Consider the following 69,523-nt stretch of genomic DNA (forward strand, 5'->3'; position numbering starts at 1 on the left):
TGGGGAGGGTAGAGTGTACGCAGACCTTACCTCTTACCTTGCGACGTAGAAAGACGGTTTCCGAAAGACCCTTGGCTCAAGAGATGAACTATATATATATATAGATCCAGATTAAGAATTAAAATGTAATTAATTGATACTTTTGCTTTACAGTTTTTCATTAGGGGGGATGGCATGAATTGTCAGAAAAGAATTATAGTATAAATTTTATCAAGAAAAACAAAAGATAAAAACCACTCAAAAAGAGATATAGAAAAATATAGAAGCATGTGAAACTCCATTGAAATGGTAACCCATCTTCTCCTTGTCGATTTTCCAACCTATTTTTATTTTACAGATTTAAGAATGAATTTTTTGACGAATTACCATTATTATTCTGCTTTTAGTTTTCTTCTTTCATGTTACTTTTGATTACAAATTATAAATCCTTCCTTTCTTTGACCACAATTATTGTTGCTCTTCTTAATTATTGTAATATTATGTAAAATATTCTAAAATTAATTGTGTTTAACCAAGAAGAGACTCCACTTGCGTATTATTTATGCGTGTAAAAGAAATGGAACCAAAGAATTTGATAAAGAAATAGCAAGTAGCTCCACCATACTCACTTTGGAATCATCACTCTCCAAATTATAGGGGGCCCTTCACCTGCTAATCCTCCAATTAACAAAGATTAAGTTTTCTTCAAAACATAATTAACAAAGAAATGGAAAAGGTTTAACAATAGCACTAATTTCGAACTTGTGACACTACAGTTTGAATTGTTACGGTTAATAATTGAGTTGTACCTAATAAGTCATATTAAAAAAGTAACGAGTAAAACAACAAGCTAATACTTACCGGCTTATTTTAGCTTGTTGTAATAAGTAATTCCTCGTATTTATCATATTAATAATTTCACTTTGAACGATCGTACCTATAATTATCTTCTATATGAACTGATAGCATAAGAAATATTTATATAGTGTAAAAGTTATTCATAAGAATGGTGTATTTTTAAATTCTATTTTTAATATATATATATATATATATATATATATTTTTATATTGTTTTTGTTAAAGGGTATTCCTACTCTGGCCGATATGGAATTCCATCCAGACAAACATTTTTATAAAAAGTTAGCTTTCTTTTTGCCTTCAAGTCAACATGATGACCACTATCATTTAATTAGTATACGGCTACTGTTTAATGCAATTTGGGATCAGACGTAATCAATTATGACCTAAACAATGAATTAAAAAACCATAGATTTTATAAAATAAAATAAAAACTTATGACGCCCAACTCTCAAGCCATTAAAAAAATAAATAAATTATAAAGTGCATAAATCTGAAATTGTCCATATATAATAAGGCTGTCAAGTTAAGCAATTAATTCCATAATGCTTGATTACGCAAGCGACGAAATCTGGCATGTCCGAATCGGACAAACACAAATGGCCGCTAACGTCATATCATGTACTTCCCATGTTATTCGTTCCGTTCTAATTTATTTGTCTTAGGCCAAAGTCGTTAGATGGGAATGACTTATCTTGATTTTTCATTTAGGCATAACTTAATCTAAAACATTGATCTGGACCTCGAACATAAGATAAAATGTGTCATTTGAACCTCTCGTCTCAAATTGTGAGCACACTGTGGAACTTTGCTTTAAGCAGAGCGTAAGTTATCAAATTTTTTCTTTTTTTGAAATTTTTAATCATTAAAAATTAATTTTAACAAAAACTCTATTTTAAAATCTATTTAAATAATTAAAAAAATTGAAAAAAACCCATCCTCTCTCGATAGCCCGTCACCCCCCCCCCCCCCGCGCTATTCTTGCCGCCGCCGCCCCCCCCCCGTTGCCGCGCGCGGCTTCAAAATCTATTTAAATAAATCTCCGACAAAAAATTGCATCATTTTTTTAATTATTTAAATAGATTTTGAAAATAACGGCGGTGGGCGAAGGGGCGCTTAGACGAAAGCGCGGCAAATGACGCGAGTGGCGGTGAAGTGGGCTATCGCAGAGGATGGTTGGATTTTTCAGATTTTTTAAAATTATTTAAATAGATTTTAAAATTAATTTTTCTTAAATTAATTTTTTTTGTTGACATGGCTTATTTTTATTGGTCAGATATTCCATGTCACTGGTCTATTTTTCCATGTCACTGCAAGTGGATCGCATACGTGTGCATTGCACGAGGGGTTCAAATGGCACATTTTATCTTATGTTCGAGGGTTAGGATAATTGACGTTTCGATTAAGGGGTCTAAATGAAAAATCGGGACGATGATTCGAAATTCATCTATGACTTTGGCCTTTGTCTTATTTTTATTTTTTATCTGTTTAATAAAATATCACTTTTTATATTTAATTATTCTTTAATTCTGTCATCCTACATAATATATTTAATATCAAAAGATTCAATTTTTTTTTTTAAAACTCTGTATCTTAAACTCTTTCAAAATTAAGACACATAAAATGAGAGTGGTCGAGTATATGTCGATGTTAGACAAGATACAAAATAAAAGCAACAACATACCTAGTGTAGTCCCACAAGTAGGATCTAGAGAGGATAAGATGTACGCAGATCTTACCCCTACCTTTGTAGGATAGAGAGGTTGTTTCTGATAGACCCAAATGTAACAAGAATTTTTGGCACGTACTAAAAAGTACTCTTAGATTAACGCTTCCTTTTTAATTGGGCATATACAATGCAAATATAGATCAGTCGGATCAATGAACTCTAGATTGGGATGGCTTTTCTCAGATACCAAATGATTAAAACAAAAGGCTTAATGCATATGCAGCCCCCTGAACTTGTCCCTTTTTTCCATTTTGACACCTCAACTAAGTGTTGTTCCTATTGAAACCCTGAACTCGTCCTCGAGTGTGTCTATCAAACACAATCTGACTTACATAGTATTCTATCTTCAATGTCACAACATGCTAATATATATTCTAATTTAATTATTTCATTTTTTAGCTAAGATTAGCAGCAATTGAGAGGGGAAAAAAGAGTAAGCTCTTAATTAAGTTGCCATTGAAAGAGCAGAACTAGCAGAAACCAACACATTCATGACCTAAGAATAGCTTACCACACGTCTAAAATATTACTTTACCTTCATTACCACAATTTATTTTTTGCTTCTAATAAAAATTAGATTTAGAGGGTTTAATAGACACACTTGAGGACGAGTTCAGGGGTTCAATAGGAACAACACTTAGTTGAGTCTGCTTAAAAAAAAAAGGAGACAAGTTTAGGTATTTATATGCATTAAGCCAAAACAAAATATTCTTCGAACTCGAACTTATCATATCACCATGACATGATGTTTTATGGTCATATGAGCATGTCGTTAAAGATAAAGTGTAAAATTTGAAATTAAATAATTTTTAAATATCATTTTTGTAAAATAAATAAAAAATGAGACAATATCATATATGTATCTCCCTTCGACCAAGTTATATTAATATTCTATTCTTTCTGAAACGTCACAAACAAAAATAAATGGACTTAAATTAAGAGGGATGGATTGAAAAAATATCATGTACTCGATGGCAACTTGTAGTTGATTGATATTGAACATCACACAATTTAATCAGCAATACTCATTTAGTTTCAAAACGTTCAATTTATATTACTTTTTTTTGGTTGAAAGACCCAAATTGTATGACATAAGTCTATTGAAGATGTTATTTTATATTGCTTCAAATTACTCTAAATATTTATTCTAAGTTTATTTTTTGGTTGTCAAACTTGTGAAGTTCAACTATCAAATTAATCACTGTTAACGTATGACGTATCAAGCCTACTGGATCTGAAAATTAAATTTGATTGTCGTCTAATTATTGACCATGATTTTTTTTTTCATTTGATATTTCCTTTGTAACTAATTTTTTAACTACTGTCTTACTATTCCCTTCACGCAATTATATATTATCCATATTGTATACAAGACAAATTAATATCTTACACTAGATACCAGTCGATATGTAACATAAAATGATGAGTATTATCTTCTATGATTTTACAAATTTCAAGAATTTAAATGTAATTTACCAATTAAAATTTGACTTGGCTATGACGTTTTATTTAACCAACTTATGGCAATTCTTCTAGTTTTTTATCGAATACAAGAGACGAATAATTTGGATTCACGTTGGGAAGTCCTACCTAGCGAAATAAAGCACTTTCCAGCAAAAGTGACCCCGTAACATGACTTAAACCGGAACCTCTAGCAAAAAATGAAGAAGTATTAACCACTCTAATACAACTTTTGGTGGCGATGATCTTTTTCTTAATAAGTATGTCGAAATCTTAAACGATATCTAAGATGGACCAGAAGTAGTAGATATTTAGTAATTACTCCATAATGTGGGAGTTACGACTCGTACATGGATTTAGTTGTGCTCTAATGCGGATAATTGATACGGGTGCGAAACAAGAAAAGATATTTAGTATATTAAGTTTGCATTGCACTCTTCAGCTCCCACGTAGGTTGAGGAGTTGACAATATTAAGAGTTGTACTTCTTGTGCTATCGTGATTACCTATGCTGTCAGCCCCAGCCAATAATGTTTATCGCTTGTGTTTTTCAACGCTTATCTTCTTGTTTTTTGACTAATATCTTATCATATTTATGTATACCTAATTTTATAAGTTAATTTAATGATTAACTACAAGAAAAAGTGGACAAGTTGCATCTTATAAATGGTCAAAGAGGATTCTGCTAAAGATACCAAAGCAAATTTCTGATTCTGCTTTATTCCAACGTATCATATATTCCGATTCGCCCAATGATGAATATATCGATTCAAATTTTAGTTTTCAACGACAAATAATTTAACCCACTAAGCATAGGTATCGTGACAACAATAAACATATACAGGTTGATGTGGCAATGACTACTTCCGCCTCACTACATTCCTTTTTTGTTCCACTCGATATTTGGTGCACACGTTGAGGCACTAAATTTGAATTCGCGCTAGAAAGTTTCACATTGGGGTGTAAGGCACTCCCCCCGCAATACATTTGTGTACACAAAATTTTATGCGAGAGGCGTTAAAGGTCAGCGTATATATAACTATCACGATTCGACAGATAAGTGAGCGATAGAGTCTATTATTTAAATAGATATCACTAATTTTTAGCAAAAATATTTTTAGACACATACTATATAGTGATTTGCAAAGTGGTGCCAAATGACACTAGACTGAAAGGAAAGCAACTAAACTGGACTGTTGATCTTCTAGAGTAGCCCGACCCTGGTAGAAAAAACATGATATGCCTGGTGACCGGAATCCTATGAGGTTTCTAAGTGGAAGGTTGTCTTTATCATTTGTTTGATGTTTCAAAATCCTATGAGGTTTCTAAGGTTTCCTTGATGTTGGTTATACGAAAATCATTGGAGATATATTGTTCTTCATGGCTGGAACTTGAAGGACGAATCTAGAACCTAGAGTCAGTGAGTTCATGATAACAATAATCTTACTATATGTATATATTTTAAATTATTTTACATAGTTATACGTAGTCCAAATAAAAAACAAGAATTTAACTGAGTTTGCAAAATCCGCCTGAAATCCATCTTTTGGAACTGGTGCATAACATCGTATCAAATAATTCTAATATACAATCATTTATGAAGTGGAACAGCTGTTACCACCAATTTTTGCTCATTTCTAAGTCTCTATTTTTTTCAATAAGTTTTATGGTGAAGATGGGGGTGAAACAAGGTAGAATTAGAATAGAAAGAAATGATCAAATATACTAGCACATACAACTTTGACTTGTTCAGAATTAACACAAAGGGTACAACATACAACCCAATCACCAAAACAGTATACTCTACCAAAAGAAACATTGTTTTCTTGGATTACTCCTTACAGCACACAGCAACATAAATGAATATACTGTTATCGTCTTCACATTGTCGCCCTTACGTTGAGATGAGATGCGATTTTCGGACCAAGAGACTTGTCAGCCAGCAGCATATTTCATGCAAAACATTATTATATTTCTCTCAGGATCTATATGGGACACGACTAAAAAAACATCGTAGTGAAAGAACTCAGACCTGTGACCAGAATGAAATCCAAATACTGCGTATTTCATGACTGACTTGAGGATCGGCCGATAGAGCATCAACACAACTGCAGATAGATCTTTTTTTCTTGCCTGCAAGCCAGCAAACAGACGAGGTACTAAGCTACCTCTCCGATGCACAAGATCTGTATCTCTTTCCTGGCAGCTTGAAGTTGATCTATTTCTTTTGACGATGCACTGGAAAACCAACCATATATGGGAGAAAAGATTTTAAAAAGCATTCCATAACACTTCCGATTACATGTAGATTCCTAGGGTATCTGAAGTTCAAAGTGAAAACTCAGCCGAAACATCAGTTCCGAGGACCAGCAAGCCAAACTTGCCAAACACCGATAACCATTTTCTTCCATGTATTAGGGTACAGATGCATGAAGACAAACTGACTAGGCAGCAAATAAAATAGTAGAGATGCTACAAGGCCCCACATACGTAAAGGAAAAGGGAAAGAAAAAGAATACAAAGACAAAAGCAGAAAAAAAAAAAATGCAGGTGGACTCCAATAGGGAACGCCATGAAACAGACATGTAGATCAGGCTCATTAACTACATTTTCACACGTGAAGAGAATTAACGTAACTTCCAAGTGAAGCTTGTTGATCATTCATCATTCAAGCTCTTCAAATTAGCCGAGTTACCACTAGCGTAACAACAAAATGGCAAAGCGTCAACTGCACGCTCTTCGATCAAGACACAAGGAGGAAGAGTAGAGAATATCTATATTCTACAGTGGACAAGATAAGGTCAAAAATTGGTTGGTCACACCTGATTCATGAAGGATGACTTCACACGAAAAAATCATGATTTCCAACGTGAATAATAAAGTAAAGAGTGCTAACCTTCTCGCGCTTCGCTGTCAAGACACAAGGAGGAACTGTTTGATTCTCCGCATAACGACAAGGACTAAACCTTGACAGGAAATAGTGCAGCATCCAGTTAAAATATCAAAAGAGTTGGAACAATCCACACATGCACCATTAAAGTAGTGCGGGAACCATAGTTTATCCTTTCCTCGCAACATGGCGTCATAATCAGATCGAAGTACGTACTCCTCTCTTTCTAAGTTCACAGATACATACATAACACAAAGATTAGTGTAATAACACGCTTGAAACCCTTTTTTCTCTCTGAAATAGATAAACACTTCTATTTTTGCAGTTCACTAAAAAATATTACTGCATCAACAACTTGCAGGGGAAGGGTGAACTGTACCTCTTCATCACGATGCATGTAATTCATGAAACCTGCTTGGTAATTATAGCGATGAGCACACTTCGGAGCATTACCTCGGGCTGCAGATAGTTTGACCCGAGACGGAGCCTCTTGGTATCACAATATGAGAATATCCTAGTCTGAAAAATCTTCATCATCCGAATAGTAAATACCAGAGACAACAATGTCAGAGCAAAAAGCAAGCTGCTCGTTGGACAAGTTGCATGTAAATAGTCAAAGAAGATTCTGCTAAGATACCAAACTATTTTCTTTTCTGAGAAAGGTAACAGTATACTAATGATCAGCACAAAGGCTGTATTGGACCCATATTTACAATTACAAACGAAAGCAAAAGTGTTGCCTTGTTCTTTTTACAAGGATTCTAAGAATTCTAATAAGAGTTTCAGCTTCCTCTACATAGTTTTCTACATAGTTTTCTTTACACAAAAGTTAAAATAACAAAATACAATTCATTTTCATTCTCTGGATGGAGCTGCTTCAATCTTCAAGACACCTGGCATTCCTTTCCTTCCACACAATCCACCATATGCATGCTGGATGTTCTCCACGTCTACTGCCTAACATCCTCCCACATTATCCAGCACTCAAAAGTACTCTATATAGAAAATTTCCCTAAAGTGGTTAACACTTATTGCTGCATTGAAGTTCTCGCGAACAAGTTGTTCATAGTCCATTTCTGAATCTGATTAATTCCATTGTATCGCATATGAATATTCTGATTCACTGTATCTCAATCCAACTTCTTTGTTTGAGAAAGTTAATTCAAAAGTTTAAGTCTCAATGATGAAAACCTACATACTACCAATACGAGGAGTTATACAGATTTGCCACAAAGTTCACGCTTCACCAATAGCAAGCATAAGCGTCATGGCATAAGCATAGGTATTATGATGAGTGCCTCCGGTTGGACATTTCAAGCCCAAAGTACCAAAATTGAGTTGTTGGGAAGTAGCTGATTACTAAGGCGGTGATTATTCAGAAACCATCAGAGATACCTACTATTTGAAGCGACAGAGGTAAATATAGAATCTAGAGTTTGTGGGTTCAAAACGAGTGGGATCTTATATGTATACATTTTAAATTTGTTTTGCATATATATCTCGTATCAAATAGATCACATGGGAAATGTAGGTCGCATGGGAAGTTAATCCGGTTGCCAAATACAATTATGAAATGGAAAGACCTGCTGCTGTCCTTCTGCTCATTTCTTGAAGTCTCAGATTTGAGATGCTTCATGGAAAAGTAACTTTTTGGAATGGTTATTAAATGACGCCTGAAACTCTCGTCGTCAGTTGATAAGAAGTTTAAGCTACTACTAGTATTTATCTTACAAGTAGCAAATTCTAAGCCCTTCATGTTGAAGTATTAATAGTTCAGTAGAAAACATCCTCCCGGGAACATCAAAACACATGATTTGATTAGTCCAATTGCTGTTTTCCAAAACCAGAATACAAACTACAGAAGTTGCAGACCAACCACAATAATGCAGACAAACTGAATACATGGACAATGTGAGCTCCAGTTACTTCTACGATAATCAAGCTCTAGGCGCAAGAGATAGCAAAAGCTATTCAGCTCTAACTACTGTCAGTAATAAGCCTCTTTTTCTTTTTGGGAAATAAAATACCAAATAAAGATAAAATTTAGTCGGAGAAGAATGTTGCTAGTAATACTTGGGCAGGGAGCATACACTAATTCACACCCTTAGAATCTGAAGCTTGTTGGAGAAGGCAATGGCGACCCAATCAGGCTGAGATGAAGACCATTGAAGCTGCTCGATTTCCGCACCAGCAGTATAAGCCAGAATTGGATCCAATCCACCTTCTATTGGCTGACCCATTGAAGAAAGATCCCAGATAAGTGCCTGTGAATCGTCACCAGCAGTGCAAATGTGGCAAGAGCTATGAGGAGCCCAAGCGATGGCGTTAACGCTCGCCTGGTGCCTCTGTAGTTCCACCACGGGAAGCGTAGGGAAACGGATATCCAAAACCACAACTTTAGCACTGTCCATTATAATGGTAGCCATGTACCTATATATGTATAACATACCAAAATAATCATTAAAATCTTATGATCTTCTATATATCCCATCTTTATAGGAAAATGTTACTATTAAAAGTAAAATGAGAGTGCCGTTGGAGTGCTAAGTGTGAATCATTATTACAAAAAAATTAGTGAAAGTAATATTAGTCGGATATCCAAAACCACAACTTTAGCACTGTCCATTACAATTGTAGACATGCGTACCTAGGACAAAAAGTTGTCGTGTGTGTGAGCAATAAGCATGAAGAGAAGCAATTTTTTCGTTTTACATTTATCCTTTTTGAAGGAATATTACTCTTTCAAACAAGGAAATTAATGAAAGAAACATAGAATATGTAGTTAAGAAACAATCTCCTAACCAATTTCCTCAAATTAAACAAGCTTTAATTTATTTTTAATAAGGAAGATTAATTACTTCATCTAACATAGAAAAAAGTATTCACATGTTTTGACAGCGGTTAATGTTTTGAAAATTTGTTTTTTAAGGAAATGAATTACATAAGTATTGAAGTCAAAATAATTGAAACAACTAAGGAATCAAATCTGCAACTTATCCATTTAGTTTGAGTGAATATAAATGAATAAATAAAATTATAGGCATGGTTGAATATCCATTATAATGGTAGCCATGTACCTAGGATCCTGTTTGTTCCATCCGAGTCGTACAAGTGGCGTATCGGGCTCAGAACTCTCGTAGATTATCGTCGAATGCTCCTTATCGCGAAGATCAAAAACCCTAACTGATCCATCAGCTGAAACAGAAGCAAAAACACCAACTCCACCCCAAGCAATGTCGTAAACCTCCTTATCATGCGCAATAAGCTGAGTATCCACAGTTTCCCTCTCAATATCCCATATAGTGCAAGTTGTATCGATACTCGACGTACCAATACGCCTTGGTTCAGCTTCATTCCAGTCAAACGAGGTCAAAGGGCCGGAAAACTCACTGTTCCGGTTGTTATTTAACAGGCTTTTCATTTCAACCCGGCTGTTGTCGTTGTTGACCTGCCAAATCCTGATAATCAGAGGTGGCAAAATTAGCCCATGAAAACATAACCCACCCAGCCCATCTAAGTTTGGCTGATTATTGACCCTCCCATTCCAGCTTATAAATAATTAGGCTGATATATAGCCCAAATTGACTTATGATAAATCTTGTCAAACAACAACATACCCAGTGTAATCCCACAAGTGGGGTTTGGGGAGGGCAGCGTGTATGCAGACCTTACCCCTACCTTGGATATCCATAATAAAGGGAAAAAAATATTTTCTTTATTTGATATGTTATATATATCCATAATAAAGAAAAAAAATACTAGTATTAGGTACTAAAAATTTATAAAAGAACAAACAAAGCAATTAAAACTTAATAAGAATTGGTGGGGTTATGACCCGCTTTTTAGCCCATTTCAGCCCAATTAATTTCAGCGCAAGTAACTTGGGGTATTTTAAAAAATATACAGCTTTGCAAATATTTACACCACGTAGCCCAATATACAATATTATATAACCCTATACAATATTATACAGCATTATACCAGGGGAAAGCATTATAGATAATGTATCAACCTTGTATAAAGTGTATAACAGTGTATAAAATGCTATTATACACAAATATGAGCTAAATCGGGTAACAAACTCAAAGTATGGGCTATGCCGCTTAAATATTTTCAAAAATAGACAGAGAGCTAGTTTTCCCAAAAATTTATAAAAGAACAAACAAAACAATTAAAATTTAGTAAGAATTGGGCGGGTTGAGTTATGACCCGCTGTTTAGCCCAACCAATTTCAGCTCAAGTAACTATTAACCGGCCCAAATTCAACCCAACCAGCCCATTTACTGTCTCTACCTGAGATAATCGCTGGACGTTGCAATGAGGTCGGGTTTCTGGCACTCTTTATCGGGTATCCAGATGACTTTAGTAGGCGGGTACGGGTGTTCAAATGAAAGTTTCGGGTCAGACCGAATCTCGCCATTAGAATCATCAAGCTGCACAATCTCAACTCGGTTCGGGTACTGCTCCATCAAACTCGCAATTGCAAGACGATACTTTTTGTCTTTGCGAACTGACCAATTCATAGCGTAGATATGCCATGGTGCTTCGTAAGTGTAGATCTCGGATCGTCTTTGTTGTTCGTCTGACCCGTCTTGCTGGGTCGGGTCACTGCTCGCTCCCATTTTTCGGGTTTGTTTTTCACCGAATTAGGGCTTCAAAGGAAATGAAGATTGGGAATTTAATAATTGATTGGGGAGAAGGACGTGAAGTCAAAGATTTTGTCCACATATAATTTCGGAAATTGCAATTTACTCCTTTTAGTTTTACTATTCCCTCCGGTCCACTTGTCGTATACTGCTATTTTTTCCCGCCCCGAAAACATTAACTAAAAAGGTCCTCCTAATTTAAATATCCTTATTTATTCATTGATCTCAATTTAATAGTCCTATTCTTTTTTTTTCTTTCACTATATTAATGTCTCTCGATATTTATTAGGTAAGGGTAAAGGTGAAAATTAAATAGTTAATTATATCTTGATTTTCTAAATTGATAATTATTTTGAATCATTTATTTTTAATAAGAATGAAAAGTAAAGTGAACCAGAGGGAATAAGTGTTTATATGTACGTAGGGGACAAAAACACTTGTCCTAAATGTCTTTTATTTTTATTTATTTTTGGAGCTTGTCTAATTCAGATTACCGCAGGAAACTCCGAAATCTTAAGTACAGAGAGGTATTTATTAACCCACACAACTTTTGATGGTCACTTTCTTATCAATCCAAGGGTCATTTAGTCTTAATTATTACTACAAAATAAAATAAGATAAAAATTAGTGAAATACATATGCTACATTTGCTTTTCAAAGAATGCAATCATCTTGCAGTTTTATAAATAAGCATAGACTAATTTTGAAATATAGAGGCAAATTCATGATTGAGAATACTGTGAAAATGATAAGGATTTTTCTTTTCTTTGCATGGAATTAGATAAATTTGTCACTTTGTTAGAGCGAATTAAATTGCGTTTATATAATTAAAATAAAAAGAATATTTGTAACGATCTTAATCTAAATAAAAGAGGAAAACATTAAAGAGGAAAATATTTTTTTAAGAAGTCACTTAAATTTATCTGGACGATTTCAACGGAAGATATCTGACTTGAAGTTACTCATCTTGATCGGTAGTAAATTAAAATACAAGAAAAGAAAGAAAGTGATAAACAAGAGGACGAAAATCAAATGTTAAATAATATCGCATAAGCTCTCCGTCTAACTTTTCTATAGTCTATGTGCGTGACTATTGTTTTTGTTTCTTCTCCTCTATGTAGAAGTGCAACTTAATATTCAAAGTTGGTTGATTATTCCACGTATCCATAAGTTTTGATACTTATACGAGTATAAAGGAGGATTGAAGCGACATATAAAAAGAGCGACCAAAAAATTAGAAAATATTCCATTTCAATAAAAAGTTGAGCTTCAACTACAAGTTTTTAAAATTTGCGTAGAATTTTACTTTAGTATCCTTATATTTACTTATTTAGCCATCTTCACTACTCCAAAATCCCTAACTAAAATCTCATCCCCTTCCGGTGAAAGAAACACACTTTCATCTCCTTTTTCTTGCTTAACTCACGATATGTAATTTATCATTTGTGTGCTCAATATCACATTATCAATCAACTGGCAATTATCAATCAACTGGTCAACAGTTTCGGAGATCAGAACAGAGATACACTCTTCTTCCAGAGATAAACACACTTTCACATCTTCTAAATCCGAAATGATTGTATAGAGAAATACGGTTATTCTAATTGCTGTCTTCACTACTTCAAAATCCCCAACTCAAATCTCATCCCTTTCCGGTGAAAGAAACACACTTTCATCTCCTTTTTCTTGCTTAACACAAGACTAGCAAGATACATGGGGCCTAATATGATTAATTTAATTATTCACTTTAGTTACTCTTTATGGTTTGTATATTTTGCAAAGGACATTGCGATTCTCCTTAGTGAGTCTCTATATTTTATTTTTCTCCTTGGTTTCTCAATTGTTGTTAAAATTTATCTTATTTTGCTTATGTCCGCCTCTTTTTATATTTAGTAAGTTGACAATTCAAATGTCCTACATGTCAAGTTTATAATCGCAAGTTTTAAAAGATATTTTATTATATTATATACATTTTTAATTTAGAACCATAAGATTCAAAAGCCTATCTTTATTTTTTAAATTCCTTGTCTAGTCAAACGTAGGCACTTAAATTGAGACAGAGGGAGTATATGCCAAATGAAAGAACTAAAAGGATAATTGAGACACGTGAGGACTTAAAAAGTAAACACATAAGATGTAGTATTAATGTTAACTTTTGAAATGTACACATGTTAGTCCCGGCTTAGAGTACAATTTCAATTGCTTTTTATATAACTTATTGTTGCTGCGTTCGTCCACCTTGGGCTTTTGTTGTTAAATAAAAAAAAAAGTCTTATTTTGGTTATGTCCGCCTCTCTTTATATTTAGTAAGTTAACAATTCAAATATCCTACATGTCAAGTTTATAAAAACAAAATTCAAAAGATATTTTATTATATTATACACATTTTTAATTTAGAACCACAAGATTTGAAATTCTATCTTTATTTCTTAAACGCTGTGTCTAGTCAAACGTAGACACTTAAATTGAGACAGAGGGAGTATATGCTAAATGAAGAAAATGAAAAGACAATTAAGACACTGCGGACCCGAGGGGACTTAAAATGTAAACACACAAGAGATAGAATTAATGTTCAACTTCTGAAATGTATACATATTAATCCCTGCTTAGAATACTGTTTCAGTTGTTTTTTGTATAACTTACTGTTGCTGTGTTCGTCCACCTTGGGCATTTATATATAATAAATAAGAAAACTATAGAATAGAAAATTAGACATATATTTTTAGTAATGTGGCCAAGTAATATGGGACGAAGAGAGTACTTCATTTATTAATTCTTAAAGAATGTGAAAAATCAAGTATAGTAATGTGACCAAGTAATACGAGACGAAGAGAGTACTTCATTTATTAATTCTTAAATAATGAAAAGTCAAGTAATGTGGCCAAGTAATATGGGACGGAGAGAATACTTCATTTATTAATTCTTAAAAAACGTGAAAAGTCAAAAGTGTACAAGTAAAAGAGTACGGAAGAAATAAATATATGTCGGAGAACTAAAATTGAAGTGCATACATATATATATGAGAAGAGAATAAATGTTCAATAAGAACATGAAAAGTTAAAAGTGAACAAGTAAAAGTGCACGGAGGAAATAAATATGTGTCGAAGAATTAAATTTGAGGTGCATACGTGTATACATGAGAATAGAATAAATATCCAGTACTATGACATATGTCCACGTGAGATTTATTAATTCTTAAAGAACGTGAAAAGTCAGAAGTGAACAAGTAAAAGTGCACAAAGGAAATAAATTTGTGTAGGAGAATTATAATTGAACTGCATTCATCTATACACGAGAAGAGAATAAATATCCAACAAGAACGTGAAAAGTCAAAAGTGAACAAGTAAAAATGAACGGCGAGAATAAATATGTGTAAGAGAATTAAAATTGAATTGCATACTTCTATACATGAGAAGAGAATAAATATTAAGTACTATGACATATGTCCACGTGGAATAAAAAAATAATTGGTTAAAGAATACAAATTATATAGCTTTTGATATAGGCATTCATTGCGTGTACAATTTACAAAGCTTTGGTACAAACAACCTCAGCTGTGTCAGTCCCTCCTCCACACTTATATATAATAGAAATATGTAATTTATCATTTCTGTGCTCAATGTCGCAATTATGGTCAACGGTTTAAGAGATCAGAACAAAAATATACTGTTCTTCCAGAGATAAACACGCTTCCACATCTTCTCAATCCGAAATGATTGTATAGAGAAATACGATTATTCTAATTGAATGTCAACCCACATATTCTGATTTACTTTTACCCAATATATTCAAAATAGGCATTGCGGCTTCCGCCTCTCTTTTTGTCGAGTGACAAGATTAATGCGTTCAAACTTCAAAGTACTAGTTATAGCAAGGATAGTTAAAGGAACAAAGGTCCCTAGGGTGTAAACTTACAAAGGTGAGTAGAATAGAATGAACATGATCAAGATATTTGTAGTAAAACTTTTTAACTTATTCAAGTGACAACAACGTCAGAACTAATACAAGAAAGTTTGTTTGGTACAACATAGAACCCAATCATCAAACAGTATACTACCAAAACAAACATTGATTTCTTGGAATACTTCTTCAGCACAGCAACACATTTGGATATACCGTTATCATCTTCACATTGTAGGCCTTACATTGAGACGAGACGCGAGCTTCTGACCAAGAGACTTGTCAGCCTGCAGCATATTCATGCAAAACATTGTTATCGATAATCTCCTTCAGCATATATATGTGGGACTAAAGAAACATGCAAGGGAAAGAACTCAGACCTGTGACCAGTATGAAATCCAAATACTGCGTATTTCATGAGTGACTCGAGGATCGGATAGAGCATCAACCCATCTGCAGATAAACCTTTCTTGCCTGCAATCACAAGGCCGTGGATAAGTACTTGATAGGGGTGGAGAATTGGTCAATGAAAATAACAAAGGAACTAAATTACCTGTCTGGTGCCCAGGATCTGTATCTCTCTCCTGGCTGCTTGAAGTTGTTCTCTTTCTCAATGATGCACTGCAATAAAATCGTCATAAAATCAAGACACAAGGAGGAAAACAAGACCAGGTAAAATGGAGAATATCTATATTCTACAATGGAATAGATAAGGTCAAAACTTGCTCGGTCAAAGCTGATTTATGAAAATCAACTTCGCTCCAAAAAATCAAGATTTTCGATGTGAACAATAAAATAAACTGAGCGTCACCTTTTCACGTTTTCCTGTCAACGCACGAGGAGGAATTGGGTACTGCTCCGCATGACGACAAGGATCAAGCCTTGAGGGGAAATAGTTGACCTGAAAAAGCATACAATATCCAGTTAAAACATCAAAAGAGTTGGAACTATCCACACATGCACCCTTAAAGCAGTGTGGGAACCAAAATTCACAACATGGCTTCATAATCAAAACAAAGTACCAGCTCCTGCCGTCCTAAGTTCACATAGACAACTGAACAACTAGTCTAATAACATGATTAACAACCCATTTTCTTTCCTTGTGAAGTGGATAAACATTTCTACTTCAAACAGTCCACTAAAAAAATTAATGCGCCAATAACCTGCATAGCAAGGGTGCACTATACCTACCTCTTCATCACGGTGCATGAAATTCATGAAACCTTCATGATGATTATTGTGATGAGCACACTTGGGCGCGTTAACTGGGAGCTGCAAATAGTTTGGCCCAAGACGATGTCTCTGGGTATCAGCATATGAGAATACCCTAGTCTGGAGAAGCTTATCATCGGAATAGTAAACACCAGGGACAACAATGGCGGGGCAAAAAGCAAGCTGCTCATTCTCTCCAAAGAAGTTATCGATGTTCCTATTCAATACCAAGCGACCAACTGGTTGTAATGGCAAGATGTCCTCAGGCCAGGTCTTGGTTACATCTAGGGGGTCAAAGTCAAATCTGTCTTCAAGATCAGGATCGATAGTCTGAATGAACAGTTTCCACTCTGGATAGTTTCCAGCAGCAATTGAATCATAGAGATCCTTGGTGGCATGACTATGATTCGCTCCTCCTACCTTAATAGCTTCATCATCCAACAAGCACTTAACTCCACAAGTTGGCTTCCAATGGAACTTCACATAATGTGCTTTCCCAGCTTTGTTGATCAACATGTAGGTATTAACACCGGAACCTTCCATGTGCCTGTAATCTTGTGGAATACCCAGATCATCAAACAGGAAACTGAACATATGAAGACTTTCTGGATGGTGAGAGAAGAAATCCAGGATCCTCCAGTTCTCCTGAATGTGGGACTTTGGATTTGGTTTCAGTGCATGAACCATGTCAGGGAACTTCATTCCATCACGGATAAAGAAGACAGGAAAGTTGTTCCCAACCAGATCAAAGTTACCCTGAAGTACAAAAATGAGCACAGATGCAGACGTAAAGAGGTATCAGTACAAATTTTAGTACCGACAAAAAGGAAAAAAAAGAAGGATTCAACCAAAACAATCCACGAAAGCAGCGCGTTCATGTTCAGCAAACACAAAAGAAGTGCAGTGCCTTCATTGTTTCAGGAAACAGAAAATAGCCCTCAAGTAATTGGTTATTTCCATCAGAGAAAAATCGTGAGAACAAGAACCAGCGATGAGAGGACACTTGATACTTCATCTTTGAACATTCTCTTTGACAAGTGAATACTCCCCTCAACATCGTATTTGTTCAGAATCCATGACTGACCAAAACCATCACAATACAGCACCACATAAATGAATTTATGATCTACGCATGGTGTTTGGGCTTATAAACAGTTGCAGTTGGATTTGATCGAGTTCGAGATTTAGATTATTAATCTGAACAAATTCATATAAACACAGAGTGTTGCTGTGCAAAATTACTCAAAAGGACCAAACAAATGAAAATCATGCAAATTAAGCATCACTAGAGGCTAAAACCAAGCATTTCCTCACATAGAATACTTAACCTTTCAATTCAAAGTTTTCCAAATGGTCAGCTGCTTCAACCTTTTTTATAAATCAATTGATTGCAGAGTCATCGAGAAATGAAATATAAGATTGGCTTTCATCAATGCTCTCTTACCAGCTTGATAGGCATACAACATTCAAGGGTACTAATGAATAACAATCTGACAATCAAGACATTACAAGAAAAACCTAGCATCTGATTGAATATTACCTCTCTGGTGTAAAATTTTACAGCGAAACCTCTGGGGTCCCTGAGGGTTTCAGGGCTTCCACGCTCGTGGATAACAGTAGAGAACCTCACAATAACAGGTGTCTGGACCCCAGGAGCTCGGAGAAAATCAGCACATGAAAGATGGGAAATATCATGTGTGACCTCAAAAAAACCCTTGGCACTGGCACCTCTGGCATGAACCACGCGCTCTGGGATACGCTCACGGTCAAAATTGGCAAGCTTCTCCAGCAGATGATAATCCTCAAGAAGAACCGGCCCTGACAAAAAAGAAAAAGAAAAAACAAGTTTCAATATTCTTATCCATAGTGCAAGATCCACTAAAACTGGAAAATGGTGGAAACGTTAATATGATATCTCTAAAATAGCAAACTACAGAATTTGATTTGTACTGATCTCATGAAAAGCATCTTTAGTACAAAGGACAAATTGCATGATTTGAAATATGCAAAGAGTTCTTTAGCACTTTAATCAAGTTCCACCAAATCCTGCCTGATTCAAATGACATAGAAATAGTGGAAAGTTATGATCTTGAAGCTCCCATCATGAATTGTTTCCATCTTTCAACCATCTACATTTTCCTATCTTATTACACTATTTCTGTTGACCATTATGGACGATGTTACTCATACTATGTTAAATTGTCTCAACTTCTATCATCTTAAACATTAAAGTAGCTCACCAAATGCATGTCCCTCATCAAAGAGAAACCCGTCAACTCTAAAATAACAACAGATATCATACTGGACTTTGGCACTTTACAAAAGAAGACAAGTTAGACGGGAGTCAGGAAAAAAGTGAGGGAAAAAAATACCTCTAGGTCCAACAGTCATGGAAGAGTTGTTGTTATATACAGGAGCACCGGAATTAGTCGTCATAAAAGCGGAATTGGCAGCGCTTGAAGGACGATACTGCATCAAATCTCACAGTCATTAATCATGAACCTCATGTTCACATATAATAAAAAAGCATCCAAAAATCCACTGGAAACGCTAATAATTCTAGCTCTATCAATTTCCAAAAAAGTTACATCAACAAAAATAAAAATGGAAACTAAACTATTTTCAGGATACCCACATCAAATTTCAGTCATTATTAATCATGAACCTCATGTTCACCGTCAATGGCCGAGCTAGAGGGGCGGAAAGGGGTAAACTCGGAGAAATCACAAAGTATTTTTTATATATATATTTATATATAGTAGATGATGAACCCCTCAGTGAAAATCATGCCTCGCCGCTGTTACATAAAATATAAAAGCAACCAAATCCATAGGAAACACCAACAATTCTAGCTCTACCAATTTCCAAAAGGCTACATCAACAATTCACGTGTACCCTTACCAAACCATAACAAATACAAAAACAGGGATAAAAAAATGAACTTTGTAAGATAAAAATAATCAAACACACACAAACTCCTTTTAAATCAAAACAAGATGAATTCAAAATAATAACTACCACAAACCATAAAACAATGTTAACATGACCTTCAAACCCAAAAAAAAAAAAAAAAAAAAAAAAAAAAAAAAAAAAAAAAATCGGAATCTCTATTACTCCGCCTTACATCCTTAACATACCATAACGAAAACGTACCCAAAAAAAGGGACAAAATATAGGTTACACATGATAGATATAACAATCTACAAAAACAAATTAAACAAACAGAACAAATTGAAGAAAATAAGAAAACATATATAGCATAAAAAAAAAAATCTTCAAATAAAAATACCTTGTAGGGATCCATGGTGAAAGAAGAGAAGAAAATTTCGACCGAAACCAGAAAACTAATATGTCGTGTGGCAAATTGTTCTTGTTTTGGGAGTGTCTAAAATATGAGCCTAACTTTAATATTTGTTTATATATAGAGAGATGTGGGGTCATTTTCAACCGCCTAATTCTCCTTTTCTGGCTCGCGTTTCTATTTTTTTCATATTTGAAAATAATATCCATTGCTTATCCACTTTTTATAAAAATACCAATCCTATTATGAGCAAGTCATTCATTTTTTTTTCTTTTTTCTGAGGTGACATGGGAAAAGAATTATCCTAAGAAATCGGTGTAAGCTGTGGATATTCGAATACTCCACCCTAGTTTTGACATTCATGTATGTAGTTGTTATTGTCTTATTTTAGATGTAAATAGATAATTGATTTAAATTTCGGACTCGGAGATGTAAATTTATAATAAAAATAATAATTACGCCTTAAATCAAGCAAGTTGTGGTAGGTTCTTAGTCCAGATAAAATAGAAAAGTTGTAGCAGATTGACAACCGGGGTAAAATTAGAGAATTTCAAGATGAAAATCATATTGTTGGATCTATAAAATTAGATAAATAAAATATGTTATCTGTAAATTTTATTGTATTTAGTACATGAAATCTCAACAGTCAAATTATCAATTCATAAAAGTTTGAATTATACTATCAAAATTATAAAGTTTGAATTCCCAAAAAATATGATTTTGTTAAGTTATTGTCCGACTATATCTGTCCACCAAAGTGTGGATTGCACAAAATAGGGGAAAAAAACGTCTCTGAAGAAAATGGGAAACGAAATTAAAGAAGGGGTTCCACAAATCAACATCTTGGTGCTTTATCCAATGATTTCTCTCGATTTTTGTGGGGCTGATTACGATTTATATTATGTACTAGGTTTCAAGAATTGTATAAATATAATTTTTGAAAAATTATTCGTTCAAATAATGTTAGATTCGGATTATATTACTATTTTATAAATAAAGTATTAAACTGTCATCTAATATTTATGAGAACTTACACAATTTAAAAGTTTTAATTTACTCAAAAAAATTTGTTGAATAACAGCAAGATCTTTTTTGCATCTAAAAAATAACGTAGATATAAAATTGTGGTAATAGTTATCTTCCACAAGTCACAGCAAAAAAAATGAGTTGATTAAGGACGTAAGACACTGATGTTTCTTATCCGACTTTGGAGTTTATCCCAAAGCTAATTCACAGCCACCAAAGTGAGCGTTTTGATGATGACACGTGTCATAGAAGGACCTAGAAGTGTGTGCAACGGCCCAGAAATATTCCAAATGGGCTTGAGAAAGCTATTTTGGACTTTCTTAATGCAGTGTGAACGCAACAGAATTAATGAAGATTCTGTTTATGGGGATTAGTACACTAAGTATGGGCCGTTCTGATACACAATAACTTTCTGGGCCCACCAACAATATTTCTAATATGTACTTGTAATTTGAATTTTTATGATTAGTTGTTTTATTTTTAGTGGTTGGACCCAAATCAGTACATGTAGAATTTTGAATATGTTAGGTGCAACAAATTTATTCGAGAAGAATCAATCATTGGAAAGGATGTAAAATGGGCAACTTTTGTTTTAAAATATCATTTTAATTGTCAATTTATAATTTTTAGATTTTGCAGTGAATTAATATATGCTTTTTATTGAGAAAAGCAGATAATTATGGTGAAATTAGCATCTTTCATTTAACTGATGGAGCGTAAGATTGAAATTACTAATCTACAATTGTTAATCTTTTCATATTTACATGTAAGTCTGAGTAATATAGCTGAGTTGATAGTGATTATAGAAGATTTTTGTCAATTATTTTTGTGATTAGCAAGCATTCATCGAACACGAAGTTGCTTATAGTTCTTATCTACTCTTAATAGATTGTTATGATCAGATTATAGACAATATAAATTCACTTTTTTCTATTTTATATTACGAGATGACGCATTCCACGCCATATGGTATGCGTCCAAGTTGCACTTAATCACGAAGTTCTAAATTTTGATAAACTAAAATATAATAAAATAAGCTAAATACATATTTTAGTATATATACTTAATTAGCTTGGAAGATACAACTAAGCATCTTCAAAAAAAAAACTTTGCTTTCAGCAATCTTGCTAGTGTGCTTTGTCCTAATTCAACAAGTTACCAACTTATGCTAGTGTTGACATTTACCAGCATTTAACTTCACTTTATCACGTAAATATTTTCTACACTGTCAGTGAATATAACTTCACTTTATATTACTCGACCGAGAATAGAAGGAAAAATAAGGAGTGAGTGGGGGAAGTCTACTTAGTATGCAAATCTTGGAAGAATAGGTCAAAAAACAAGGAAAACAGAGAAAACAAGTGGAAGCCAAACTTCAATATGTAGATGGAAAAATGTACAGATAGTAGAACTGCTCATACCCAAAAGAATACCAAAGTTCAGTTCCTGATGACTTCTTGATCTCTAAGGGGCCAGCTAATCCACGGAAAAAACTCGCTATCAAAATAAAAAGGAACAAACTTAAAAGACTATTAATGCTCAAAGATGAAAGATGCCAACAGCCTCTGCTCGAGATCTTGTACCCCGCGATGTACACATCAGTGCAACGCGAACTATTGTCATTAGCCTCATGCTCATCATTTCTTGGTTGGGACTAATGGAACTGTCTGAGTTAAGTTGGTAAACAGGGCGGATTTTCCCAAAACATTTAGCGTCTTCACTCGTTGCATCTCCTTTCCTACATTGAACAGAGAAAAGGGAAGCTTAACAACAGTACCAACAACGGATGGATACCCGTTAATGTGAATAAAGAACTCGCAAGGGATTATGTAAGCTTTGAAACTATTAATGCAGCTGGACTTCCTCATAGTGCTACACATAAGATGGCTAAGTACTTACATCTAGACTATCGGTCTGCGTGTTTCAATTAAAACACCTCCTAAGGTAAGGGAATATTGACCTCTATTATTAGCATGAGAAGTAAAACATATACTCTTCCTGATGGAATTTGCATTGATAAATAATATGTCATGATAAAATGCCATGCACTGGAGAGTGTTGGGTGCTTGATTCAAACTGAGACAAGGGTGGACTTATCGTAACCCAGTAGCTTTGGACCTTGTATATGTGTTAATAAATCCACTAAATAAATACAAATAATAGATTTCGAACACAGTATATCAAATGGTAGAACTTCGAACTTCAAACTCTGAGCTCATTAAGTCCAAATCTTGGATCCGTGTCTCAACTGAGAGATGACATTCTTCTACTTTAAACTTAAAGGATAGAACTTCTTGTAATTGAGAATACATGTATCTTAACTAGAGAAAGAGACCTTGAAGATCTAAAATGATTTTTGGTCAATTTGAAACCAGTACTCAGCCACAATGTCTTAACACATATGTATTTATCAAGCATACTCCAAGCTGCTAAATAACCCCAAAACATATCTAGGAGTCACTTTATTGCAGAATAAGTCTGGAATACATGGAATAAGCTCAACACTTGATTTTTAGAAGTTCAACATCAAGTTATGTTAACCAAAATGAAAGAGGAGATTCTGCTAGAACAAACAATGTAACAGCATCTACCAACACTTTCAATTGTTCCAGCAATACCTATGGTGGAAATATTTAAAGCACCAACGCTGCCTCTGTTTTGTAGGGAGCCCTCCTAGCACTAATAGATGACAGTTTGAAACCTAACAATAATTCTGTAGGCAGCATTTGCTATCAAAATTGCAGAAAAGAAAAGCTTTTCCGTTTTAAAACAAACTTTAAAGTCCAATCTCTTTCTGAAAGGTTAACCCCTTACTAAGCTTAATGTGAATCCAGAAAAACAATTGAAATTATGGCTGCTCACTTCCCCCATTTTAGTGGAATTGTCTGGCTGATTTTCTTGACCAACACTCTAACTACATTAGACCAAGAATTTACTCTTGAATCTTTTGCTTTATCAATGCATGCTCATGTACAGACAATATACTTGTAGCAGATATAGTAACCTTGAATAAACCCACTGGACTGATGGTCATAAATACATATATACATAGACCTATCATAACTCAGCTTACCTTCTTCTATTGTCAATTGGATAGCCCTTTTCTCCAAATCAACAGCATGTCTGCTAAGCTCAGCTGGTGACAAACGTAGAAGCACTGACAGAAAGACAAATTAAACAAACAGCATAAATAAGCAGCCAAAATGAAATTAATCAACTGCTGATAAGCAATTTAGCAAGACTCTAAGACTCACTCTGAATGTAATCTGTTTGTTTCGCTTTTTCATCACACTGTTTCAGGAACTTCTGCAGACGAATGAAATGTTCCGTCAATTGCTGATCATCCACCTTAACATCCAAAGTACGCACTGGCTCGGGAGAAAACTTAGAAGAATCCATTTGAGCAGCATGAAAGTTGTGGGCGGCCTTGCCAAGAGAATTAGGAAGTGACGGCCCACCATGCGAAAATGTCATCATAGGTGTCAAATGGTTTGACATTGCTACAGGAGGATGACCGTTACTATCTTCCCTTTGTTGATTTTGTTTTTGAGGAATTACCCTTTGCAACTGACACAGGTTCTTTGAGTGAGTAGCCTCCAAAAATTTGTCCACGTTGTTCTGGACTCTTCCTGTACCTAGTTCTAGTTCAAATCTTCTTCGAGCATTTAGTATATGTTCATTTGTACCATTTGAAGGGCGCTCAGGTGTAAGCCTCTTAGTTCCACACACCCTAGTTGGATCTGCAATGGATCTTGCCCCTAAAAAATGTGAATTCTCTTGATGGTTACTCATCAAGCTGCTTTTTTGATTCTGCACATCTCTCAAAGCTGTCTTTCTTGTTACACCTGGCAGCTGCTTATCGAATGTTGGCACACTGGCCCCACTAGTAGTCGCACCACTATGAAGGGGTTCAGAGTTGATCATTTTGATATAATTCTCGATATCCTTCGGAAGCAGAAGATTATCAGAATGAAGCCTGACCAGAAAGCAAAGATGAAAAATATATCATACTCCACTACATTAGTGTTACGAAGACCCAAAGAAGAAGATGGTAAAAAACAGAATTGAAAAAGAGGTGTTGCTATCTCTAACAGATTTTACCTATGTGAAAAAGACTTAATTTATACATGCACGGCAGCCTGGGAAGAGGACTTCATTTTTACAACAATATAATATTAACTGATATCTCCAGGGGATATAGACAAGTGTTTTACAGCTGCACCAAAAACTACCAGAAAAATTCAATTCCTTTAACTATATTTTGGGTGCTGGCAAATAAGATAACAAGAGATATTCCGAAAGAGTAAAAAACAGTGCATCAGCTGAAATATAATTGCTTATACTTTTTTATTTGTATGGTCCAGAAAGTGATACGAATCAAATACTCCGTAATAGATTCTATTCCTTTAACTAAATTTTGTTATGCAACTCCTGGATGCATTTGTTAATGAAATTTCTTTTAACTTTTTCCCAGGGGAAAAAGAACAAAATCAGACAATTAGTACATATGGGAGCATGGAGAAATGGGTCCTATATTAGGAGAAAGGCCCAATGATGAATGTCTTGACACTTGAAGATAAAGAAGCCAATATACCAGCTCTTTATTTGTAACAAGTTATCATCTGTAGTCTTTTATCAACCAAAAAAAAAAAAAAAAAAAGCAAATTACTATGTAGCATTATAACTATTTCGAGAACATTGATTGAAAACCAGTTTCATGAGTAAAAAAAAGTATATAATTACTATAAAGCTAAAGCCAAAAATGTATGGCTAAGCAAATATAGATCTAAATCAAAAAAAAAATTAACTAGACCCCTTAACACAAATTGAACACTTAAAAAGAAACAAGACACATTCAGATTTCAATTCACTGGAAAACCACATTTTTTACATCTAAGGCAAGGAACAGACATACATTTCCTGTTACATAACTCAACTAAGTACTTCCAACTATGAACAAAACAGGAAATAGATAAAACATTTCTCGACAAACAAAAATAGCCAAACATGCACAAACTCTTCAATAAGCTGATGAAAAAACAAACAAAATTTTGAAAAAAAAAAAAAAATTTAAACTTAAAATCAGCTTAGATCAATTTTTTTACTTATACTCATAAGGCGAATTATAAAGCACGTAGCTTTTACACAAGAAAAATTAAAGCAGTCAACCACTACCAAAATAAAACCCATGAATTTTTCTGTACACAAAAGAATCTAAACCCATGAATTTGCAAAAAAAAAAAAAAAAAAGAAAGAAAGGCTAATCCACTAAATCTTCGTTTAGAAACGAAATCCACCTCAAAAAATTTCAATTTTAACCCATAACTAAGAATGTCAAATTAAAGAACACATTTTTCAAGTTTTTTTCATATAATTTAGCAACCCACCAAGGCTAATCCACTAAATCTTCGTTTAAAAACAAAACCCACATCACAAAATTCTCAACTTTTTCCATAACCATGAATGCCAAATTAAAGAACACATTTTTCAATTTTATTCAAATTATTCACATTTTAAAAAAAAAAAAAAACAAATTTCAAAACTAAAAAAAAAAAAACTTAAAAATTTATGGCAAGAAAGATCGAAAGATTCTTAAAGATATATCATAAAAACAAGTGAAATTATTCAACTAAATACTTACTGTAAAAAGATGTTATTAGAAAAATTGTGAGTAAAGATGGAGAGACGGCGCCAGTGAGAGGGGTTCAAAAGAGGCAACTTTGGCTCCAAATATTTATATTATTACTCTCTAAGAAATAATAGTAATAAGTTGTCGAATGTTATTTCATTTCAATTTAAAACCATCATAAATATCTACTGACTTTATTACTTTATATCCTGAAATACCCCTTAAAGTGGTTAATTTACTTGACTTGACATGATCATTGACCAGACTTTCAGCCATTCACGAGACTTTAGTGACTTATTTGGGGTTTTTTTTTTCCGTTTACAAAAATGAAAAGCACGAGAAATGTTCTTTAAACGAAGGTTTAGGGGTTGTTTAGTTTGCGGATTAAATTATTTCGGGTTTATAAGAGCCCGTTTGACGCTTTTTTATAAATTTAAAATGTTATAGCCTTATAAATCGAAAAAAATAAGTCGTAGAAATCCAACTTATTTTTTTTGGCTTATAAATGTTGTTTTATATAAGCTACTTGATAAACCAAGTTTAAATGGGTCAATTATTTTTTTGAGCTTATTTTAAGACAAAATGACTTAAATTTCTTTTTACACCAAACACTCAAAAAAGTAAAACAAATTTTATAAGCCAACTTATAAGCCAATCCAAACGGGCTCTAAGTATTGTGATTATAATTCTTGAACTAATTTATTTCACTTTTTGTCCCACCTGAAGGGCGGATTAAATAATCTCAAGCTTGATAGAATAAGGTGGAATATTTATGATTAAGTTTGGAACTAAATTTATATTGTGTTGGGTTAACGGTATAAATTTATCCATTTATCCCAGGATAAATTTATACTGTCAACCAAACACAATATAAATATAAATATCCTAGACTTAAGCCTTGGATATCCCACCTTATCTCGCGTACCAAACAATCCCTTAATACATGGACAACGTCTTAAACTTGCCAATAAATTTCATTTAGACGCTCAAACTATGACTTGTTTTAATTGAGTACCTGAACACATGATAAAGTGTTCCTATTAGGCCCTTCCGGTTCCAATTTTGATTTATTTTTTTGCGTGTATTCTTAAGTGCCCATTAAGTAAATAAGTCAATCACTTAAAATATGTCACATTCTTTAATTATAGGGGTTCTTACCCCTAATACTGTCCAAACAAACAGTTTACAATGAGCATAGCCCAATAAATGTTTACATCTAAAATAGCCAACATATGTTTACGTTGAATTTTATGAAGCCAAATCTATGTTGATGTTATTTTTTGGCCAAAGTCATAGATGGACCCCTGAAATTGTCCTGATTTTCCATTTAGACCCCCTAACTGAAACGTTGACCATCTGAACCCCCAAAACTGTGTCATTTGAACCCCTCGTACCAGCTGGGCACACGCGTGAAGCTCACTTACTGTGACATGAAAAAATAGACCAATAAAAATAAGCCATGTCATGTTACCTATTTAAAAAAATAAAAATAAATAAGCCATGTCAACAAAAAAATTAATTTTAACAAAAACTCTATTTAAATAATTAAAAAAAATTGAAAAACCCAACCCATCCTCTCCGATAGCCCACTTCACCTCCGCCATCGCAGCCGCCGCCGCTTCAAAATCTATTTAAATAATTAAAAAAATGGTGCCGTTTTTCGTAGGAGATTTGTTTAAATAGATTTTGAAGTGGAGCAGCGGCGGCGGTGAAGTGGCTATTGGAGAGGATGGGTTCGGTTTTTCATTTTTTTTTAAATTATTTAAATAGATTTTAAAATAGAGTTTTTGTTAAAATTAATTTTTAATGATTAAAAATTTAAAAAAAGAAAGCAGCAGCGGCGGCGGAGGAGGCAGTAGCGGCGGAGGCAGCTGTGGCGGCGAGGTGGGCTATCGGAGAGGATGGGTTGGGTTTTTCAATTTTTTTTAATTATTTAAATAGAATTTTAAATAGAATTTTTGTTAAAATTAATTTTTAAAAATTAAAAAAAAAAAAAGTGGCGGCGGAGGAGGCAAACACGGCAGATAGCGGTGGGAGGAGGCAAACGCGGCGAGCGGCGGAGGCAAACATGCGGTGGCGAGGTGGGCTATCGGAGAGGATGGGTTGGGTTTTTCAATTTTTTTTTTAATTATTTAAATAGATTTTTAAATAGAGTTTTTGTTAAAATTAATTTTTAATGATTAAAAATTTGGTCTCTCACACTCTGTTTAAAGCAGTGAGCTTCACGCGTGTGCCCAGCTGGCACGAGGGGTTCAAATGGCACAGTTTATCTTATGTTCGGGGGTTCGGATGGTCAACGTTTCAGTTGGAGGGTCTAAATGAAAAATCAGGACAAGTTCAGGGGTCCATCTATGACTTTGGCCTTATTTTTTTTTACCTTCTTTCCTAAGCTACCATAGAACCCTCTTTATGTTTCTAATTTTCGTTTTTAGGATCTGTATAACATGACGCATATACGCTATTATACATTACGTATATATTACATATACATCCTTATACACTCTTATACATTATATATACACTGTATAGACAATTTTTAAATAATGTATAATCCCTATAAACTATTACACATACATATATAATGTATATATAACGTATATGCTTTATATAACCATGTATAAACACTGTATAACTATGTATAACAATATATCTTCATTATTTTTACAATTTTTGGATCAAGAGTTGGATGCATTTGAAATAGATTTGCACATAATGAAACAATTCATCCAAGAAAAAGTTACAAAATGAATAGCTCATGCACTACATTTTTCTTATCGTTCCTTTCTAGTTAATGTCTTAACATGCCTCAAATTAAAATCGTAATCTAAATGAAGATAGTTCATATTCTTCCTACAGATTACAAAATTCATCTTTTTTCATCGCAATATGGGAGGAGAGCAGAAACCGAAAAATCGAACGACGGCGACTCACCGGAAAAATAGATTGATGGAGTTTGTATTGAAGCTGATTCCAAATGATAGATCAATTCAAGATCTATCCATTTATGTAGGTTTTGTGTGGTGAAGATAAGCGTAACTTCACGAATTTGAGAAGGAAGAAACTAGGGATTTCAGGTATTCTGAAATTCGTGGAGATGGAGTGAGGTTGAGGGTTTTGGGTTATGGATCTTAGTAGAGGAGAAGGAGGCTAATCAATTGATATAATTCGAAGGTGAATAGAGGTTAACGGCGATCTCCGACTAGCAGGGATAAGGCAGCAAACAATGGTGAGTGGTGGTAGCGATTAAGAATGGAAAAGGAAGGAAAGAAGAAAATAGGGCTTTAGGATTAGTGTTTTACAAAAAATGTGATTAAATGGTAATAAGGGAGTAATAGGGTCATATCTAGTAAACTAGATTGACAAAGGGACATGGGCCTTAATTTTTCCTTAATTATACGCATTAACCTCAATAAGTTATAAAACCTCAAGTCTGTTCCAATTGAGATTGACGTGTATAATTAAAGGAGATAACATATTTTATGTGGTTAACTTAACTAGCTAATGGATTCTTGAAAACATGCACGAAAGTTTTTTCCAAAATTTGAACTGAAAGTATTTAATATGAACACTTTATTAATGTGTCGAATGCTCAATTGGAACAAGCGGTAGTTCCCGCATCTAAATAAAATTTATTGCCAAATTTAAGAAGATGTCAATGTATGAAGTCATAAATGAAACTCTTTCTAAACTATGTTAAAAATTTCTATTTCAGTACTATTGATGAAAACTAACCATAGGGTCACAAGAATGCATAATTCTAAAATACGATAACATAAATATGTGAAGTACTAATTAAGCATTTAATTTGTTGTGCTAAAAGATAAAGTACGAACGCGAATACTTTATTTGAGACTGGTTTTCAACTAATTACAATATTTTCCATGTCGGAGTTGAATTAACCAAACTGTAAGCAAAAGATTTTATAAGTCATTTGGTAACAATACTCATATTAGTGATAATACCGTAATGTTATAGACTTGAAGTTGATGTATTGTCATTTGTCAATATTCAATATATTCAACAGACAATATTAAGGCGGATTTAGAACAGGTTTAGCGAGTACCACATGTTTGATAGCTAAATTAGATAATCTAATAAAGCCTCCAAACTATATACCAAACTGCCTAATAGCTTTTCCTTTTTTGTTAACTTTTCAAAAGTTTGTCTGCGCTATTGCTTAGGTTAGAAATGCATCTAGATTACCCTCTATATTAGGAAACCTAATATTAACTTGGAGCCGCAGATTTAGAACACGTTTGGCAAGTTCAACTGAATCCACTATTTCCGGCTTGAATTACTTATAGCCAATTAAAATAATTCAGAAGGTATAAGTATAATATATTGTATTCATTTAACCCGTCAATTTTGAATTCTGAATTTGCATCCGCTGATATCCTTTTTAGAGTAGCTGAAAAGGTATCTCACTTTCCTTGGGTGCATGTTTTGCAATGTCATAGTTCAAAATATGTTCTTAATATAAAATAATATCATATTGAGACTTGATTTAGTGTTAATAAAACCTTGAATACCAAAAATAACAAGTACCTACAACACATTTTGATGTTGGAATTATTTGTACTTGTAACTCTACTTTCATCAAAATGAGAAATGAAGATGGAAGAAGACAAGTCAACAGAGCATCTTTGACTTTTCTAAGAACCACAAACAATCATTTCAGTTGTCAAATTAGGCACCTGTCCAACTCATTAACCTTCTTATTCTTGAAGAAGATAATGATTTGTTTCCATATTTGCTGCAAAACCAGTCGTAGCTATGATGATAGGCTATAAAGACGGGTTTTTAGCTATATTGAAATGCCAAAGGGATTGAAGCAAAGCACCTGAATGGAAAGCTAGGCAAAAGGCACTACCATAACACAATCGAAAGTCAACAATTCAAGAAGGAAAGGGAAGCGGTTCGTACCTGGCACCAATCAAAATGGAGGAATTACAAATTTGCAAGTGAAGACAAAGCAAAAGTGGGATTGAAAATAAATTCATCTGGCAGCGTGCAAAAGTGTTCCCTGGAAAGATTCAATCAACTATCATTTTTTTTTTTTTTGAGTTTCATATCTAAATTATCAAAAGGTAGAGAAAACTACCTAAACTATAATTATCTAATTTACAAAACACATCTCAAATTATTCTTGAATGATATGTGATTTACACTCTCCATTTTATATAAAAATATTGTCAAGTGTTGTCCACGTGGATAAATAATGTCACAATGGCACCTATATGGAAATTAAAAAAAACTATTTGTTTAAAAAAACAAACTGAAAAATAATATTTTTTGTAAAAAAATATCCAAAAAAAAAAAAAACTAGTTTAAAAAATGGAAAAGTTATTTTTTTTAAAAAATAATAAGAAAACTGATTATTTAGTTTTCACATTTTTTTAAAAAAAATCAACTTTTCCATTTTTTAAATTATTTTTTTCTTCTGATTTTCTAAATTTTTTGATTTTTTTTTTTTTTTTACAAAAATTCATATTTTTAAAAAAAATCCAGATTTAAAAAAAAATGCAGTTTTTTTAAAAAAATATACATTTTTTTTATAAAAAAATATTATTTTTTAATTTCCATGTAGGTGCCACCATAACATTACTTAGCCACGCGGATAATTTTTTTGAGAAAATTTCAGCTTCACTTGCCTTTTGGAGAGTGAGTTCACACATTTAGTTCAGGTGTGTTTTGCAAACTGGATAATGATAGTTTAGGTAGTTTTCTCAAAGTTATGATAGTTTAGGTATGAAACTAAAAAAAAAAAGTGATAGTTAGGGTGTGTTTTTTACCCTTATCTCTATTTTATTTCGTTATTTTAAGGGTTGTTCGGTCCAAGTCCGTTTGTACACGGTATAAATACATTATAAACTCGTTTTTGAGAGAGAAGGGCATATCTTTTGACCTAAGAAGCATTGGAGGAGCGTAGAAGAGGATTTGACGGCCGAATTCATTACTTTTCATCACGATTTGATTCAATACGTGAGTTTGAATCAATCGTCGGTTGTAATGTTTTCTAATTTTATTTCTTTTATGTTCTTTTATTCTATTATGGAGTAGTTTCTTATAGGGTTTTGACAGACATGAATAATACTAGGGGTGTCAAATGGGCGGGTTGGGCTGAAATTGGCCCAATCAAAATGGGCTGAGGTGATAAATGGGTTGGGCTAACATTGACCTAAAAGTTACTTGGGCTGAAATGGGCTAAAAATGGGTTGGGTCATGACCCGCCCAACTTGACCAAATTTTTTTTTGAAGGGTCTATTTTTGGGGAAAATATTTTCTAGAAATACATTTTTCGTGAAAATTTTTTTTGCGGATTTTTCGAAAATATTTTTGAGGAAAACATTTTCCGTGGTAAATATTTTTGAGCAAAACATTTTTCGTGTAAAATATTTCCCTTCATATAAAACACACTACAAACTTATAAGATCCATGATACAAGAAAAGTGTATACATAAAAAAAATAGAGTAAACTCAAGCAATAAACCCAAATTTAAATAAATCTTAAAAACGGGCTAGAATTGGGCTAGTATTGGGCTAAGTTGGAGATCACTTTAAAATGAGCTATGTTGGGTTGGGCTAAAATCAGTCCAATATAAAATTATCTTGAGCCCAACCCATAAAATTTTGGGCGGGCAATCACCTTTTCGGCCAAATTTGACACCCCTAGACATGATGTACTAGTTGACGTTTTTAGATTCAATTCTTGTTTTATTGCTTGAATTCGTTAATAGGGTTTTGAATTGAATTGAATTGCAGAGTTATCTACTATTTTATTTAATCGAAAGAGGAATAGTTTGGTGAATATCTTTGCATTATTTTGTTTGGTTTTAATTGGTGATTCTTCTAAGTAATCGAAAGAGCTTCTTGAATTATTGGTTGAACCAAGAGAGGAAAATATTCGAGAGACGTTTGCCTGTAGACTAAACCCTTAATGTTTTCTTGCATATGTTCACAGGCTTTTCATCAGTCTTGAACTCATGGATTGTAGTTTTATTTGATTATTGAGATATTTTTTTGATGCTTTAATCGGAAGAGAAAGTGTTTTATGAATTATCTTAATATAAATCTGATTTAGCTCATGATTGAATGAATTTATTGAGTAATCAGAAGAGACTCTTGAATATTTTATCTTGGGTTATAACTGAAGATATTCGTGAGAAGTCGTCTGAAGATCTATTTCTATCCATAATTTTTGAACATTCTCACGGGTTGCATTAGTTTAATTTATGAAATCTGTATAATTAATCGGAAGATGTTTGTTAGATTCTGGAGTAAACTAATTACTTATTGAATTTGAGAGACTCAATAAAATTTAGAGGAGAATGATAAAACGAATCGAAGCTAATTACTAAAATCCTGCATTTGTCTTGTCTACTACCCTTACTTCTCATATTAATAGCAACCTTTGCTTTCATTATCAATTGTCTTCAATTGCATTGTAGTCGATAATCGTGGTTTATAACCACAACAAACTCAAATTTTTATTTCCTAAATAATACTGAGCAAGGTTCCGTTTGAGTAATTATTTGTACCAATTCCTATGGAGACGATCTTAAACTATACTATCTTTGACTAGTGAAGCGCTTAATTTATAATGTGTTTTGAGCTCGTCAAGCTTAAAAAAATAAAAAATTACACACACTAAATATAAATGAGCTTTTATAGCAAATTATGGGATTTGATTTTGCCTTAATAATTTACAAGGTTTCAGCAAGAAAAGAAGAAAACAATGTACAAGGAGAACTAAACAATATACACAATCTCACAGTTTTCGATTTACGAGAAAAAAAAAAAAAAAAGATTGAAATTTGAAGCAAAAATCAAGAACACGCAGTTCCCCGAGATTGTCCATTGATTTGTTTCACTAGTCATAGAACATGCTTACAAACATGGATTGTAATGAGAGTTCATAATCTGTGATCGTACCTGAATTACAGGGAGAAAGATTCCTGCAAAGTTGCTTCTAACTTTGCCTTGAATCCTTGCAGAGACTCTTTCACAGAGAAACGTTTCTTTCGGTCTTGTATCTGTACTGAAAGAAACTTACACTAAGAAGACAAGAAGCTCCTAACATTAGGACTTCTTTTATCTTTTGTTTTCTAAAGAGACAACTCTTCAAGGAGTTTTCTTAACGCTCGTGTGTTTTCTCTCTTTTTCTTATATTGTAATAATAACATATAACAAATATATATATTCATTAATTTGGCATGGATCCGAATTGACCTACATGGGTGAGCCGAATCCAATTCCTTCAATAATTTACAGGGATTTACAATTCCAGCTATAGCAGTACATTTGGACTTGCATTGTCAGTATGGAATTTGCTCAGTTTTGCTCATAAGCTGTAGTATTGATTTTGCTTTCCTTTGGCCGCGGTCAGTTCCCTCCTTACTTATCTCTACTAAATGCTCATACACACCATACTGAAGGGCAGCAAGCATAAGATTTGAATTATAGGTACTCAACTCAAGAAGCACCGCCACTGAACATTCCTTGTTCTTGGGAGTGCCATCCTTCATCAAATTTACAAGAATTTCAATGAACGAAAGCTTTCCAATTTCCTGTCTGCCTTCTGGATGTGTCGCGAGAATTAACAATATCGACAGGGTCTCATCAACCATGTCTAAGTGTTTTTCCGATAGTAGTTGAAGTAATGGGGCTACAATTCCAGCTTGGATCGCGATGCTTTTGTTTGTGTGGTTGAAACATAGATTGAAGAGTGCAGTAATAGCGTCCTTCCTCCCTCTGATTGTTCCGTTTTTTAACAGATCAATCAATGGCGGGATGCCATTTAATGAACCTATAGCTACTTTGTTTTCGTCAAGCATTGATAAGCTAAATAATGCTGCTGCAGAGTTCTCTTTAGCCCCAATACTTCCATTCTGCAATATCTCAATTATCTCCGGAATGGCTTGTTCTCTTGATATAAGTTTCTTGTTTGATTCATCGATTGACAAGTTTAAAAGAGCCGTCACAGCATGCTCCTGGATTTTGGAATCAGGATAGGACAATAATTGCACGAGTGGTGGAATTCCTCCATAGTTAGCTATCAAAGTTCTTTTCTCCGGATTTTCTTTTGAAAGCATCCTGATCTTTGTCACAGCCTTTCTCTGCACTTCCAAATGACTAGAAGATAGGTCTTTTATCAACGACAATAATTTTTCGTCACTTCCAGCTGAAGGACTTTCAGGTGTAGGAGCCTCCTTTTTTGGAAGCTGAAAGTTGTTCTTCAAACACCACTCCCCAATTAAATTCTTTAGAGCAAAGTTTGGTGCCAATGACGAATGCGTCAAGGGTTCCCCCGTTTTCGGACATGTATGGTGATTTGAATCCAACCATTGTTGTATGCTTTCTCTTTCATATGTCTGCAATAGATAGCAAGTGAAAAAGAAAAAAGAAAGTTATTTACACTTCACTTATTCAAATGCTATACATTTTATAACTCGATGAACTGTCATGGATCGGTTCATTAAGTGGTTTACTCACCTGTCCAGTTGAGATGATTACCGGATCTGTCATAATCTGTAACGTGATTGGACAAAGAAATTCGTTTGGGATTGCTATAGAAGTGGATTTCTCGAGAGGTTTAGGCATAATAGGTTCATCAGAAGTACCAGTTTCTTCCATCCCTGCTAACTTTTTCAATTTATTTAGAAGATCTACGATTCGTTGCGTGCTCTCAGCATTGTGTGCTCGTCTTTCTTTGATCACTTCTCTTACTGCTACCATTTCAGCCTTTAGGTCCTCAACAGTATGCAATTCAAGCTTTTTCGCTAGCCTTTCGATGCTGGCACTATCTGCATTCCGGTCATTCTCCGTGGACAATGATACCATTAAATCCATTGCAAGTTCCATATCTTGAGTATCAATTCGCTTCTTAGATCTTTTAAATTGAACGATCATCAAATCCACCTGAAAAGTATCAATAATGAATATATTATCCAAGCTGTAAGCTACATCAGTTCAACAAAAAACTATCTTCGATAGCAACAAAGTAGGTATATTGTTCTAGTCAAGAAAAAGACATTAAAATTGGAGCAATCTTACAAAATAGTTCCTAAACAATGAACTCCATCATAAGATTGCACGTACCATTGCACTTGAAAACACTACAAATTGCGCCTTGAACAACAAGAACAACAATATACTCAATGTTATCCCACAAGTGGGGTCCAGGAAGGGTAGGATGTACGCAGACCTTACCTCTACCTTTGTGGGGGATTTGATTGTTTCCGATAGACCCTCAGCTCAAAAGAAGTGTAATCAAAGCAGAATTAAAAGGAAAATAATGGCAGCAAAATGGCAAGATGTAACAGAAGCAACAGAAGCAAAATGTAATAATAAGAATTGAAGAATAAGCTAAAAGGCTAAGAATGCACCATTGCACTTGAAAACTCATTGAACTGATTAAAACTTACTTATGACTATTATAAACTGGTAGGCTATTTAATTATCATGTTCCTAATTTATAGTAACATTTTGAGTGCCTTAGGAAGAACTGACCTGTTCTTTCTCTTCATCTGAAATACCAAGCTCTTCATAAGGCATGCCATCCAAAGTCTGGCTTAATTTTTCATATACAGAATGAAATCTCCCTATAACAGCCTCGCTTTCCAATGCCTGCATAGCATTTTACAAAAATGAAAAACAAAAAATAAATCTCAGCAACATTTAATGCTGAGACATAATATAATCACGTATTGTCTTTCTATATAACTAACCCATTGCTCCCCAAATAACTTTCACGTTCTTTAAGTTAGTAATGATGAAAAGCTTATCGGTATCTGTAACAACTTAACCTTTTAGATTGGACGGTAACAAGACAAACATATATAACCTCCTACCAAAAGCAAACATGATGACGATAAATAATATGAATAAGAAAGAATTAAGGATAAAATTACCAGGTAAAGTTTGCTACCACAATGGCAAGTTTTTAACAATTTCTTGGCACAATGAAATGCCTTCTTCATTTTTACCAAGCATTCGATACCCGATTCAGGAATTTGTCCTTCAAAATCTCGAATTTCTTCCAAAAGAGGTAATAAAAGTTTCATTCTACGTACAAGATTACGACTTTCCTTTCTTTGAGTCCTCCTATATTCACCATAAGAACTTATAGTTTGAATTATACCCATAAGTTCATAAACCAAATCTCTTTTATCTATAGGACTTGTTTGGTTTGATTGATCATTTTGATCTTCCTCCATTTTAAACCCTTGTTCAATATCTTTTTCCCCAGCTGACACCATTTTTTGATACCTCCAAAAAACAAAACCAATATTAAAGATGTGATTTTTTGCTTCAATAAATTAATTAAAGGTTGTTTGTTGGAGGAGAGAAAAATCAAAACCCTAATCAATTTCGAAGAAATTTTCAGGCTTTGATTTTCTCTTTTCGGCCAATGTTCTGTCTCTGCAAATTCGTCGTGTTACATACGGGTCTAAATCAGAGGAGAAGAAAAGATAGGAAAAAAATTTGCGGCTTTGAACATGCCATAATTTTGAAAGTTCGTTATTTTAGTTCTTATAATGGAAAATCTATAGTAGTAACAAATAGTAAGAGATAAAGATTCCACGTAATATCATCCGTAACTCTTTTTATGAACGAATCATCCCTTTGAATGAACATACTATATTAAGCTATAGATAACACGTCAGTATTTACAACTTAACTTGAAATATATTATCCCAAGAGATTCTATGTAACTACTAAATATAAGATGTATTAGATAAATTATGTTCACAAGGTGGATTCAGTAATTAAATTTGATGGGTGCAATTTATATTTTCGAATTACCGATTCATTTAACTACTTTTGCAACTTATTAGTAAGATATTGGTGATTTTCACACACACACGTGCAACTTTTCTTATATAATTCATATGTTTTTTTTATAACATTTAAGCAACATATGTTGAACATTTCCTTTTCTGGTTCAAGAACTCCAAATGACACAAGCATCATACATATATATCTTGTAACATCCTAGAAATATTCGATGAAGGTCTAAATATGAATGGAATTTTGACTTACGTATCTAGCCAACAAAAGAAGACGTAAGCTTTGATCTTACACGTATAGACGGTGGATTGCTTTCAATTAATGGCTCTTTAAAATTTTATTTAATTCACATGTTGATTGGGAATTGAATGATTTTATCAAAGTAAGAAGGGTAATGATTGGTAATTGGTATAATATATTTTTTAATTTTACCATTTCATTTTACTACTTGTGCAACTTATTAGTAAAATATGAGTGATTTTCTCACATACGCATAGATTTTTCAAGTTTGTAAAAAGAAAATTTATATATTTAGAAACTACATTAAAAGTACTACAAGTTATGATAATTTATTATTACAATAATTTAGAAAAAATGTAAGGAAAACGTGATCGAAGAACCGCCTCGTAGACTCCCCAAACAGTAAAGGATTCACATAAATTGAAACAGAGGGAGTATGTTTTTTAAGCATTTAAGCAACATATGTTCAACATTTCCATTTCCGGTTCAAGAACTCTAAATGCTACAAGCATCATACATATATATGTTGTAACATCCTAGAAAATATTCGATGAAGGTCTAAGTATGAATTGAATTTTAACTTAGGTATCTAGCCAACAAAAGCAGACGTAAGCTTTAATTTTACATGTATACATGGTCGATTGCTTTCAATGAATGGCTCTTTAAAAGTTTATTCACATGTTGATTGGGAATTGAAATGATTTTATCAGAGTAAGAAAGGGTAATGGTAGGGACTACGGAGCGCCTGCCACTAAAATGGCATGGGAAATTATACTTTCTATTGAGATTTCGTTGAACCTTTTAAATTATTTTTCATTATACACTTTGTAGTTCATATTATTTTCATTCAATTTACATATAAATTCATGTCACATATGCATTGAGAAATTTTTGCAGTCTGGTACGGCAGTCCCAACATTTTCGACGATGTAATTTTAGCTTATTCCATTGAAGACCGCAATCAAAGTCATAATAATTCAAAAAGATTATTTAGGAATAAAGTGCAGCTCTTAATAAACTCATTTATTAATTGTCTGTTGGATTCTTTGGAATTATGTCCAAATCCTGAAGCAACTTTAAATATAGTCGTCTTGAACGTCACGGATTCGAGATTCTAGGACAACGCTAGTAATTCGGTTCAAAATTTAGTATTTATATATTCACTAAATTTTTAATACATGTATATAAGACTTTAGCCAAATTACTAGGTACGCTGCACTCTACATCTGCCCCTAAGTATAGTAAACTGTATAGTTTAATTCCCTCAATAAATATTTAATAGCTTATGGTCCAAGTTTCTGACTAGGACTGTCCAACGAATATAAATTACTTCCCCAGGACTGAAACCTGATCTCTGTTTATCCATTTCAAATAGTTCATTTGAGATTTTATTCTGATTAATTAACTAATATTTCAAAGTTATAACACATTAATTAGATTAATTCTTTGAATTGTTTCTGATCCATCGCGAAAAAAGATTCATTCTCCTCATAAAAAATAGGAGGTAAAATCAATAAAAAAAAAAAAAATTAATTCATTCTTGATCTTATTCAAGAATTGTTTTTGATCGATCCACATGGATCAATATAAAAGGTAGCCGGTGCCTTTCGAAGTATTTTCTATTTCCTAGTTAGTGTTGTCCTTTTATTAAAGTGATAGTACGTGTGATTAATAAAATAGAAAGAGATTTTCTCGCTTGTTTAGTAAAATTAAGTTTTTGATTTTATCTTGCACGTGGACATGAGTACACGAGAAAATGCTTGCAGGGATTGATCCATAACAAACATTTTCTATTTTGTAATTATAGCTATAGTACACGTGACTAATAAGATAGAAAAAACTTTTCTCACTTATTTCGTAAAATTAAGTTTTTGGTTTTATCTTGCACGTGACGTGAGTACACGAAAAAAATGCTTGCAGGGATTCATCCATAACAAAATTTTCTATTTTGTAATTAAAGCCAGTGCGTGTGACTAATAAGATGGAAAGAGCTTTTCTCGCTTGTTTAGTAAAATCAAGTTTTTGGTTTTTTCTTGCACGTGACGTGCACGAGAAAAATTGCTTGCAGGGATTCAGCCATAACAACATTTTTATTTTGTAATTAAAGCTATAGTACGCGTGAATAATAAGATACAAAGAGCTTTTCTTGCTTGTTTAGTAAAATCTAGTTTTTGATTTTATCTTGCACATGACGTGGGTACACGAGAAAAATGCTTGCAACGATTCATCCTTAACAACATTTTCTATTTGGTAGTTAAAGCTAGTACGCGTGACTAATAAGATAGAAATAGTTTTTTTCTCTTGTTTAGTAAAATCAAGATTTTGGTTTTATCTTGCCTGTGATGGGCACGAGAAATATGCTTTTCAGGGTTTCAGCCATAACTACATTTTCTATTTTGTAACTAAAGCTATAGTACGAGTGACTAATAAGATAGAAAGACCTTTTCTCGCTAATTTAGTAAAATCAAGATTTTGATTTTATCTTGCACATGTTTGATACCAAACTGCCTAACAATAATAAGTTGTCGAATTTTATTTCATTTAAATTTAAAAGCATCATAAATATCTACTGATATTATTACTTTATTTCCTGAAATGCCCCTTAAAGTGGTTAATTTACTTGAAGTGACATGATCCTTGACCAGATTTTGATCAATTCACGAGACTTAGAGTGACTTATTTGGGTGTTTTTTTTTTTTTTTTTTTTTTTTTTTACAAAATGGAAACACAAGAAATGTTCTTTAAACGAATGTTTAGGGGTCGTTTGGTTCGCGGATTAAATTATTTCAGGATTATAGTTTTGAAATTATAATCCTTGAACTAATTCTTTCCACCTGAGAGGTGGAATCAAAAAATTTCAAGTTTGATGGAATATGATGGAATATCCAGGATTAAGTTTGAAAAATTTATACTGTGTTTGGTTGACGATATAAATTTATCCTGGGTTAAATTTATACCGGGTTAAATTTATACCATCAACCAAACGCAATATAAATATAAATTTAATCTCAGACTTAAGCCTGGGATATCCCACCTTATCCCTCGTAGCAAACAATCCCTTATTACATGGACAACGTCTTAAACTTGCCAATAAATTCCATTTAGACACTCGAACTATGACTTGTTCAAATTGAGATCTACATGATAAAGTGTTCCTATTAGACCCTTTCGGTCTAAATTTTAAATTTTTTACGCGTATTCTTAAGTGTCCATTGCGTAGATAAATTAACCACTTAAAATGTTTCATCTCCTTGAATTATGAAATTCGTGGAGATAGAGTGTCCACGAATTTGAGAAGGAAGAAACTAGGGATTTCAAGTATTCTGAAATTCGTGGAGATGCATGGAGTGAGTTTGAGGGTTTTGGGTTATGGATCTCAGTAGAGGAGAAGGAGGCGAATCGATTGGTATAATTTGAAGGTGAACAGAGGTTAACGGCTATCTCCGACTAGCAGAGATAAGGTGGCAAACAATGGTGATTGGTGGCAGCGATTAAGAATGAAAAGGGAAGGAAAGAAGAAAATAGGGCTTTAGGATTAGGGTTTTACAAAAAATGTGATTAAATGGTAATAAGGGAGTAATAGGGTCATATCTAGTAAACTAGATTGACGAAGGGACATGGGCTTAATTTTTCCTTAATTATACGCATTAACCTCAATAAGTTGTAAAACATCAAGTCTGTTCCAATTGAGATTGATGTGTATGATTAAAGGAGATGACATATTTATGTGGTTAACTTAAGATAGACAGACTTTTTCTCACTTGTTTAGTAAAATCAAGTTTTTGATTTTACCTTGCACATGACGTGCACTAGAAAAATGCTTGCAGGGATTCATCCATATTAACAACATTCATATGCTGATGATACTATCTTATTTTGTTCAGGAGATAAGACTTCACTGAAGTTGATGATGAAAAAACTAAGGAAATATGAATCCTCTTCTGGGCAAAGAGTGAACATGGATAAAAGCAGTTTCTACATTCATCATAAGGTTGACTTGCACATTGAAAGGAGAATTCAAAAGGTCACCAATATGAGAAAAGGCTCTTTCCCTTTCACTTACCTTGGTTGTCCAGTCTTCTATGGGAGAAGGAAGATTATCTACTATGCTGACTTGGTAAAAAAGATTATGAAAAGGAATCTTTCATGGCAGAATAGACTATTATCTTTTGAGGGGAGATATATTCTTATTGCACATGTTTTACAGACTATGCCAATCTATCTGTTATCTGCTATAGATCCTTTAAAAAGGATCATTAATCAGTTACATAAGTTGTTTGCTAAATTTTTCTGGAATAATGCTACAGGGAGTAAAATAAACATTGGGTAGCATGGGATAAGTTGTGTTTGCCTAAAGAGGAGGGGGGGCACTGGATTTAGATCCTTACATGATATATGCTTTTTTTGCTAAATTGTGGTGGAGTTTTAGAACTTCAAATAGCCTTTGGAGTGTCTACATGTGGAATAAATATTGCAAGAAGTTGCATCCAGTTATAGCACAGACCGGAGGTTCAAGTGCTTGGAAGAAGATGATATTAGTAAGGGAGCAGGTTGAACATAACATCTGGTGGCAAATGAAGAATGGAAGTTCAAGTTTTTGGTTTAAAAACTTGACCAAATTAGGTGCACTTTAGACTTTACTATGTGATTTCAGAGGCTAATTTTGAAACTGAAGTGGAGATTAAGGATTATGTAACAGCAGGCAGATGGAATGTGGAGAAATTATCAGAAGTATGGACGACTTGATGATGAAGATCGTACAAAGATTGAGATATTTTTTTCCATTTTGGGGATGGTCGGATGAGTCTAGATCTCCGGCTCCTTATTTTTGGCTTTTATTTTTTGCACTTCCTTTATTTCCGTTTTGTTGTCTTTTTGAACATCTTTTTTGTTTTGTCTTTTATTCATCATAAATAAAATCCTCCACTGGTAATATATTTAAAAATAATAATATTAATAGCATTTTCTCTTTTGTAATTAAAGCTATAGTATGCATGACTAATAAGATGGAAAGAGCTTTTCTCGCTTGTTTAGTAAAATCAAGTTTTTGATTTTATCTTGGACGCGACGCGAGTACACAAGAAAAATGTTTGAGGGATTCATCCATAACAAAATTTCTATTTTGTAATTAAAGTTATAGTACGTGTGACTAATAAGATAGAAAGAGCTTTTCTCGCTTGTTTAGTACAAAATCAGTTTTTGATTGTATCTTGCACGTGACGTGCACGAGAAAAATGCATGCAGGGATTCATCCATAACAATTTTTTCTATTTTGTAATTAAAGCTATAGTACGCGTGGCGATTAATAAGATAGAAAGAGTTTTTCTCACTTGTTTAGTAAAATCAAGTTTTTGATTTTATCTTGTACATGACGTGTGTACACACGAAAAATGCTTATAGGGATTCATCCATAATAACATTTTCTATTCTGTCATTAAAGCTATAGTACGCGTGATGACTAATAAGATAGAAAGAGCTTTTCTCGCTAGCTCAGTAAAATCAAGTTTTTTATTTTATCTTGCACATGACTTGCACGAGAAAAATGCTTACAGGGATTCATCCATATATTAACAACATTCTTTATTTTGTAACTAAACCTATAGTACGTGTGACTAATAAGATAGAAAGAGTTTTTCTCGCTTGTTTGGTAAAATCAAGTTTTTGGTTTTATCTTGGACGTGAAGTAAGTACACGAGAAAAATGCTTACAGTGATTCATCCATAACAACATTTTCTATTTTGTAATTCATTTTCTATTTTGTAATTAAAGGATGCTTATCTTGCACGTGACGCGAGTACACAAGAAAAATGCTTGCAGTGATTCATCCATAACTACATTTTCAATTTTGTAATTAAAGGATGCCATAGAAATCCCAACTTGCGACCATTGCTCAAGCTGACGTTCGATAAAATAATCGATCAATCACACTCGTCCAAACCGTCTGAATATTCATCACTCAATTAACTGCTATAATATATCAAACCTAAAACATGATTTACTTATTAACCAATTTATCTATCATAAAATAAAAAAAATTATTCTTCAAACGCTATCAATTAACGTGAGAAATTAAATAGATAGACCTAACATTTAAGCAGATAATGCATTCAGGAATCCATCAATGACATGGTTTTTTTTTTTTTTTTTTTTTTGGGGAGGGATGCACAAAAATCGAAACTGGCGATCATTGTTCAAATTGACATTCGATAAAATAGCCAACTAATCAAAATGCATGTTCAGACCGTCTGAATAGCGATCACTCAATTAACTACCTTGATATCAAACATAAACATGATTTACTTATTACAAAGTACCTAATGCCATTACAAAATAGATTTTCATATTTCTTCAAAGCCTATACTAAATAACGGGAGAAAATATTTTTTTTCCCAAAAGGAGTAAAGTATATAGTAGTTGTAATCTTCAAGCATTAATTATTTGAGACAAAAAAGATCAAAAAGAAAATACTAAAAAAGCAAAGATATAATGATTAAGCACAATTTTGAAAGAAGGGGGCAAAGGTAACCGTTAGGCCACAGCTAGGAACTTCGCGACCTTTCATCCAACGGCCATAATTTACTAGCCGTTACTTTCAAAAATATGAAAAAGAAAAAATAAAGAAGAAAAAAGAGGTGGCATGTGCAGACAATATATCCCTATGTTTACGATTCAATTCCATATATCATCCATCTTTTAATGATACCCAAAATCAACCCCAACAAGAAGAACAGAAACAATCTTTAGAGGAAAAAAAAAAGAGACTTTTCTTTCTATAAATCTTTGATAAATTTCATGGGGTTCTTCTTTTAGGGTTGTTTACACTTAAAGATTTGATCTTTTTTGTAGCTTTCTGTGTAGAGATTCAATTTACAGGTTTGTTTGATATGACCCCAAGTTTCTTATCTAGCTTAATTCTTTATGTTCTTTCTTGGGTTGATACTTGGTTTGTTTAATGTTGGCATTTAGATTGATTGGTCATTTAAATTTTCAATTGGGGTTTTAACTTTTTTTTTTATTATTATTATTTTTTTATTTGTATATCTGATTTACATTTCTTGTGAATTGAAGCAGTGAGATGGCTGGATCAGATGAGAATTTCCCAGGTGTGATGAGGCCTTCAAATCTTCAAGGTAAGTTTTTTATAGTATTTGCTTAGTTTCTTTTGTCATGTTTTGTGTTCTTGAATTAGTGTTTGTTCATTTGACTGTGATAAACCCTAATTTTACTAATTTGGGAAATTTATCGTATTGTTATTAGGGGATTAACGCCTGGTGTTGGAGGAAAATTGGGGCAAAATAGGAGAGCAATAAGTACAATCAATACGAATGTAACTGGAGCTCCTCCATTAGTACCCTGTGCTGTCAACAAGAGAAATGTCATTACTGAGTAAACACTTGTTAAACTCTAAAACTCAATTTCATTTTTAGTTTCAATGTTGATTTTTTTTAATTTACCTGTTTTGACCAACTTTTATTTATTTATAGTAACAAAGCTAATGCTGTTAACAAGATCCCTCCAGTTCCGATTCATCGGCCAATCACAAGGTTTGACTCTAATTCTTGGTTGCATTATACTCCCTCCGTCCTAAAGTACTTGTCACTTTTCGCTTACTTAGAGTGAAGCTACATAAACTTTGACCAACATTTTATGATAGTATTTTTTTAATAATATTGATATGAAAAGAATTGCAACTTATAGTAGGTTTCGTATAGTTTTCGAATATCCAAATTTTAATTTTAAGACATTAAATTAATCTAATCCTATTTAGCTTTGAATATTAGTCATTGACTCTCGAAAAGCGAAACATGAGAAGTATTTTGGGACGGAGGGAGTACTACTTATCTTGAAATTCCTTTACATCTGATCTCAGTTAATAATTGTATGTGGGGTTATTCAGGAAGTTAGCGGCACAAATCGCAAGCAAACAGCAACAACCAGCAGTCGAGGTACATTTTCAATCCCCTCTTGGTTTATTTTATTACTCATGAGTTGCTGTTAACATTGTATTTCCATAGGTAACAAAGCCACCACCAGTCCCAGTGGCACCAAACAGAAACGAATCAGAAGACTGCATTATTATTGATGCTGAAGATTACAAGGCCACTGGTTATTCTGCTGTGCCAATGTTTGTGCAACATACAGAAGCAATGATGGAGGAAATCGATAGGATGGTAAAATGATTATGATCTATATATTGGTTCTGAATGTTCTTGTGGACTGCTATTGATGTTGTGGTTTATATGTGATTCAGGATGAGGAGATAGAGATGGAAGATGCAGAAGATTGGTCAATTGTCGACATAGACAGTTCTGATAAAAAGAACTCACTTGCAGTAGTTGAATACATCGACGACATCTATGCTTACTACAAGAAGGCTGAGGTAGAGATTTTATCTCCACTCCCTATTTGTATGTCAGAGTTTTCATGTTTGATAACTTATATATGCTCTCATTAGGATTATATGGCCTGTCGTGTTTGCAGAACTCTCATATTTTTCAACTGATTATCTAATTCTTTTCAATAGGGTATCATCTTCTGTCTTTATGATCATTAAGCTTAATAGTTTGTCACGTTACTCACAAAATCTACTCCAATTTCAATACGGACTGCAACGTTTTAGCCAGTCCAATAATAGATGCTGAACACACACTGTATATGCTTAGTTTGTTTCTGTTGTGATGCTATTCTATTAAGGATGATTATTATTTCAAAAAAAAAAAAAAAAAATCAGTCTCCCTTGCTTCCTGCTCTAGATTAATATGAAATATGGAAAGAAATGGAGGTGTATATGCTTAGCCCTTTTTTAAGGAGTATCTTTTATGTGTCGTTTCTAATTGCAGATTGTTGGCTGCGTCCCTCCAAACTATATGGAACAACAATTTGATATTAATGAGAGGATGAGAGGCATCCTCATTGACTGGCTGATTGAGGTATACATACAACCAGTCTACCAATAGCATATCATTTCAGAATTTCACGAAGTAGAATATAATAATTTTGTGTGTCATTTGAAGGTACACTACAAGTTTGAACTGATGGAGGAGACCTTGTATTTGACTGTGAATCTCATTGATAGATTCCTAGCAGTTCAGTCAGTGATCAGGAAAAAACTTCAACTTGTTGGAATAACTGCTTTGCTTCTTGCCTGCAAGTATGAAGAGGTTTCTGTACCTGTAGTGGAGGATCTAATTTTGATCTCTGACAAAGCTTACACCAGAAAAGAAGTGCTTGAGATGGTTAGTTAAAAGACAGACCAAAATCTTTCGTTTAACAGAAAAGATATATCTGTTGTATGACCTTAACTGACTTCTTGTCCACAGGAAAAAATGATGGTTAATGCCTTACAGTTCAACATGACCGTGCCTACAGCATATGTGTTTATGAAACGGTTTCTTAAAGCCTCTCAATCTGATAAGAAGGTTAGTTAATATCTTTTCACTAGAATTGTGTTAAGAAGTTAAAACATTATGAATCATAACTCAGATTATTTTTGGTTGATGTTTAAATCAGGTGGAGCTCGTGTCTTTCTTCTTGATAGAGCTGTGTTTGGTTGAGTATGAAATGCTTCGCTTCCCACCATCGATGCTTGCAGCTGCTGCTATATTTACTGCGCAATGCACTCTCGGTGTGTCTAAGGAGTGGAATAAAACCTGTGAGAAGCATAGCAGCTATGTTAAAGATCAGCTTTTGTAAGTATAGTGTACTTTTGATGAATTTCAACTTATTGACAAATAGACAGAGATGTTTGATTGTGTGTTCCGTGTTTTTGGTGTAACAGGGAATGCTCGAAGTTGATGGTTTCTTTCCATCAGAAAGCAGCAATTGGGAAGCTTACAGGCGTGCACCGAAAGTACAGCACTTCTAAATATGGATATGCTGCTAGATGTGAAGCGGCTTCTTTTCTATTAGAAGCATGGTTCTAGGACGTCTAGGAAGTTGTTATATACACATGATGGAACTGCTTGCTTGCAGTAGTGTGTTAATAGTTTGAATGTAATTGATGAGCAACATAAGTTGCCCCAGGCTCCTGGGGAGGGGGAGGAGGGCGTTTGAGTACTTTTGCTGCTGAAAGAACATGCTTTTATTTGTTTATGTTGACATTGCTGGTATTTTATGAAATCTAGCTTTTCACATTTTCTCTTGAAGTTTTTGGCTTCTCAACACATATGCCCATTACAGTAGTATGTTTGGCCCCCTATGCCCCCTATGATCAAATGGTCTTAGAGCAGTCGGACGAATTCGCCTATTTTGTGCCTCATAAAAAGGCTGAAGAACACTGAAGATAAAAAGAACTTTTGAATGAAAAACTAATGATTCCGTTGCCGAACTTGAACCCCGGGTCTCTTGGGTGAGAGCCGAGTATCCTAACCAACTAGACTACAACGGATGTTGCATACTCTCTCGTTGTCATCAATATAGTATTGACACCAATAAAGCTTTACTGAAACGTTGAAGAGTTAGTCCCTTTAGAACTTTATCAAGAGAAGCAATACTGATAGTGATAAATCTTAAATACCATTATTTATGATAATTAGAAAAGTTATATATATTATATAGAATTAAATACTAGTGGCATAGGAATGCATTAATTCTTCCATATTTATCAAGTTTTTATTTTAATATCTTCACTCACAATTAATTTTAATTCTTTAACAAAGTCTCTTATAACTAGAAAATTACTATACGTATTACAAAGTTAACATAAATATTTTAAAAAGTTCATTATTGCCTTAATAGTGACATAGAACTGGATGCTTGCAGTAGTAGCGTTTAGTTTGAATGTAATTGAGAGCAACAACATAAGTTCCCGGAGGGGATTTGTGGGTTTGGGGGGTGGGGGTGGGGGTGGGGGTGGGGGTGGGGGGTTGAGTTCTTTTGCTGCTGTGAGAACCATGCTTTTATTTGTTTATTTGGTTTTACATGTCTGGTCTATCGGAAACAGCCTCTCTATCTCGAAGGTCCCGTAAGGTCTGCGTACGTTCTACCCTCTTCAGATCCCACCTCATGGGATTATACTGGATATGTTGTTGTTGTATTTGTTTTTTCATTTACATTGTTAACATTGCTGGTATTTGTTTTTAGATTGTTCATACCCCGCCCATTTTATTAAATTAACCAATTTTGGCACTCACTAGATTGTGAGAGCTCGAAGTCTCCAACTTCTCACTAAAAGATATGTTTGACAAAAAATACTTGATTCCGTTGCCGGGACTTGAACCCGGGTCTCTCGGGTGAGAGCCGAGTATCCTAACCAACTAGACTACAACGGATGCTATGAGATATCCTGTTATGAGTTTATCAAATCACAATTTATTCTCCTTCGACAGAAAGACTTCCAAGTGTAAGAACCTCTAAACACCTTTAACATTTTTATCAACAGAAGTATGAGTGACATCTAACAACTCAAAAAAGAAGCGATTGTAGAGGAGTCAACTAGAACAGTAGGATTGATAAAATCCCCTATACTCACACATTGTTCTACAAACTACAATGCAGGTTAGACTTGAAGAAACTGGGGAATCCTCTGCTCCGGCATAGCTTTTGAGAAGGGAACAAAGTCGCTAATGTTTTGGCAACTGAAGGAACTCGCATGCTATCCACCAATCAACTAGTGTTTTTACTGTCACTTCCGTCATGGGTAATGTCAACCTTGCTATAAGACAAAGAGGGGGCATAGTAGTAGTAAAAAAGTCTATTCTTTTGTTTGTAATCGTTTAGCTAAGCTAGGTAAGGGCAATTGGCGCGAATGCCCCTCTTTTGGGCTGGTCTTTAGATTTTGCCCCTCAAAATGGTGGTCTTTAATTATTGCCCTTCCGAGCAAAAGCAACATAGTAAAAAGACATTATTACCCCGACCGTTACATATAAAAACAAATATCGTTATTCTCAAATCCTTGCTTCTTTCATATCGTTAACCTGTGCCAACTTCGTTCCCAATTTTTCACATTATTCAAATCGTTGTTCCAAGCCGATTTCTCAATTGATTTTCTTTGCTACAACATCCGTAAAAGGTACAAATCTTAATTCAACTCAATTTAACGATTTTATTGAGTTTAGATTGTTAATATTTGAAAAAAATCATCTTCTACGACACGATTATTAAGAAACGAGATGACATACAAATTTCGATTGAAAATTGCGCATGATAAAATTAATCAACAAAAATAGAATTGATTGGATTTGTTGCTTTGTTACGATTTTAATTACTTTATACCTTAATTAAATTAGTATACAATGCTTATTTACTTGAAATTGTAATAATAATAAATTCAATTTAAATCAGGCAATGCTTATCGATTTAAACTTGAATTAAGGCAAACTGTGTACAGGAGGCAAAAGGTCAATTTACAAAAGCGTACAGTATGCCGTTACCGGCAACTTTCCGAACCAATTTCATAACAAGTATGCCGGAGAAGGCAAAATTTCTGGTTTATATAGAAGTATAAATTAGTCCAGTTGCGTCAATCCTCTAATTGCAATAATCATTTGCAGGCATTTGATTTAAATTGGATGAAGGTAGAGGAGGTTTTCAATTTTTTTATTTTTTTTAACCAAAAACAGTTACTGCATTATCATTAGCAAAACAAAAAGTGCTTATCCGGAGGTAGGCAAAAGTTCAATTTACAAAAGAGTATAGTATGCCGTTATCGGCAATGTTCTGAACCAATTTCATAACAAGTATGCCGGAGAAGGCAAAAGTTCTGGTTTATGTAGAAGTATAAATTAGTCCAGTTGCGTCAATCCTCTAATTGGAATAACTCATTGCAGCATTTGATTTAAATTGGATGAAGGTAGAGGAGGTTTTCAATTTTTTTATTTTTTTAAACCAAAAATGCTTATTGCATTATCATCATCAAAACAAAAAGTGCTCATGCCGGAGGAGGCAAAAGTTCAATTTACAAAAGAGTATAGTATCGTTATCGGCAATGTTATGAACCAATTTCATAACAAGTATGGGAGAAGGCAAAATTTCGGTTTATATAGAAGTATAAATTAGTCCGGTTGCATCAATCCTCTAATTGCAACAATGCATTTGATTTAAATTGGATGAAGGTAGATGAGGTTTTCAATTTTTTTATTTTTTTAAACCAAAAACAGTTATTGCATTATCATCAGCAAAACAAAAAGTGCTCATATCGGAGGAGGCAAAAGTTCAATTTACAAAAGAGAATAGTATGCCGTTATCGGCAATGTTGTGAACCAATTTCATAACAAGTATGCGGAGAAGGCAAAAGTTAAAGTTTATATAGAAGTATAAATTAGTCCGGTTGCGTGGTCAATCCTCAATTGCAATAATAGCAGTGTACGGGCATTTGATTTAAATTGGATGAAGGTAGAGGAGGTTTTCATTTTTTTTATTTTTTTAAACCAAAAAATGTTAGTGCATTATCATCAAAGCAAAACAAAAGTGCTCATGCGGAGGAGGCAAAAGTTAAATTTACAAAAGAGTATAGTATGCCGTTATCGGCAATGTTGTGAACAAACTTCTGAACAAGTATGCCGGAGAAGGCAATACTTCTATTTAGAAGCCATTAAAGTAAAATTCTACAAACCTACAGATACTTACACTTCATTACACATACATTTAAATATATATATGTCCACAAAACATAAAATCCTAACTTCATAAGTACATCGGTTCTAATTTCATGTGTACCCATTCCAAATTGCCCCATCGTCAATTTGGCCGAGTGTTGGAATAACCTCTGCCTTACAAATCGTAATTCTCTTCATGAGATCATCATTTTCTCTGCTTAGAGCACCATAAAGAGCCCTCAGAAAATCTATGTCTCTTTTGATATCAGCAATTTCATGAGTAATTTGCAAATTTGCAATATTAGGATGAATTTGGTTATGAAGATGGGCATGTTCATGTGCTTGCCCGTGGCCACCATTAACATGTACAATATGTTGATTTTTGTTCATTTTGTATGTGATTATATCGATTTTCGAAGTAAAGTGTTTTTTTTTCCTTCTTCCAAAAGTTGTGTTGGTTTATATAGAAGTATAAACCAACGCAATCGTTGGATGGATTTGATTTAAATTGGATAAAGACGAGAGGAGGTTTTTCAGTTTCATGAAAATAATCTTGTTGCAATCTCATTGGAATAAGCATTGCGTAAAAACATTACTCCGTTTTTGAAGAATCTTTGGTAGTGGTAGAACTTCTTGTTTACAAAATGGTAGAGTATGCCGTGTCGGCATACATCATGACTTTACATGCAAAGTCCTGGGAAGGGCAGAACTTAAATTTTCAAAACTAACAACTTAAATACATTTCATTTTGGTTTTTTCTCAAGTGAATCTTTCTTTATGCAGGAAGTTTAACAAAAAAATGACACCAAGATGCATCTACGTAGCCTTCAACGGCAAATGGGACGCTACCTACAATTATGTTAATCATGAAACCAAGCTAATACTTGTCAATGATGGTGTAAATTTTCAACAATTCACTCAACGAGATATTTGCGTGGCATACACAAGATACTCAGCAAAAAGAGGCCAACATATGGTTTGACACCAGTGAGAAAACATCCAAAGAGATGCGTGTAACAAACGACATTGATCTTCACACTTGCTTGTACCTGTTCAACAACAATGACAACTTCAGAAATTCCCGTTTCATACTAGAGTTCAATTCAGCTGATGCGGAGAACAACCCATTACAAGAACATCATAATGACTCTATCCTAATGACAGAAGGACAAACCATAGAGGAAATTGACAAACAACTTTGCATTGCTTATGAAGAAGACATGTCTGAAATTGGCTTGGATGATGAACAACACGGCCATTTATTGGACATAACCTTGGGATTCCACATGAGCAAGAGTGAGATAGTAACTCCCAACCGGACACCTCGGCCTACGATGGCAATCGCCAAACATTGAGCAAGTTGTAAACAATGACCTTTCTCAAGATCCAACTTCAATGAATGTTGTATCACTTACTCCGAGCATGACGGTTACCAAGAGGCGGAAACACGGCCATGCAACAAAAGAAAGACACTCAAGAGGAAGAGGATACAAAATGATACACAAATTTTGACACCTAGTGCATCGATTGATCAAATAGAAGTTGGCATTTTATTCAAAGACAAAGATATCGTGAAAAAGTGCATGAATAACATTGCAATTACTCGTCGTCAACAGTACAAGGTAGAAAAGTCATGCACGCAACGGTATTACATCGGATGTGTTGAACCAACTGCGTTTGGCGTTTTCACAGTTCAAGGTTCAGAGGATCAGAACTTTTCAAAGTAGTTAACTTTGAAAAGAGACATAGTTGTTCAATAAATTTCATCACCTCTGACATGAGGAATGCAACTTCAAAAGTCATAGCGGAATACATTACAGACCGAGTACGCCATACACTACAAGAGATAACACCCAAATTTGTCATTGAAGAAATGAGAAGCAGATATGGCTTGCACATTGGCTACCACAAAGCATGGCGTTCCCTCCAACACGCTTATAATGTCATAAGAGGAACGCCGAAGAAAATAACTACACACTTCTACCGCAATATCTTCGCATGATGAAATTAAGAAATCCTGGGACGATTGCTAACATCAAATGGACTCTGGCCGACGGTAAGTTTAAGTATGCTTTTTTCGCTTATGGAGCATCGGTGAGGGTTGGAAACACTGCATCAAGAATAATAATGGTGGATGCAACCTTCTTGAAATCAAAATACCGCGGTGTGCTCATGATAGCTGTAGCAAAAGATGGAAACAACAAAGATATTTCCTCTAGCATTTGGTATTGCGGACTCGAGAATAATGAATCCTACGGGTGGTTCTTCGGACACGTGAAAAAGGTGTTTGGCACGCGCAAAGACCTATCAATTCTTTCCGATCGCCACGCATCAATTGCAAGCGCAATCAAAGAACCGTATCCGGATACCCGGCATGGAATATGCATCTACCACACGTGGAGAAGAACTTGCAAAAATATTTCCCATCCGAGCGATCCTATCCTTTGTTCTACAATGCAAAGAACTACCTACAAACAAAAGTTTCGTACCTATATGTCACGGATACAACAAATCGACCCAAAAGCTGCAGAATACATAGAAGAAGAACCACCGAAGAAAGATGGGCACGTTCATTCCACACCAACAGCGTTACAACATGCTCACAACGAACAATGTCGAGACAATGAATTACGTATTGAGGAAAGCAAGGGAGTTGCCAATAATGGCATGTATTGATTACATCGAGAACAATTGCAAAATTGGTTTTACCGGAAGAAAATTGGATGCAACAGACCGTCCATGACATGACATGTTGGGGGCGAAAAAGATTCGCTTGAAAAGATAAGTAGAGGCTTCACAATGAATGTAAGTACATTTTCCCAACATACACTTCAATATTAGTTTGGTGAGCAATGCATAGTTTAATTTTAACCAAACACAAAAGTTATCTTGGATAAAGGAAGAACTATGACCCCATTTTTATACTTAGATTCTACGGAAGGAAGCATTCTTATTTTAACTAGCATGGAATTATGCCGGTAAGGGCATAATTATGACATCGTTTTTATACTCACAATGAAAGTAAGTAGATTTTACCAACATACACTTCAAATCTTAGTTTTATGAGCAATGTATAGTTTAAAATCAAACAAACACAAAAGTTATCTTGGACAAAGGAACAATCGTGACCCCTATTTTATAAATAGTTCTACCGGAAGGCGGACTCTTATTTTCACGTACGGAAGTATCGGAAAGGGCATAACTCTCACATAATCCGAAAATTGCCGAAAAAATATCACTCATTTATATTGTCAATTTCCACGGTAGAAAACATAACTCCCGTCAAATTTGTTGTGAAAGATGAAGGATATCAATACAATGTAGACACAGAAGAATATGACTTGTGAGTGCTTGGAGTTCCAACCGACGAGTTACCGTGCACGCATGCCATGGCAGTTATAGACAAAAGAAGTTTGCCAAAATCTACATCTTGTGCGGATTGGTTCAAGAAACAAGCCGCCAAGAGACATACAAAGGTGAAATACTATCGGTTGGAAATCAAGACTCATGGATTATTCCACAAAACATTATGGATATTAAAATAATGCCGCCGATGTTAAAATAAGACACCGGAAGAAAACAAACAAAAAGATATCGCCCAAGAAGAGAATCGACAAAGTACACATACGGATGTGGTAGATGCAAGTTCTTTGGACACACTAGGGCAACCCGTAACCACGATCCGGCTCTCAATCCATATTCAAGACGATACAGAAGAGGAAATTGTCATCCTAACATCACACTCTTATACATGGTTTATATGAATTGATCTTATGATTCTTGACGCATAATGCGCACTGCTACTCGAAAGAAATGGCAAAACTTTGGTAGTACTAAGACCGAGACTTCAAGCATCAATCACACATTTATTCTTTGTCCATTCTTTCTTTTATTATTTTCTTTTACTAAGTTGTTATCTTCTTGTTGTTGATAATAAAAAACTATATAAGAGAAAGAGATAAATGTCCCTACATGAAATCTACAATTCTCTACCATAAAACATTGAGGAAAAAGAAAAAAAAATCATCAAATTTAATTATCCAGTTTTATAATTTATGCCTCCTGTGGCAGGTATAACATTTTACGGGGAAACAAAATTGGTATCTCAAATACTACATCTGGTAAGTTTAATAGATGTATGCCTTGGGACATAACAATATTATTCTCTCTGTTGTTTTCATGTTTCACATTTATGCCGGACCGGCGGGTCTTTCGCTTACAAAATAAATAAGTATGCCGTTAGCGGCATACTTATGGGCTTTGTTGCTTATATAACATTTTAAAATCTTTGGAAAATTGGATAAAACATTAAAGCACAATACAATTAACACTAAGTAAAATATTTCATTCATTCATAGCAAAAATTCATTCATACTAAAACAACCATTATGGCGTCTCAACTAATCCCAATAAAATGCGTTCGACGTTGTTGAGAAAAGTTAAAAACGTTTTATCTTTGTTGTCGATTTAGGTATGGGTGGAACTTCGTTCATAAAATGAGGAACTATGCCGACCCCGCAAACTCCTATTAAATAACCACCATAAATTTGGTTTTCAACAAAAACAAATTTTCCGTCACAAATAATCCCCAATAAATGCATTTTGGCTGGTCAAATAACTTCAAATGGTTTGTCTTTGTTGCTGGTTATGGCAAGTTTTCTTAACTTAAATTCTGTCGGAATGGGCAGAACTTCTATTTACATAATGAGAAACTATGCCGACCCCGGCAAACTTCTATTATATAACAACCATGAAGTTGTGATGGAAACGGTATAACTTGGATTTTCAACAAAATAGTTTTTTATGAACGGAGAGAAGTTGAGATTAAAAATGAACACCATCAAATTACAAAGGTGGTTAAAGTTGAAATTTATAACACAAAACAACTGTACAATCTTATAACATTTACAAAAAACACAAGGGCGCACCAAAAAAAAACAAAATTACATAGTGCAAAAATAACTAAGACAAACTATTTTTTTTCCTTTCTTCACGGATCTTGCTCAACTAAAACAATCTATTTTTTTGCTTTCTTCACAGATCTTGCTCTCTTTTTCATGTCATACTCACAAATACCGCATAATAGAAGAAAGAACCAAAACACATAAGATTGCATAAAAACAAAAATTATTAACAAGAAAACACCAAAAAACAAAGACACACATAAATTAACTTAATTCATGAAGTTATGCCGGAACAGGCATAACTTTATGCCGTAACCGGCATAACTTCAGTTTCAAAAACCAATAACTCTGCCGGACCCGGCATATGTTGCCTCAGACAAACACAGTCTTCATGAAAACACAGGTTACTAAACAAAAAAAACACCAAAAATCTTAAACTAAAGCTTATAATCAGGAAAACATATAAACTATCATAAAAACCAAAAAATCATAACACATACAAAGTAACTTAAATCACGAAATTATGCCGGAATAGGCATAAATGTAGTTTCAAAAAACAAAAATCCGCTGAACAGCATATGCCGCCTCGCACAAACACATTCTTCACAAAAACCAGATTATTAAACAAAAACAACAGCAACAACATAAAACAACATTTTCACGTGCAAAACTTCAAAGATTCAACGAAGAGAAAACCAAAACGCATATCAAAATCAACTAAAACATATTACGACATTCATAATACGACATTCAAAAAACCAAAATATATACATGGGCAACGAAAACTAAAGTTCAAAAAATCATACAGACACTTTAACAAAACACTATAATTTTAAATCAAAAAGGATCACTTAAATATAAAAAACGACGAAGACAAAGATATCAATTCAACAAACAACAATTTAACATAAAAACAAATATTGAAACGAGCAAAAGATCCAAATTCGTACCTAAATTTTGGAACAGATAAGACAGACACAAAACAAAGGAGGAACGAAGAAGCAAAAAAAGAAAAGAAAAGGGCAAATGACGAAATAGAAAGGGTTTTAATGGGGTAAGGGTAATTTCGTCAAAAAACTTTCATTAAACAGGCGGCAGGGGCAAAAATTAAAGAAGGCATAAATGAGGGGCAAAATATAAAGACCAGCCCAAAAGAAGGGCACTCCGCGCAAAAAGCCTTATGAAGAAAGAGTTCGTAGGCTTTTAAGTTGGGCTGATTGATATATATAATGGATATCGGTCCAATAGGTTCTCCAATCTTGTACGGACTTGTGGGGAGAAGTGCACGGATATCTGATTCTGACGTTGCCATTTAATTTGAGTTCAATTTTTAATTCTTTTCACATGTGTACCTATTTTGGACAATTTTAGGTATATGTGTGAAGTTAGTTAATAAAATCTAACTGAAATTTCATATGGATAAAGTTTAGTTATTTTTAACTCACTTAAACCATCTTCTTCTTTTTTATTTTTTTTAGCCATATTGGCATTTCTACCTTACTTCAAACACATATGAATGAAGTTTAGTAATTGTCTGACTTCAACTATTTATTGCTCGAATTTCAACCGTATGTCGGTGGAGTTCAGTCTTTTTTGTTAGAAATTCATGCTCATACGGATGAAGTTAAAAAAAAAATGACTTAACTTCAGTTATATATGGCTGAAGTTTAGGAAAATATGATTGAAGTTCAACTATTCTTGCTTGAACTTCAAGCATAAATGCATGAATTTTACTCTTATATAACTTTAGACACTATATCTGAAGTTCGATTTTGTCAAGCCTAACTTCTAAAATTGTTTATCTGAAGTGGGCATGTGTGCAGAAAATTTAAAAATGTTGATACATGTTGATTGGCTTGTTACACCCCGTAGTTTCGTATGTTGAGATTCGAGTTACCGTTTAGAAGGTATGTCAGCTTATATGTGTTTAACTTATGGTTATAAGAGTTTAAGTGCATATAGTGAGCTATGGAAGGATTGAAGGGCAAGTGGATTAAGGAAATTAAATTTGTTGAAACTTGGAAGAGAATATGAGGGGTAATTTTGGTCCAACTTGGAGAAAGAATATTTTTTAGTAGAAGAGGAGTTGTGAGGCAAAGTAAAGGCCTAAAATAAAGTTCGTCATGTCTAGTTTCCAGCGCAATAAATCGCTCGTCGATACGGCATCGAAGTGGAGAATTATGGACGTTACAAGTTAGGCTGACGGAGGTAAATGCTAATGTAAACAAAGACTCATGTAATCACCTATTGTGAGGGAGACATTTAATTATTATCCTAATATTTAAGATTTTAAAATCAGCTAAATTTTGTATTTAATTTTTGTCTTATTTGAACTATATAATATAATGTATTTGCAAAAGAAAACAATAACACAAGAAAATCACATTATTTTGCAAAGCTATCGGTTGCATGATTCATTTATAGGTGATTACATGAGTCTTTGTTTAAGGTATAAAACTCCCTTTTTTTCTCTCATAACTTGCAGGTTGCAGGTTTTTACAAATTTTTGTGTGCCTGATCTTTGTGTATTTGAAAAAATTATATAGACAAATAATTCTATAAAAGAAATTATTTCACGGTTTAGCATTTATTATTATTAAAAGATTTTATTTGCTACGAGCAATCCATGAACAATGATTTTTTTTTTTTTTGTAGTGAATATTTTCTAATATATAGAACATTTAAATATTCAACTAATTTGTTTTATGTATTCATAAATCCTTCCAACTTATTCGAAAAAGTAACACCAAAAATAAATGTGACACCAAAATTGAAAGAAATAAAGTTGGAAACTTTCGTGCACTAGAACTCCATATGTTTTAGAGTCTTCATTCTGTGTTAATAACGTATACTCGATATAATTTTGTATTGTTTGAGTTTTAAGTTAAAAATAATTAATTAAAAGAGAGTACGGAAGAAATTAGAAATAAAGTTGGATTCACGTTTTTGTAATATTTCATTTTTATTAAGAAGTTAAATAAATATTTTTAAGTTATGCAAACAAGTATTACTTTTTGATATGAATTTGGTAACAATAGCTAGGCTACAATAGACAAAATTGTCATTTACTATTTTTCTCAAATTATTATTTAACAAAAACTCCAAAAAAAATGACTTATTTTTGGCAAAGAAAATTGCTAAAATTTAGGAACTTCATTTATATAAATCCTTTCCTTACTTGAATTCATCAAACTAATGCTAATTTGGTGTTTGTATAGCAGAACTTCGTTATAAAATCTCAAGTGATATTTCAAAATCTTATAAATTATCTTAGAGTTTAAGTTCTGTGCACCGTCAGTTTTTTTTTTTTTTTTTTTTACACCATCAGGTAATTTTAAAGCTAAACATGGTTATTTTGTTAAGTAATTAATGTTATACCTTTTTTATATAGTTATAATTACAGAAAAAGATAATAAAGGCAAGTTGGGTCCTCTTTGTACTCTAATCAGAATTAATCTTAAGCAAATTTATTTTGTTTTCTAAGTATGAAATTTCTCATCGATTTTTCTTAACATCATATCAAAATCAAAAGTAATTCTACAATGCCTCAAATAATTGCTTAGTTGTTATTTCTTCTTCGCCTTCTGAAACTATGGCAAGTTATTATCCGGACAAACAATAAGAAGAATTCAAAAAGCAACTTATTAATCTGATTTGCAGAGTATATGAATGCCGGCCCAAATATCCCGAAATCAAATAACTGAGTATAATCACAAATACGAGTATAATTATCCCTAAACATATTCACAAATACATGGAGACATGATTTGACTGAAAACGATTGAAAGATTAATACTATAAGATGGCGCAGAAAAAAATTGTAGAGATTGAAAGAAAAATAATACTATTGATATTGGAGATGTAGAGCCAGTTGGGGTTCACTTAATTAATTGATAAAATTGGATCATCATTTAACTATTCACCATTTGATATTTCTAGAAATTAATTAATAGAGATAATGAAACACTAAATGGTTTTGGAAGAGTCATCGCTGCTGCTAAATGAAAGTTTGAGGATGATTGGACTTTGAAGTTTGAAGAGGAGGGAGAGAAGGGAGAAAATGCAAAATTTTGAAATAGAAAATTAATTAGAAAAAAATTGGTAATCTCTAACTGTCAGAAAGTTAATATAACGATAGTGTAAAAAATTATCTGTTGGTCTGCACTAATTTAGACTCATTATCTTATCGTATGGGTTGTACCAACATGAACCCTCTGCAAGTAGTATTATTATTAATATAAGCATCTTTAGCCTTCAAAAAAAGAACTACCAAAGTCACAAACCAAGTTGGCCACTTCTTTTTTACTTTCCTCATTATTTAGCTTCTTTACCTTCCTCATTATTTAGCTTCTTTACCGAACAATATGGTCGAACCTTCAGTGAAACTGAGATATGTAGCATTAGTTGGTCTTATCCCGGGAAGAAGTTAAAACGGTTTTATAAAGCTTAGTTTCAGTATGATAAAGTAATATGAAAGAAATATAATTATTTTATGTAATTTAAATAGGAAAATGCTTTATATAAGGTTAAATCTTAATAAAAACTAATTAAAAAAATGGAGCAATGAAAAAAGGAGAGATTAATTCTCAACAAGAGAAACTAAAATGTTTCTAAAGGACTTGTAACGTTACAGTTTATAAATAAAGTTTTAGAAAGGAGTATATACATAAAATATAAAGAGGAAAATATTGTGACTTAAGGCCTGATCTTATGGTATGGTAATTAGCATCATTTACGAGCAAACTTCTGACCCAATACAGTCAGACCTCTCTATAACGGCATCTGCATATAGCAGCATCTCTCTATAACAGCTAAAATTTTTTGGAACCGATTTTTTATGTTATATTTTACTCAACCAACTTTATAACAGTATGTTCTTTGTAAAATCACCCCCATATAACATCTTTGCGCTTTTTTGTAATGTAATTATTAACCATCTCTATAGAAAATATTGACCAAATATTTAATTTGATACATAAATATACTATATTTATGACAGAATATTACATATGAATACATATGTGGATCGAGTTTGATGCAACATTTTCCTACCATTGAAACTTTCACTGATGAAAAGATTATTACTCGTGTCATTGGAGTCGAAGAACAAGAGATTATGGAAGCCGAAGATGACAATGAAAGTGCTGACGAAGAATCTCAACCTATTGTTACTTGGACTGGTTAGAAGATTCAACAGTTCAACTCTTAGATTCACTTCAAGGGAAAACAATTGTATACCTTGTTTGCTGAAAGTTTAGATGCAAATATTCGTAAATTCAAGCGTTATATTCAAATTGTATTAACTTTCCTTAATGTTTAGTTAGTGAAGAATTCATATCTTTGAGATTTAAAATTCAAATAATTTGTTATTTTTTTATAACATTTAAAAAATAGATTTTATGCATCTTATTTGCCTATAACAACCAACTATTATTTAAATGGCAAATGCCATTATAGGTGTATAACAACAATTCTCTATAACAACCAAAAAAATTTCAGACCCAACGATGCTGTTATAGAGAGGTTTGACTGTATTAAGATACATTAATCTCATTAAATTAAAATATGTAAAATTTGTTAGATAAGAAAAATATTAATGGTTAAAGAAATTAGAAATAAAGAAAAATTGATTATAGCATAATGTTAAATGCCAAATTGCTAAAATGCAAAATTTGTAACAAGGATGAAACTGTAGAAAATAAAATCTATTCTAAATGAATTTTCACTTTTTTTGGTACACTTATTCTAATAAATGAAAACTTCAATATTCATTTATATATCAATTTAATTCGCTACTAAACAAACATGAATTAGCGATGCAAAGTTAAACAGTAAAAATCATCGTTAATTCTATTTACCGATGATTAGTAGCATTGTTAGCTATGAGTAATTTAGGATGGATTAACGATAAAGTTCATAACTAAGTCTAGACTTTTTCTGTAGTGTTTGTTGACAAATGAGGTACGCGCTTTGGTCACGCGCAAAGCGCGTACACTGAATCTAGTATATAGATATATCTTTACTGGGGTTTCTAGTACTAATAATAAAAGCTATTAGGTTCGTCCGAACCCTCCCTATTACACTGCAGCTCCGCCCCTGTCTGTTCTAATACAGGGGATAGAAGTTTTATAATAGTAATAATTGTAGTACATATAAGAATTGGAGTATTATGCGTAATGAAGTTTTTGTTCGGATTGTCCTTCAAAAGCACTGGTCTTTAATTTTTGGCCCTCAAATTTGAAATCTTTAAGATTTTCCCTTCGCCTAAATACTCATGGGTTCCGGGTTTGAACCCGCTCAGGCAAAACTAAAAAAAAAAAAAAAATATATCAAAATTCGCGAGGCAAAATTTTCCTGTAAACTCTGCTCTCATCGGCCATAGTTTGCCTTATGCCTGAAGGCAAACTATGCCTGATGAGGGCAGAGTTTCCTGCAAACTATGCCTTATCAGGTAGAGTTTGCTAAGACATAATTTGCCTTATCAAGTAGAGTTTGCTAAGATATAGTTTGCCTGCAAAACTCTACCTTAACGCATAGTTTGCAGACAAATTTTGTCCATTCAGACATAATTTGCCTAAAACTCTGCCTAGCAATTTTTTTTTTAATTTTCACTGAGTTGAAATTCAAAACCGGAATCCTGAAGTTTCAGATGAATGACAAAAATTAAATACTTTCACTTCGATGGCCAAAAATTAAAGACCATCCCAAAATAAGGCCATTACTGCGAGCTGTCCACTTGCAATTGTAACCGACCTAGAATTGCAGTTAAAGCAAAACTCCAGTCTCCTCTATAAAAGTGAGGAGCGGCCGGGCTACATCACACAATTGTACTTTTAGTTAGAAGAAACGAATCCGACATGTCTGAGTATTTGCCACAAGAATTGGTGATTGAAATCTTGCTAAGACTACCTATCAGTTCCATCCTTGGATGCACATGTGTATGTAAGTCATGGTACTCTCTTATTAATAGCCCTAGTTTTATCTCCACACATCTCAACCGAAACCAAGATGATCACATCTTAGTACGACATTGCTTTGGAAACCCCAACAAAGAAGTATATGGTTTATTCTTTGACAATGAAAATTTTGATCAGCATAGCCAGTTTGATGTGCCATTCGAATGCCATAACGATCACTTTAATGTTGAGGGTAGTTGTAATGGGCTTTTGTGTCTTTCCGGTGACCTTTTCTATCTTTGGAACCCCTTCATCAGGAAATCGCTAGAGCTCCCTGAACCAATATTTATTTTTCAGGCATATGGTCCCTTTGAGCGTACCGACTTAATGGGTGACTTTTATCATACCTTGGGGTTTGGATTCGATTCTGTTACTAATGACTACAAGGTGGTAAGAATAGTGCACACTCCTTTTGTAAGAACAGTGCACGGTCCTTTTGTGTCACCTAATGTTGAGCTTTATAAGCTAAGCACTGGTGCTTGGCAAGATGTTACCCCCGTTGCCCCATTTTATGAATTCTTTCCCTGGATACCAGGGGTCTATGTTAATGGGGCTTGCCATTGGATTGCCTCTAAACAGAAACCAGGACAATTCCAAACTGCAAGAGACAATAATAGGATTGTTCTCTTTGATATGCATGTCGAGACCTTTCGGGAGATGGTGTTACCCTCTAGTTTAGTTCACAAGGTTCGGTACTATGGTTATGAGATTGTCCTTTTTGCGTCAGAGGGGTCACTTTGTTTGGCAGATAGTTTGTTTGGTGATGACAGAACAAGAATTGATATTTGGAACATGAAAAGGTATGGTGATCCAGGATCATGGGTGAAACAGTTCAGCATCCATCGAAAAATTACATGTAGCGCTGGTGATGGTGATATTTTTTCAATGCTTCATGATGAGTTTTTCCCACATGAGCCTTACAATGCTAGTTATTTGATGAAGCCAATGGCTGTAAGGAAAAATGGTGAAATTTTGTTTAACGCGAACGGCCACATCTTGGTTTCATATGATCCTGCAACTAAAAATACCAAGTATCTTGGCATTTGTAACACTCCCTATGAACCATTTGGCAATGCACTTTATGTCCATACTTGCAAAGTGAGTCTTATTTTACTTGATAAACGAGCAAATTACTGTGCTGGAGGACCTTGTGAAGAGTCATCCAATTTACCCACGAGGGAGCCTAAAGAGTTCATAAAGGCAAAATGCAAAAGAAGATTGCTTCTAGGATTGATGGACAAATCAAAAATGAAAGCAAAGAGGCTGCACATGATAAAATGGAAGGGTGGCTGGAGAAAGAAGTTCATAAAGGCAAAATGCAAAAGAAGATTGCTTGTAGGATTGATGGACAAGTCAAAAATGAAAGCAAAGAGGCTACACATGATAAAACGGAAGAACACTCAGGTTCAACCACCTTCCTAGTCTACTTATGGCCCTTAGTTATGTTCTAGTTGATCTATACCCTATGTTGAAGTTTTTGTTAAAGGCACCACTAATATAAGCAGAGTCGGCTTTTTGAGTTGGCATATTGTATGTGAGACATACACAAACCCACTGAAGATCTTTTGCTCATTATTTTTCGATTCCCTTAAATGAATAAGTTTTGGATAAAGTTCACTAAAGCTTAGGTGCTAATCTTCTTAAACATATCACAGGTAGTTCTTTCTTTTAAAATCTTATCAATATCTTGCAACATGACATTGTTCTGCAGGTTTCAGGCTGACATTATGATGGAATACGAGGTGGCCATCATGAAAGCGGAGGTTTCTTGGCAGCCCTAGTATAAATAGCTTATATTGTCTTCATTTTTAGGTTATATCATTCTGGATATTGAGTGATGATAGTTCTTGTGCGTAGTTTGGGATATGTCCGTCTCTGCTCTTGGACCTCTCTTTAATTACTACAAGTGTAGTAGTTCTTGTTTGAGTTCTTTCCCTTCTCCCTTGGATTGTATTTCTTACTTGAATGTTTATCTAATTAGTTCCTGGTCTCCCTTCTTTGTTGCTTTGAGTTAATTGATTGCATTCAATTCTAGGTTCATCATCATTTTGCTATCCTAGATTTAAGAGTAATAGTTGTGATTTCGTATGTCCAGATAATTAAGATGTCGGTGTGAGATTTTTCCGAACTTATATCTTAATCTTCATATCCTTTTATTGCTTTTCGTAGTTGTTCATGTGGGATTGAAGAATCCATCTTCAGTTTCTTTGAAATCCCGAGGAAGTTTTACATCACATTAGGACCTCCTTTAATTTAGGGGAAGGTCAAAGTTTGTTAAAGGAGTGTGTGACAATCTTCTTTTTTTTTTTTTTTTTTTTTTTTTTTTTTGATCTTTTATTGGGCTAATCGCCCTTTTTTTACAGGCCCAAGTTGATCTACATGTTCCTCCAGGCCCGCAATATTTGATCCAATATTTTATTTTATTTTATTTTTTGAATGTTGTTGGGTATTTAATCTCTTTGATTAAAATGAAGCCGAGCTGGCAATCTAATGTCTTGACTACTACTAAGTATGTAGATGTTTTTGGGCTCATCATACTTGGAAATCTTGTGTTGTTTTTTGCAACTATCTGGTCATTATTATTACAAAACATGAAGGAGCAAAAACTCAAACCCTTTACAGATGGAATCCAACAACCTGTCCATTACATGTACAAGGATGGTAGACCGCATGCTTCTGCTATATTTAGCAGCTTCCTTTCCAAGGCAAAAACCAAAGTAACTCCTATACTATTGACTTTACTCATGCCAATCCATGCTGATTGGGACATCATTTGTTTGGTCAGCTAACAATGCAAGGGATGGTGATCCACATCTTCTGCATAAATCTTCAAATAGCTGGCCAACCATGGTTCTCAACCATCGAATGATTTATTAAATGCAACTTCTATATCATTGTTCAATTGTACTGAAGTATATCAGTGTTCAACTTTTATATCATCATATACAAGTGTTTATATTGCAGTATATGTGTTTTTACTATTATAGAAGACTGAGTGTGGCAATAAGGATCGACATGTGTGCTTGAATTCAAGAAGGAATTAACAGAGGTTATTTTCGTCATTTCAAGTTTCATGCCCTATTTATTTTAATCCACGTGTTCTGGCAGCCACCGCATCATTATACGTGGTCTGTATCTGTGTTTATCATATTCCTCTCCGTCTTCATCCTTTTTCTTATACCAAAAATATACTATAATTTTCGATCATGTATCATCTTGCTGAGAGTGTTGCTTCAATTTTCAGGTATTTGTTTTTTAACTCTTCTCTGTTCGTCTCGAATTTTGTCTTTCGCCTTCACCTTATCTTCTTCCTGTAGTTGAATCAGTTCGTAATTGCCTCTTTCTTTGTTCTCAGATTTTTCGCTTTGGCTTTGCTTGCTGATTCTCGGGTTGTTTATTATGTTCAATTCAGTGTTGTCAAAGGCGCGCTTAAAGCGCGCTTAAGCCCTGAAGCGAGGCTCAAAACATGTTGAGCGCTTCTCCTCGCTTTATGTGCGCTTCAGTGTTGTCATCAAGGCTGTAAGACATACTTTTCCTTGCCATTGAGCCTCTCTTGAAGAGGTGACACTAGATAATTGATATTTCACTTTATCTTATTGTTTTTACAATTTCTTTGTCCATATATTTGTTATTCATGCTTACTATTATTAGTCTTGGACTAAACATACATATATTTGTAATTTTGCACCATTGCGCTTTTTTTCACTAAAGACCACGCTTTATTTGCGCTTTGCACTTAAAGCCCCACCTAACCTTAGAGCTTTTTTGTACTTTTCGCTTTTGATAACACTGGTTCAATTTCACTCACAATATGGAACTTTATATTTCTCTATACGCTCAATCCAAGTTCAGTTTTGCTTTGATTAAAACTCAATTGATTTCTAGGGCTTTTTGTCGGTTTCATATTTAAAGCTGGAAATCATGCTATATGTGAGAGCATAATCAGAAATTAGGTGTCCGAATTCCTGTAAAAATTAAATTGAGATAATTTACTAACTTGGTTCTTTTTACATGCCTGAGTAGCGGATAAACAGAAGATGCTTCGTTTAGTGTTGAAGCTATCGATTCGGAGGTGTCATCATGAAAGAGCCCGAAAAAAGTCATGAAATGACCAATATTATTGTATACGAAAGTGTCACGTATGTTTATCATGGGAGAACTCCTTTACTTTGGTAAGTGTGGGTTGTGGCTCTTCTGCTTGCTTTGTTTGATTATCGTTGTTTAGGTTCTCTGATTTGCCTCTTTCTTCGTTTATTCATTTTTTTTTTTTTTTTAACTTTGTGTATTAAAATTGCATGTTCTACGCTTATTTGAGTTGTTTCTAGCTGTGATATGTGCCTGTGAACTTAAAATTATACCATTAAAGAGCCATACTAAATATATCTCATCAAAGGTTTTTTTTAACAAAAGTATTCATTTGAATACAAAAGTTGCAGCAATGTCATAAAAGAGTTGTAAACAAGATCATACCTCTTAAAATATAGAACACCAATAAAGGGGCTAGGCGACGAGAGTTATATAAGTTGATGACACCAGGAAAAAGGGAGGCCTGTTAGCTCGGCAACAAGCAAACAAAGCTGAAATAAAAAGGCGTCGTCTGCTCGACAATTCAATTATAGCTAACTCGGCTAATCCATCATCTTCTAAAGCTAGCACTCCTTTCAAGGAGTGAACTTCCTCCGTTGTAAGACGGTCACTGCTTCTTGTTGGTGGAATTGGTTAGGAAGTTTTGATATAGCTTACAAAGTTACAAATATAAAATACAGCTCACTATTTTGTCGATTCTAAAAAGGTGATAAAAATAAGAATAATTTTTCATAAGTCGAATCCAAGAAATTTCTTAGTTCTAGATCATGCTTATGGACTGCCTGATCAAAGGTAACTGTGTTCAGTTAATGTTGAATAAGAACAGAAGTTATTATCTGGCATATACATTCATTTTTACGTCAAACCCAACTATATCAAGCCTTCTTCTAATCATTATCAACACGACAAACTTTGAACACGAAAATTTTAAATAGCATAATTGATTAGGAACGGACAGATCTATTATATATTTTCTAGATCCCAGGTACGTCATAAAAATCATGTACTATACTATGGTAAAAGAAAGTTCATCTTAATCCGCTGGCTGCTAAGTCACATATTTGTTGAGGCTTCCCCTGTAACTCGAGTTCAAGAAACTTTGTAGTTCTATATCATGCTGTGCAAACTAACTAATTGCCTGATGAAGGGTGGAGGGTCTGAACTGCGAAACTCTTAGGAATTTTCAGACCTTTGATCGAAAATTCAATGTGAAAATTTACAAGTGCTAATACTGAGATGACCCCTTCTAGAGTTCAAAACCTCCACTTTTACAACCTGTTGTCCCCCATGTTTGGCTATTCGTCTAAGAGGTTGTCGTGCAACAAGCGCACAATGTCCATTGGAGCGCCCATGGATTTTAATATCAACTCGATGAATTAATA

The 69,523-nt window shown here is 33.8% G+C and overlaps 7 protein-coding genes and 1 non-coding gene across 10 annotated transcripts; 2 read left to right on the top strand and 6 right to left on the bottom strand.

Annotated features, from left to right (window-relative positions):
* Positions 1-5,791: 5,791 nt before the first annotated feature.
* Positions 5,792-8,565, bottom strand: LOC132033011 (uncharacterized). Its single transcript, XM_059422854.1, has 3 exons — positions 6,923-8,565; positions 6,059-6,264; positions 5,792-5,957 (listed from the first exon to the last, which is right to left on the bottom strand). The coding sequence occupies exons 1-3, from the start codon at positions 7,013-7,015 to the stop codon at positions 5,921-5,923; spliced, it is 336 nt and encodes a 111-aa protein (XP_059278837.1). The 5' UTR covers positions 7,016-8,565; the 3' UTR covers positions 5,792-5,920.
* Positions 8,566-8,710: 145 nt separating this feature from the next.
* LOC132033010 (WD repeat-containing protein LWD1) lies at positions 8,711-11,641 on the bottom strand. Its single transcript, XM_059422853.1, has 3 exons — positions 11,210-11,641; positions 9,994-10,374; positions 8,711-9,346 (listed from the first exon to the last, which is right to left on the bottom strand). The coding sequence occupies exons 1-3, from the start codon at positions 11,536-11,538 to the stop codon at positions 9,013-9,015; spliced, it is 1,044 nt and encodes a 347-aa protein (XP_059278836.1). The 5' UTR covers positions 11,539-11,641; the 3' UTR covers positions 8,711-9,012.
* Positions 11,642-15,491: 3,850 nt separating this feature from the next.
* On the bottom strand, positions 15,492-20,123 carry LOC132033013 (catalase isozyme 3). The gene is made up of 8 exons (XM_059422856.1): positions 19,964-20,123; positions 19,047-19,143; positions 18,215-18,492; positions 16,654-17,430; positions 16,274-16,363; positions 16,016-16,083; positions 15,843-15,936; positions 15,492-15,749 (listed from the first exon to the last, which is right to left on the bottom strand). Exons 1-8 carry the CDS (start codon positions 19,976-19,978, stop codon positions 15,690-15,692), a joined length of 1,479 nt encoding a protein of 492 aa, XP_059278839.1. The 5' UTR covers positions 19,979-20,123; the 3' UTR covers positions 15,492-15,689.
* Positions 20,124-22,363: 2,240 nt separating this feature from the next.
* LOC132033014 (uncharacterized) lies at positions 22,364-26,799 on the bottom strand. 2 transcript variants are annotated; one of them, XM_059422857.1, is made up of 4 exons: positions 26,643-26,799; positions 24,256-24,977; positions 24,075-24,158; positions 22,364-22,739 (listed from the first exon to the last, which is right to left on the bottom strand). In XM_059422857.1, exons 2-4 carry the CDS (start codon positions 24,923-24,925, stop codon positions 22,639-22,641), a joined length of 855 nt encoding a protein of 284 aa, XP_059278840.1. In that variant the 5' UTR covers positions 24,926-24,977; positions 26,643-26,799; the 3' UTR covers positions 22,364-22,638. The 2 variants fall into 2 exon arrangements, with proteins under 2 accessions (XP_059278840.1, XP_059278841.1); XM_059422858.1 differs by lacking the exon at positions 26,643-26,799 and adding an exon at positions 25,103-25,229.
* A 7,511-nt stretch (positions 26,800-34,310) lies between these two features.
* LOC132033015 (U-box domain-containing protein 15-like) lies at positions 34,311-38,129 on the bottom strand. 2 transcript variants are annotated; one of them, XM_059422859.1, is made up of 4 exons: positions 37,541-38,129; positions 37,140-37,256; positions 36,123-36,548; positions 34,311-36,001 (listed from the first exon to the last, which is right to left on the bottom strand). In XM_059422859.1, exons 1-4 carry the CDS (start codon positions 37,886-37,888, stop codon positions 34,946-34,948), a joined length of 1,947 nt encoding a protein of 648 aa, XP_059278842.1. In that variant the 5' UTR covers positions 37,889-38,129; the 3' UTR covers positions 34,311-34,945. The 2 variants fall into 2 exon arrangements, with proteins under 2 accessions (XP_059278842.1, XP_059278843.1); XM_059422860.1 differs by lacking the exon at positions 37,140-37,256.
* A 7,080-nt stretch (positions 38,130-45,209) lies between these two features.
* LOC132033016 (G2/mitotic-specific cyclin-2) lies at positions 45,210-48,805 on the top strand. Its single transcript, XM_059422861.1, has 12 exons — positions 45,210-45,533; positions 45,732-45,794; positions 45,918-46,046; positions 46,145-46,204; positions 46,558-46,606; positions 46,676-46,831; positions 46,912-47,040; positions 47,501-47,590; positions 47,675-47,896; positions 47,981-48,079; positions 48,171-48,349; positions 48,439-48,805. Exons 2-12 carry the CDS (start codon positions 45,736-45,738, stop codon positions 48,581-48,583), a joined length of 1,317 nt encoding a protein of 438 aa, XP_059278844.1. The 5' UTR covers positions 45,210-45,533; positions 45,732-45,735; the 3' UTR covers positions 48,584-48,805.
* A 1,052-nt stretch (positions 48,806-49,857) lies between these two features.
* Positions 49,858-49,930, bottom strand: TRNAE-CUC (transfer RNA glutamic acid (anticodon CUC)). Its single transcript has one exon. It is a non-coding gene; the product is annotated as a tRNA-Glu (tRNA).
* A 13,916-nt stretch (positions 49,931-63,846) lies between these two features.
* Positions 63,847-65,985, top strand: LOC132033019 (F-box protein At3g07870-like). The gene is made up of 2 exons (XM_059422864.1): positions 63,847-65,459; positions 65,767-65,985. Exons 1-2 carry the CDS (start codon positions 63,957-63,959, stop codon positions 65,776-65,778), a joined length of 1,515 nt encoding a protein of 504 aa, XP_059278847.1. The 5' UTR covers positions 63,847-63,956; the 3' UTR covers positions 65,779-65,985.
* Positions 65,986-69,523: the final 3,538 nt, after the last annotated feature.

This window comes from Lycium ferocissimum, chromosome 10 (genome assembly GCF_029784015.1).
Source record: "Lycium ferocissimum isolate CSIRO_LF1 chromosome 10, AGI_CSIRO_Lferr_CH_V1, whole genome shotgun sequence".
Taxonomy (NCBI): domain Eukaryota; kingdom Viridiplantae; phylum Streptophyta; class Magnoliopsida; order Solanales; family Solanaceae; genus Lycium; species Lycium ferocissimum.

Excerpts from the sequence above, each read along its gene's own strand:
- LOC132033013 (XM_059422856.1), bottom strand. Across the intron at positions 18,493-19,046 it reads CATGACTGTTGGACCTAGAG|GGCCGGTTCTTCTTGAGGAT; the intron begins GTATTTTTTTCC and ends CTTTTTTGTCAG. Across the intron at positions 16,084-16,273 it reads TGACAGGAAAACGTGAAAAG|TGCATCATTGAGAAAGAGAA; the intron begins GTGACGCTCAGT and ends ATTTTATTGCAG.
- LOC132033019 (XM_059422864.1), top strand. The coding sequence starts at position 63,957 with ATGTCTGAGTATTTGCCACAAGAATTGGTGATTGAAATCTTGCTAAGA.
- LOC132033014 (XM_059422857.1), bottom strand. The coding sequence starts at position 24,925 with ATGATCAACTCTGAACCCCTTCATAGTGGTGCGACTACTAGTGGGGCC. Across the intron at positions 24,159-24,255 it reads ACAAACAGATTACATTCAGA|TGCTTCTACGTTTGTCACCA; the intron begins GTGAGTCTTAGA and ends TCTTTCTGTCAG. Across the intron at positions 22,740-24,074 it reads CCAATTGACAATAGAAGAAG|GAAAGGAGATGCAACGAGTG; the intron begins GTAAGCTGAGTT and ends TGTTCAATGTAG.
- LOC132033016 (XM_059422861.1), top strand. The coding sequence starts at position 45,736 with ATGGCTGGATCAGATGAGAATTTCCCAGGTGTGATGAGGCCTTCAAAT. Across the intron at positions 45,795-45,917 it reads CCTTCAAATCTTCAAGGTAA|GGGATTAACGCCTGGTGTTG; the intron begins GTTTTTTATAGT and ends TATTGTTATTAG. Across the intron at positions 47,897-47,980 it reads GAAAAGAAGTGCTTGAGATG|GAAAAAATGATGGTTAATGC; the intron begins GTTAGTTAAAAG and ends TCTTGTCCACAG.
- LOC132033015 (XM_059422859.1), bottom strand. The coding sequence starts at position 37,888 with ATGGTGTCAGCTGGGGAAAAAGATATTGAACAAGGGTTTAAAATGGAG. Across the intron at positions 36,549-37,139 it reads CAGATGAAGAGAAAGAACAG|GTGGATTTGATGATCGTTCA; the intron begins GTCAGTTCTTCC and ends GATACTTTTCAG. Across the intron at positions 36,002-36,122 it reads TAATCATCTCAACTGGACAG|ACATATGAAAGAGAAAGCAT; the intron begins GTGAGTAAACCA and ends TATCTATTGCAG.
- LOC132033010 (XM_059422853.1), bottom strand. The coding sequence starts at position 11,538 with ATGGGAGCGAGCAGTGACCCGACCCAGCAAGACGGGTCAGACGAACAA. Across the intron at positions 10,375-11,209 it reads ACGTCCAGCGATTATCTCAG|GATTTGGCAGGTCAACAACG; the intron begins GTAGAGACAGTA and ends TCTGATTATCAG. Across the intron at positions 9,347-9,993 it reads TGGAACAAACAGGATCCTAG|GTACATGGCTACCATTATAA; the intron begins GTACATGGCTAC and ends ATACATATATAG.
- LOC132033011 (XM_059422854.1), bottom strand. The coding sequence starts at position 7,015 with ATGCTGCACTATTTCCTGTCAAGGTTTAGTCCTTGTCGTTATGCGGAG. Across the intron at positions 6,265-6,922 it reads TGACAGCGAAGCGCGAGAAG|TGCATCGTCAAAAGAAATAG; the intron begins GTTAGCACTCTT and ends TTGGTTTTCCAG. Across the intron at positions 5,958-6,058 it reads GGATTTCATTCTGGTCACAG|TCTCTTGGTCCGAAAATCGC; the intron begins GTCTGAGTTCTT and ends CTGGCTGACAAG.